The sequence below is a fragment of the Nicotiana tabacum genome, chromosome 22, assembly GCF_000715075.1.
Source record: "Nicotiana tabacum cultivar K326 chromosome 22, ASM71507v2, whole genome shotgun sequence".
In the NCBI taxonomy this organism is placed as follows: domain Eukaryota; kingdom Viridiplantae; phylum Streptophyta; class Magnoliopsida; order Solanales; family Solanaceae; genus Nicotiana; species Nicotiana tabacum.
This window is the reverse complement of record NC_134101.1, coordinates 230,217,833-230,289,921: the sequence shown is the minus strand read 5'-3', so window position 1 is coordinate 230,289,921 and position 72,089 is coordinate 230,217,833. Positions and strand designations below refer to the sequence as shown.

Genomic DNA, 72,089 nt, shown 5'->3' with positions numbered 1-72,089 from the left:
GGAATTCCGAAAGCTGGATTAGCTCCGTAGAGTTGAATGTGACGTGTGTGCAAAATTTTAGGTCATTCAGACGAGGTTTGGTAGACTTTTTGATTGAAAGCGTAATTTGAGAGTTTTTGGAGTTCTTAGGCTTGGATCCATGTTTAATTCGATGTTTCGATGTTGTTGTAGGTGTTTTGATTATTGGTATAAGTTTGGATAGTGGTATATGACTTGTTTGTGCTTTTGGTTGAGACCTCGGGATAGTTTCAGATGGTTAACGAGATGTTTGGAGTTGGGAATTTGCAGCTGAAGCTGCTGAGTTCGCTGTCATAACAGCACCTGCGGCTTGGAGACCGCAGGTGCGAGCCCGCAGATGCGACCAAAAGTGAAGACAACTGAAACTGCAGAAGCGGGAGGTGTGCCGCACGTGCGGGACCGTAGATGCGGATTCTAGGTCGCAGGTGCGGAGAAGGGAACTTAAGTGAAAACTGCATAAGCGGTTCCCTTTACTGCAGAAGCAGTAGCGCAGAAGAGGAAATGGACCGCAGGTGCAAAAAACATCGGTCAGAAATTATAAAAATATTTCCTTCGCGAATTTTGGTTATTTTTCATAAATTTTCAACGGGAAGAAGCTTTGGAGTGCATTTTCAAGGGAGATTTTCAGAGGGATTCATTGAGGTAAGGTCTTTGGTCTTTAAGCTCATTATTGTGGTGATTTTTATCATTGTAAGCATGAAATTTGAATGAAAATCAGTGGTAAATTGAGGGTTAGGGCTTGGTTAATTCGAGAGTGTTTAGTGGTGATTTGAGGGACCATTTGAGGTCCGATTTTAGTACTTTTGGTATGACTGAACTCATGAGAGTATGAGGATTCTAAAAATACCCGATTCCGAGTCATGGGCCCGGGAGCGTTTTGGTTATTTTTCCTAATTTCACGTATTAGCTTAGAATTAATTAGTGGAATCAGTTACTTGAAGTTATATTTACATTATGCAATTGATTTGAATAGATTGGGTCATTTGGAGTCGAGTACTCGTGGCAAGAGCGTGGTTTCGAGTTGATTTTTGAGCCGATTCGAGGTAATTGGCTTGCCTAACCTTGTGGGGGGGAACTCCCCTTAGGATTTGGTATTGTTTATATTTGAAATGCCTTGTAAGTGAGGTGATGAGTGCGTACTTGTGCTAATTGTTGAAAATCCTATTTTCATTAAGTAACTTTAATTGTGTTTCCTTTCTTGTTTATACTACTTTCAATTTAAGCTTACTGTTAGCTTAGGGAAATATGTCTAATTGAATTAATTGCTTTACTTGCTCAAGCTGCCTTATTGGATTATGTGCAGCATGCTAGGTTAGAAATACCTGTTTTACCTTGGTATGAAATTTGAATTGAATTGTGTATTCTTTGTGTTGTTGCTGTGAGTTTACTTTGGGACTACGGGATGGTATCCCGAAAGATCCCCGTGCATGTTTACTTTGGGACTACGGATAGGTATTCCGGTAGATCCCCCTGCACTTTTATATTGGAACTACGGGACTGACCCGGTAGATTCTCCCAGTACTGAGTATTTACATTTGGGACTACGGATCAGTATTCCGGGATATCCCCATGCACTATGAGTTGGACTACGGGACGACACCTGGGAGATCCACTGGATATCTATATTTGGGACTACAGGACGATATCCTAGAAGATCCCCGTTGTTATCTCTGCGTCGAGTTATACTCATTTCCGTGATTATTTTGTCTCAGTTATAGTTGTAGTTGTTCTATCTATCCTGTGTTATTTCTTACTATTGCACTTAATTATACTGTCTTATTCTATATTGTTATACTTGTTTTTCATTTAAACTCAATAGGGCCCTGACCTTCCTCGTCACTACTCAACCGAAGTTAGGCTTGACACTTACTGAGTACCGTTGTGGTGTACTCATGCCCTTTCTACGCATGTTTTTCATGTGTAGATCCAAGTACTTTGACTCAGCCCTACTACCCTTGAGGCAAGGCGATTCTCCAGAGACTTCTAGGTATATATGCCGCGTCTGCAGACCGAGAAGTCCCTTTTTATTCTCCCTTATAATATCAGCCCTTCTGTATTTACTTTTGTTTAGACATTCTAGAGTTAAACACTTGTAATTATTCAATAGCTTGTGATTTCATGAGATTTCTAGTTTTGGGAAATGTAGTTTCAGTTTGAGAGATGTATTTTAATGCCGAGCGGCATCTTAAATGCTTCATTTTGATATTTTTCCACATTTTTGGCTAGTTTTATTCTGTTGTTTTCTCTTTCTGCAATTTGTTAGGCTTACCTAGTCATAGAGACTAGGTGCCGTCACGACAGTTCACGGAGGGAGAACTTGGGTCGTGACAAGTTGGTATCAGAGCCCTAGGTTCATAGGAGTCATGAATCACAATACGGTTTATTAGAGTCTCGTGGATCGGTACGGATATGTCTATACTTATCTACGAGAAGCTATGCAACTATTAGAAAATTCCACTTTATTTGATTTCCTTGTCGTGCGAGATTTTGATATCACAATTCTAAATTTCTGTCTTCTATTCTCTCACAGATGGTGAGAACACGTGCTACCAAAGATGATCAGGCACCTGTGCCCCCTACTGGAGTTGTCAGAGGTCGGGGTCAGGGTAGAGGCCGAGGGCGCACACGTGGTGCAGCCAGAGCACCTTTGCGAGCTGCTATAGAGGTGCCACAAGCGGTTCCAGCCGGAGTCCAGGCTCTTGATACGCCTACTGCTACTACTACTCCAGCTCTCTAGGAGACTCTTGCGCAGTTCATGAGCATGTACACCACTCTAGATCAAGCAGGGTTGCTTCCCTTTATTGTAGCTATGTCTCAGGTCAGGGGATGAGCACAGACTCCTACCGCCTGTACTCCTGAGAAGCGACTGCATGTTGATTAGGTCCCAGAGATTTTTCCTATATAGCCTGTAGTCCCAGATCAACCCGAGAACAGGGCAGCGACTTCCGAGAATCAGCAGTTGAGGCTTGAGAGGTTCAAAAAGTACAAGCCTCATGTATCCAGTGGTCTAGCATAAGATAATGCTCTGGGATTTCTAGATGAGTGCCACCGTATTTTCCGTACCATGGGTATATCAGGATCAAGCGGGGGTTCCTTCACTACCTTCCAGCTCTGAGGAGCCGCCTATGAGTGGTGGCATACCTATGAGTTAGGCAGTCCGAATGAGGCAGCTTCGCTGACTTAGACTCAGTTTTTAGATATTTTCCTAAAATAGTATGTTCCTCAGAGCCTCAGGGACGCATGGCACATGTAGTTTGAGCATTTGCACCAGGGTACTATGACCGTCTCGGAGTATGATGTTCGTTACACTAGCTTGGCTACACGTGCCCCAGCCTTGGTTTCTACTATTAGCGAGAGGGTTCACCAGTTTATTGAGGGGCTTATTTCCAACATCAGGTCTAGCAAGGCCCGTGAGTTGGAGATGGATATTTCTTATCAGCAGCTGCTAAGCATTGCTAGGAGGATAGAGGGTATGCATACTAGGGATAGAGAGGTGAGGGAGACCAAGAGTTCCCGAGAGTCGGGCCATTATTCTGGTGTCTGTGCTCCAGCTGCAGTTCGTCATGGTAGGGGTTATATGAGTTGCCTATTCATTCAGCTCTTTTAGCAGCCAGTGGTATCACAGCTCCTCCTAGGCCTTAGGATCCTTATTATACACTTCCAGTATCTAGTGCGCCTCCTGCATAGGGTGCTTTCAGTGGTCAGTCCAGCAGACCTGGACCAAGCCAGTTATAGCTACCACGTCCTCATAAAACTTATTTTGAGTGTGGTGACACACGACATATGGTGAGGGATTGCTCCAGACTTAGGAGGGGTGCACCCCCAAAGACTTCTCAGCCACAGCGTGCCCTATAGAGTTCTCAGGCTATGGTTACCGCTCCAGTTGCTACCCCACCTGCTCAGCCAGCTAGAGGTGGAGGTCGGGGAGGCTGTCGCCTCCAATTCTATCATCACTGGTATTATCCTGGTTTGTCATAGAGATGCATCGGTTTTATTCGATCCAAGCTCCACCTATTCTTATGTGTCTTCTTATTTTGCCCCGCATTTGGGTGTACCTCGGGATTCTTTGAGTTCCCCTGTTTGTGTTTCTACTCCTGTGGGAGATTTTCTTGTTGTGGACCGCATTTATTAGTCGTGTGTGGTTGCTCTTAGTGGTTTTGAGACCCGAGCCGATTTATTATTGCTCAGCATGGTAGATTTTGATGTTATCTTGGGCATGGACTGGTTGTCGCCCCATTATGCTATTCTTGATTGTCACACCAAAACCGTGACACTGGCTATGCCAGGTATACCGCGAGTAGAGTGGAGGGGGTACCTTAGATCATACTTCCAGCAAAGTTATTTCATTCCTTAAAGCTCAGCGTATGGTTAAGAAGGAGTGTGACGCATATCAAGCTTATGTGAGAGATGTCAATATTTATACCCCTACAGTTGATTCAATCCCAGTAGTACGGGGTTTTCCTGACGTGTTTCCAGCTGATCTTCCGGGAATGCCACTCGATAGAGATATTGATTATGCATTGATCTGTTGCCGGGCACTTAGCCCATTTCTATTTATCTGTATCGTATGGCTCTTTCTGAGTTGAAGGAGTTGAATGATCAGTTACATGAATTGCTTATAAGGCTTATTTGGCCCAATGTATCACCTTGGGGTGCTCCTATTTTGTATGTGAAGAAAAAGGATGGTTCTATGCATATGTGCTTTGATTATCGCCAATTGAACAAAGTTACAGTGAAGAACCGGTATCCTTTGCACGAGTGTTTTCTAAGATTGACTTGCATTCAGGTTACCATCATTTGAAGATTCGGGAGCCAGATATCCCGAAAACTGCTTTGAGGACTCGGTATGGTCATTACAAGTTCCTTGTTATGTCATTTGGGCTGACCAATGGCCCAGCACCCTTCATGCATTTGATGCACAGTGTGTTCCAGCAATATCTTGACTCATTCGTCATTATCTTTATTGATGATATTCTGGTATATTCTCGGAGTCGGGAAGATCATGAGCAACACCTGAGGACAGTGCTTCAGACTCTGAGGGAAAAGAAGTTATATGCAAAGTTCTCGAAATATGAGTTTTGGTTGGATTCCATGGCATTCTTGGGCCACGTGGTTTCGAGTGAGGGTATTCAGGTGGATCCGAAGAAAGTAGAAGCAGTGCAAAGTTGGCCTAGACCATCCTTATCTACAGATATCCACAGTTTTCTTAGCTTGGCGAGTTATTATCATCGATTTGTTGAGGGGTTTTCATCCATTGAAGCCCCTATGACCAGGATAACCCAGAAGGGTGCTCCTGTCTAGTGGATGGAAGAGTGTGAGGCGAGCTTTCAGAAGCTCAAGACAGCTTTAACTACAGCCTTAATTTTGATATTGCCTACAGGTTCGGGGTCTTATACTATCTATTATGATGCCTCGAGGATTGTCCTTGGAGCGGTATTGATGCAGGATGGTAGGGTGATTGCCTACGTGTCCAGACAATTGAAAGTACATGACAAGAATTATCTTGTCCATGATCTCGATTTAGCTACTATTGTTCACGCCTTGAAGATCTGGCGTCATTATTTTTACGGTGTGTCTTGTTAGATTTATACTGACCACTAGAGTTTGTAGCATCTATTCAAGCAGAAGGATCTAAATTTGCGCCAGAGGAGGTGGTTAGAGTTGCTGAAGCACTATGATATCACTATTTTGTATCACCCGGGAAAGGCCAATATGGTGGCCGATGCTTTGAGCCGCGGGGTGAAGAGCTTATGTAGTTTAGCTTATTTACCAGCAGCGAAGAGGCCCATGGTGATGGATGTTATGGCCTTAGCCATCCAGTTTGTGAGATTGGATCTTTCGGAGCCTAGTCGGGTTCTAGCTTGCGTAGTTTCCCGGTCTTCCTTGTTTGATAGTATCCGGGAGCGTCTGTTTGATGACCCTCATTTTCTTGTCCTCAAGACAAGGTTCTGCATGGAAATGCTAGAGATGTGACTACTGGTGATGATGGGGTATTGAGGATGCAAGGTCAGATTTGGGTACCCAATGTTGATAGGCTTCAGGAGTTGATTTTAGAGGAGGCCCATAGTTTGTGGTATTCTATTCATCCGGGTGCCGCAAAGATATACCAGGATTTGAGGCAGCACTATTGGTGGAGGCGGATGAAGAAAGATATAGTTGGGTTTGTAGCTCGGTGCCTCAATTGTCGACAGGTGAAGTATGGGCACCAAAGACCGAGTCGGTTGCTTCAGTAGATAGAGATTCTGGAGTGGAAGTGGGAGCGGATCACCATGGACTTTGTAATTGGACTCCCACGGACTTTGAGTATGTTCGACGCCATTTGGGTGATTATGGATCGGCTGACCAAGTTCGCACACTTTATTCCTTTTTTACTACCTATTCTTCGGAGTGTCTGGCGTTGATTTATATCCAGGAGATTGTTCGTCTGCATGGTATTCCAGTTTCCATCATTTTAGATAGAGGTACTCAATTCACATCACGGTTCTGAAGGGCCGTACAACATGAGTTGGGTAGTCGGGTGGAATTGAGTACAACATTTTGCCCTCAGACAGACGAATAGTCCGAGCACATTATTCAGATTCCTGAGGATATGCTCCGTGCGTGTGTGATTGAGTTTGGAGGGTTTTGGGATCAGTTCTTGCCATTGGTGGAGTTTTCCTACAACAACAACTATTAGTCCAACATTCAGATGGCACTGTACGAGGCTTTATATAGAAAGCGGTGTAGATCCCCGGTGGGTTGATTTGGTGAGGCCAGATTATTGGGCACAGACTTGGTTTAGGATGCTTTGGAAAAGGTTAAGGTGATTCAGGATAGACTCCATACAGCCTAGTCCAGACAGAAGAGATACGCGGACCAGAAGGTTCGTAATGTTTCGTATATGGTTGGAGAGCGGGTTCTGCTTCGGGTTTCGCCTATGAAAGGCGTTATGACATTTGGGAAGAAAGGAAAGTTGAGTCCGAGGTTTATTGGTCCTTTTGAGATATTGAGACGTGTTGGGGAGGTTGCTTATGAGCTTGCCTTACCTCCCAGCTTGGCAAAGGTTCATTCGATATTTCATGTTTCGATGCTCCGGAGGTATCATGGCGATCCGTCACACGTGTTGGATTTCAGTTCAGTCTAGTTGGACAAGGATCTAACTTATGTTGAGGAGCCAATGACGATATTGGACAGGCAGGTTCAAAAGCTAAGGTCAAAGAACATTGCATCAGTAAAGGTTCAGTGGTGGGGATATCCAGTCGAGGAGGCGACCTGGGAGACCGAGCAAGATATGCGCAACTGTTACCCTCATCTTTTCACTACTTCAGGTATGTCGCTATGCTTGTTCGAGGATGAACGAATGTTTAAGTGTCGGAGGATGTAACGAACCGGTCGGTCGTTTTAAGAATTAACGCTCCGATCCCCTATTAACTGCATTACCCGTGTTTGTTTCTGCTATTGTGAGTTGACGGGAGGATTTATTTGGAGTTTTAGAGAGTTTTAGGACACTTAGTCCCTAAATAAGAGTTTAAGTTTTAGAATTTGGACCATAGTCAAAGCAATGTAAAGAAGGCCTCGGAATGAAATTTTGTTGGTTCCGTTAGCTCTGTTGGGTGATTTCGGGCTTAAGGGTGTGTTCGGATTATGTTTTGGAGGTCCGTAGCTTATTTAGGCTTGAAATTCCGAAAGTTGAATTTTTGAAGTTTCCGGTTCGATAGTGAAATTTTGATCTAAGGGTCGGAATGGAATTCTGAAAGCTAGAGTAGCTCCGTAGTGTTTATTATGACGTGTGTGCAAAGAATTTCAGGTCATTCAGACGAGGTTTGATAGACTTTTTGATCGAAAGCATAATTTGAGAGTTTTTGGAGTTCTTAGGCTTTAATCCATAGTTAATTCGATGTTTCGGTGTTGTTGTAGGTGTTTTGAGGATTGGTATAAGTTTGGATAGTGGTATATGACTTGTTCGTGCTTTTGGTTGAGGCCTCAGGATAATTTTGGATGGTTAACGGGATGTTTGGAGTTGGGAATTTGCAGCTGAAGCTACTGAGTTCGCTGTCATAACTGCACCTGTGGCTTGGGGACCGCAGGTGCCAGCCCGCAGAAGCGAGATCACTACCGCAGATGCGACCAAAAGTGAAGACAACTGAAACTGCAGAAGCGGGAGTGTGCCGCACATGTGGTATAGCAGATGCGGATTCCGGGTCGCAGGTGCGGAGAAGAGGACTTAAGTGAAATCCGCAGAAGCGGTAGCGTAGAAGCGGAAATGGACCACATGTGCGAAAAACCTAGGTCAGAAAGCATAAAAAGATTTCCTTCGTGAATTTGGGTTATTTTTCATAAATTTTCAAAGGGAAGAAGCTTTGGAGAGCTTTTTCAAGGGAGATATTTAGAGGGATTCATTGAGGTAAGGTCTTTGCTCCTTAAGCTCATTATTGTGGTGATTTTTATCATTGTAAGCATGAAACTTGAAGGAAAATCAGTGGTAGATTTAGGCTTACGGCTTGGTTAATTGGAGAGCTTTGAGTGGTGATTTGAGGGACCATTTGAGGTTCAATTCTGGTACTTTTGGTATGACTGAACTCGTGAGAGTATGAGGATTCTGAAAATATAAATTTTACCCGATTCCGAGATATGGGGCGGGGGGCATTTTGGTAACTTTCCTTAATTCGTGTATTAGCTTAGAATTAATTAGTGGAATCAGTTACTTGAAGTTATATTTACATTATGCAATCGATTTTAATAGATTGGGTCATTTGGAGACGAGTACTCGTGGTAAGAGTGTGGTTTCGAGTTGATTTTTGAGCAGGTTCGAGGTAAATGGCTTGCCTAACCTTGTGTAGGGGAACTCACCTTAGGATTTGGTATTGTTGATATTTGAAATGCCTTGTACGTGAGGTGACGAGTTAGTACATGTGCTGATTGTTGAAAATCCTGTTTTTATTAAGTAACTTTAATTGTGTTTCCTTTTTGTTTATACTATTTGCAATTTAAGCATGTTGTTAGCTTATGGATCTATGTCTAATTGACTTAATTGCTTTACTTGCTCAAACTGCCTTATTTGGATTATGTGCAGCATGCAAGGTTAGAAATACCGGTTTGACCTTGGTATGAAATTTGAATTGAATTGTGTATTTTTCGTGTTGTTGCTGTGTGTTTACTTTGGGATTACAGGACAGTATCCCGGTAGATCCCCCTGCATGTTTACTTTGGGACTACAGATTGGTATTCTAGGAGATCCCCCTGCACTGGAACTACGAGACTGCACCCGCTAGATTCCCCCGGTACTGAGTATTTACATTTGGGACTACGGATAGGTATTCTAGGAGATCCTCAGTTGTTATCTTTGTGTTGAGGTGTATTCCTTTCTACGATTATTTTGTCTCAGTTGTAGTTGTTGTTGTTCTATCTATCCTGTGTTGCTTCTTACTGTTTCACTTAATTATACTGTCTAATTCTATACTGTTATACCTTGTTTTTCGTTTAAACTCAGTAGGTCCCTAACCTTCCTCGTCACTATTCGACCGAGGTTAGGCTTGGCACTTACTGAGCACCGCTATGGTGTATTCATGCCCTTTCTGTGCCTGTTTTTCATGTGTAGGTCCAGGTACTTCGACTCAACCCTACTACCCTTGAGGCGAGGCGATTCTCCAGAGACTTCGAGGTATATCTGCCGCGTCCGCACACCGAGGAGTCCTTTTCCATTCTACCTTATAATATTAGTTCTTCTGTATTTACTTTGTTTAGACATTCTAGAGTTGGACACTTATAATTATTTAATAGCTTGTGATTTCATGAGATTCCGGGTTTTGGGAAATGTAATTTCAGTTTGAGAGTTGTATTGTATATGCCGAGCGGCATCTTAAATGCTTCATTTTAATATTTGTCCACAGTTTTGGCTAGTTTTATTCTGTTGTTTTCTCTTTCAAAATTTGTTAGGCTTACCATGTTGTATAGACTAGGTGCCGTCACGACAGTTCACGGAGGGCGAGGGAGGAATGTGTGGTGGGTGGGGACGGGGGTTAGCGGTGGTGTCGGATCTAGAGCATTGTATATGGGTTCCCGAAAATCAACTAACTTTTGCATAGATTTTGTATTTCTATTAAACAATCCACTAAATATCTAACCATGAACTCAGTTATTATTGTATATTAATTTAAGTTATGATAGGAACCCATAAACATCAAATCCCGAATCCATCTCTGGTTGGCAGTTGTCGTGGTGGGATGGGTCGGAGTAAGGTAGGGGTGCACAATGGCGTAGCCACCCTATGTCAAGGGCGGTCAAGTGTTACGACCCAAAAATCCACTAGTCGTGATGTCACCTAACTCGACCTGTTAGGTCAGCCAACTAATAGTTAACAAAATTCTAATAAAATAAATGTGGTCAACAATCGATATAACTGAATTTTCATACAAAATCCCAAGGACTGGTAGTACAGGACATGGCTACTAAGACTAAATTGTTGCAAAAACGAATATGAAATAAATACAATTTCTGTTTGAAATGTACTTAAACAAAATTCATCTCTAGGACTACCTAGGGACAAGTGGTAGCCATATCTATAAAGCACAAACATCTTCAAAGTCAGCTCCCGATATCACCCGCAGCTCCGCTCTAAAATCTGCATGCAAGGTTTAGAAGTGTAGTACGAGTACAACCGATCCATGTACTCAGTAAGTATCTTGACTAACCTCGGTGAAGTAGTGACGAGGATTTTTAGTTAAAAGATACTTACTGATATAACTTGTACTGAAGACTGGCAATAGAATAATACTAGAACATAACAGGATAGAGTACAAGGAAACAATTATGCAAAGCAGTAAATGATTTCTAGAAGGATCACGATTAATATTCCTCAATATCACGACCAATCCTTTCCTTAGAGTGATAACAAGCAAATCATAGTAATAAATCCATAACTTTCATAGTGTGAAAAATATACTCAAGACAACAATTTCAATGGCATGACAACATCCTTCATGCATTTATCTCATCCTCACTAAAATATACGTGTAACAATACCAACCAGGTGAAAGGAATGTCGAGAACAGTAATTACAAGGTAGGAAACATAGAAATGATGACATCAATTAGGAAGAAAGACATAATTTCACCTAACTAGCAGGATAGAAGGCTTGGATGTAGGTATAATAATTAAGAGGGGAAAGCATGATCTTTATAAGATAACAAATAGAGGTATGAATGGCTAATATGGTGGAAAGCTTATACTAAAGTGCAACAAACTAGATACGACATGGATGTAGATATAACAATAGGAAGTAGGTATGATATTTGCACGTTAAACAAATAGAAGGCATGGGAAACACAACAACAATTGGAGTAGAGAACAAAGACAGAACAATAACGACAAGTCACACAGGAAATATAGGTACGACAATAACAGCTAAAGGTAAAGCCATGAACATATACACAAGGAAAAAATATCACAACATAATGCATGTCCCTCGTGCTCGCCTAAACAGAAACACCCATCGTGCCATGAACTTATGATGATATAAAAGCATGATAATATAAATGACATGGCACGGCATCACCCTTCGTGCTTTTACTCTCATCCTCAGATGATAATGTAAATGAGATTAGGATAATATAAATGAAATGATACGGCATCACCCTTCGTGTTTTTACTTTCAAATAAAACAACACGGCATAGCCCTTCGTGCTTTTACTCTCAAATGAAATGACATGGCATCACCTTTCGTGCTTTACACTTCTCTTCACAATATAAAATATATGAAATGGTACGGCATCACCCTTTGTGCTTTACACTCTCCCTCACATGATAATATATATATATAATGGCACGACATCACCCTTCGTGATTTACACTCTTCCATACCAGGCATATGTACATCAATGACAAACAAGATAAGAAGCATAAACAACATCAAGGAGATTGTTTAAGCAAATATTCCAAATAAACCCCAATCACAACTTTCAAGCCAACAATAGTTCAATAAACCCTCAAGAATCTTATTATTCAAGTATTTCAAAATCTTAAGAATGATCTACAATACGAGTATATAATCTAATATCTCAATAATATCGACTGTAGCAATGTATTTGTCACGACTCGGAATTTTCACCTTCGGGACCGTGATGGTGCCTAACATTTCACTTGCTAGGCAAGCCAACATTAGAGTATCTTTAAGCTAATTTTAACCAATTTCAATATACAAAATCAATTAAATGGAAATAAGACTAAAACTGAGTGCGGAATAGCATAAAATCCAATAATAACTAATATAACCCGAATTTGGAGTCACAATTCATGAGCTTCTAGAATCTCTACAAATAGGGGTCTGAAATAAATACAACTATCTTGAACAAAAAGAACAGAAAACTAGGGAAAATAGAAGGGGACTTCAAGGTCTGTGGACGCCAACAGATCTACCTCGAGTCTCGAAAAGCAGTTCCGAGCTAAAACACCTCACGAACAGCTGGAACCCGTACCAAAATCTGCACAAAAAGTGTAGAGTGTAGTGTAAGAACAATCGACCCCGTATACTCCATAAGTGTCGAGCCTATGACAAGACACCCATGTAATAAACCTGCGCAAATAATAATATATGTACAAGATAACAACAAATAAAGGCTAAACACGTACTATTCGGGGGGGCATGTAAAATGGGTACAAGATATGATAAAATACAACATTTAATAATAACTAGAATAGTCAATGTGCCTTTAACCAGTAAAATGAATAAACACAATGAATAAAATTGCACGACATCACCCTTCGTGCTTTTACTCTCAACCTCACAATGGAACAATAATACTGCATGGCATCACCTTTCGCGTTTTTACTGTCACTTTCATTATAAATCAATAGATACAGAACGTTATCACCCTTCGTACATTAACTCTTAAAATATGGCACGACATCACCCTTCGTGCATTAACACCCAAATACGAACATGATGATTATACAAGCTAAAGGAACTCAGTTACGGCATAAAAGGAAACTACATAGCTAAAACCAATTTTTCAACATTTAGCCCTATCTACACACTCGTCACCTTGCGTACACGGCCTTCACATATAACTAGTTATCACCACAATACCAAATCCTAAGGGGAATTTCCCCCACACAAGGTTAGACAAGTCACTTACCTCAAACCACACTCAATCAATCAATAAGAAGGCCTTTCCCTCAATTTTCCAACTCTGAACAGCTCAAATCTAGCCAAAAACAATTACATGCAACAAATATAACTATAGGAAACTAATCTAAATAATGAAATCATGATTTTAGCAAAGAATTGGGAAATCAACCCGAGCCCACATCTCAGAACCCGACCAAAATTAGAAAAATTGAACCCATTCGATATCGAGTCCAACCATACAAGAATTATCCAAAACTGACCTTATCTCCTCTTTCAAAACTCAAGAATTCAGTCTAAGAACTTTACACCCTTTTCCTCTAATTTTTCAAATGAAATCCTTAATTAAATGAAGAATCGAAGATAGATTAGTGAAGCTTAATCAAAAAGAAGTCAAGAATCCTTACCCAATTCTTTTCTTTGAAAATCCCCCAAAATCTCGCCTCAATCCGAGCTCACAAAGTCCTAAAGTGAAAATGAAATCAAACCATCGACATTTCCCTTTTTCTGCCTAGTCAAGCCATATATGAGGCCCAAGAATCACTTCTACGATGCTGCACCTACAGAAAAACCATCGCAGGTGCGGAAAACACTTATCACTAGGGCTTCTGCTTCTGCGGATAAGGGCCCACATCTGCATGACTGCTTCTGCGGGAAAAGGATCGCACCTATGAGTACTGGTGCTTCTGTGCACCTGCTATCGCAAAAGCAAAACGCCTCTACTGAAAGTTTCCTGCTCTCTGCGACCATAGCTGGGCAAGGCCAGCTCTGCATCTGTGACTCAAAGCTTGCTTATGCGGGTCTGCACCTACAGCCAATCCCACTGCATGTGCGATGACACCAGACCAGCCCAACTTCAGAAAATCCTCTAAGTCCAAAAATGATACGATCACAATCCGAATCACACCCATGGCCCCTGGGACCTCAACAAATATACCAACAAGTCCTAAATAATCATACAAACTTAGTCAAGCCTTCAAATCATATTAAGCAACACTAAAACTACCAATTGCACATCGATTCTAGCCTAATGAACTTTTGAACTTCTAACTTCTACATCTGATGCTGAAACCTATCAAATGACGTCCGATTGACCTCAAATTTTGCACATGTCATAATTGACATTACGGACCTATTCCAACTTCAAGAATTGGAATCCGACCCCAATATCAAAAGGTCCACTCCCAATCAAACGCCCCAAAATTCCACAAATTTCCAACTTTTGCCAATTAACACCGAAATGACCTACAGACTTCTAAATCAATGTAAGGACATGCTCATAAGACGAAAATCACTATATGGAGTTTTTGGAACTGCAAAACTCCATTTCAGAGTCATCTTCACACAATTCAAACTACGGTCGACTACTACGACTTTAAATTTCAATTTAGGGACTACGTGCCCTATTCCACTACGGAACTATCCTGAACCCGACACCAGGAATCCCGGCAAGTCACATAATCACAAAATGAAATAGAAGGAGCAATAAAGAGGGGATCTGGGCTAATACTCTCAAAATGACAGGCTAGGTCGTTGCGTCCTCCCCCTCTTAAAAGAAACGTTCATCCTTGAACGAGTATATAGACATACCTGAAGTGGTGAGAAGATGAGGATAACGGCTATGTATATCATGCTCGGTCTCCCAAGTCGCCTCCTCGAATGGCTGACCCCTCCATTGAACCTTCACTGAAGCAATGTTCTTCGACCTCAACTTTTGAACCTGCGTACCAAAAATATCCACTTGCTCCTCAACATTAGACAAATCCTTGTCCAATTGGATTGAGCTGAAATATAACACATGAGACGGGTCGTTGTGATACTTCCGAAGCATAAAAACATGAAATAATAGAAGAATTGCAGCTAGACTAGGTGGTAGTGCAAGTTTGTAAGCCACCTCTCTAACCCTCTCAAGAACCTCAAAAGGCCAGATATACCTAGGCCTCAACTTGCCCTTCTTATCGAACCTCATAACACCCTTCATGGGCAAAAGCCGGAGCAAGGTCCACTCCCCAACCACTAATGCAATGTCTTAAACCTTTCGATCCGCATAACTCCTCTATCTGGATTGGGCTGTATAAAGTCAATCCTGAATCAATTTAACCTTTTCTTAAGTATCCTGAATCAAGCCTATACCCAATAGCCTAGACAACCTCCCGGAGACCGACACCGTCTACCATGCAAATCCTCATACGGGGCCATCTGAATGCTCAACTGGTAGTTATTATTGTAAGCAAACTTCACAAGTGGCAAACGCTGATCTCAAGAACCCCCAAACTCTATCACACATGCATATAGTATATCTTCCAATATCTGAATAGTGCGCTCGGACTGCTCGTCCGTCTGAGGGTGAAATGTTGTGCTCAACTCAACCCGAGTGCCTAACTCATGCATATACCTCTCTAGAACCGCGATGTAAACTGTGTACCCTGGTGAGAGATGATGGAAACAGGTACGCCATAAAGCCTGATAATCTTGCGGATATAAACTCGAGCCAGCTCCTCAAAAGAATAAGTAGTTGCCACTGGAATGAAATGAGCCGACTTGGTCAACCTATGCACAATCACCCAAATTGCATCAATCATTTTCTAAGTCCGTGGGAGCCCAACAAAAAATCCATAGTGATCCGCTGCCACTTCCACTCTAGAATCTCTAGTTTCTGAAGCAATCCACCTGGCCGCTGATGCTCATACTTCACCGACTGATAATTTAGGCACCGAGCTATATACTCCACTATGTCTTTCTTTATTCTCTTCCACCAATAATCTTGCCTCAGGTCCTAATACATCTTCGCAACACCTGGATGAATGGAGTATCCTAAACTGTGAGCCTTTTTGAGAAACAACTCACGCAAACCATCTGCATTGGGCACACATAGCCTACCCTGCATCTTCAATGTACCATCATCTCCAATGGTGACCTTCTTGGCATCACCCTACTGAACAGTGTCCTTTAAGACAAGTAGATGAGGGTCATCAAACTGATGCTCTCTGATATGATCATAAAGAGAAGAATGAGAAACCGCACAAGCCAAAAATCAACTCAGCTCAGAAACATCCAATCTCACAAACTGGTTGGCCAACGCCTGAACATCCAATGCTAATGGCCTCTCCACCATTGGTAGATATGCCAAACTGCCAAAACTCTTTGCCCTACAACTTAAGGCATCGACCACCACATTGGCCTTCCGGGGATAATGTAGAATGGTGATATCATAGTCATTAAGCAACTTAACCACCTATGCTAATGCAAGTTAAGATCCTTGTGTTTGAACAGATGTTGCAGACTCTGGTGATCAGTGTAGATCTCACAAGAGACACCGTACAAATAGTGCTGCCAAATCTTCATGGCATGAGAAATAGCTGCTAACTCAAGGTCATGGACAGGATATTTCTTCTCATGCACCTGTCACGACCCAACTTTCCCTTCTTGAGAAGTCACAACGACACTTAGTCTCTATGACTAGGTAAGCCTAACATTTGCGGAACAATGAAGATGAAAGCATAAATTGTTACAACTAATAGCAACATGCAATTAAATAACTGATAGAAATGCCGCTCGGCATGTACAATAACCAACTCTCGAATATACATAGAATTTCCCCAATACCCGGAACATTATAAGTCACAAGCTTCTAAGAATTTGTCTAACTGTTTCTATACATCAGTAACTAGAAATAGAAAAGGAGGGATAACATAAAAGGGATACAGGGGGACTCCGAGGTCTGTTGACATGGGCAGATGAACCTTGAAGACTCCAGAGCAGTAGCAATACACAACTAATAGCGGGGCTGGTAGGAGGTACCTGGATCTACACATGAAAACATGTGCAGAAGAGTAGCATGAGTACACCATAATGGTACTAGTAAGTGCCAAGCCAAACCTCGGTCGAGTAGTGGCGAGGTTAGGTCGAGGCTCACTGGTGTATATAAAATAATTAAGGCAAAGAAAATATTGTAATGTAATAAAAGACTGTAATTTAACAAAAAGAAAATCCACAGAGAAGTAGTCCCAGAAATAAATGTACAGGGAGAACTCCCCATGTACCACCTCGTAGTCTCAAAAGTAAATGTGTAGGAGGATCTCACAGAATACCGTCTCGTAGTCCCTAAGTAAATATGTAGGGGGATCTCCCAGGATATCGTCCAGTAGTACCAAAGTAAACACACATCTCAAATCAATGGAAATAACAGTTACAGTACAAAATCCTACAGTTTAGACTAAGTAAAAGTCAAGGAAAAGGCTTGGAAAACCACTAAGCATGTATCATAGAGTTCAGATAAGTATTTAAGACATGTAGACATGCTATTCTAGGCTAAATAGGATAACTACACATGCTAGTATAACTCAATTAAGGAGAAGTAGGTTATTATTCAGTAAAAGCCATATTTACAACAAATAGCCCGTGTACACACTCATCACCTCACATACACGATGATCACATATCCCAACAGTACCAAATCTTAAGGGCAGTTCCCCAATACAAGGTTAGGCAAGCCACTTACCTCGAACCAAGCTCAATTAATTAGTAACAATGCCTTTTCCATGAGTATCCGAGTCCGAAAGGCCCAAATATAGCGAAAAGTAATTATATACCATAAATATAACTATAAGAAACTAATCTAATTAATGAAATCAAGCCTTAAGAAAGAACTTAGAAAACTACCCCAAAAAGTCAACCCGGGCCCACATCTCGGAATTGGGTAAATATCACAAAATATGAACATTCATTCACTCACGAGATCACTCATACCAAAATTATTCAAATCCGATGTCAATATCCCAATCAAAACCCAAAATTTTAGTTGAAGATCTTCTCCCATATTTCCCAAAATTTTCACCCCAAATCTAAAATTAAAGGATTGAATTAATGGTAGATTAATGGAATATAACCAAAATCATATGTAGAATATTACCCAATCGATGTCTCTGAAAATTTCTCAAAATCTCATCCAAATCTGAGCTCTCTATCTCAGGTTTTGATAAAAATGGCCTAACCCTCGATTTTGAAATATTATATTTTGCCCAGGCATTCTTTCTTCACGAATGCGAAATTTCCTCGCGTTCGCGAAGTACAAAAAGATTCTGACCAAAAATCCACTTACTCTATCACGAGGACCCTCTCACAAACGTGAAGCTTTATTTTCTAGACCTTTCGCGAATGCGTGCAAAACTTTACGATCACGTAGGCTAAAAAGCCTGTAGCCCCTTCCGACCATTCTCCTTCGCGAATGCATAACAACTACCATGAATGCGTAGACCCAACACCCACAGCTTCGCAAATGCGAAGATAAAAATCTCAGCAACCCTCAACTCCTCTATGCGGTGTGGGAGACTCTTCGCGAACACGTAGAAGGAAACCAGAAACCAGAATCACTAAAGCATCAGTCGTCTACCCAAGTCCAATATTGGCCCGATAACCATCCGAAACGCATCCGAGGCCCCCAGGACCTCAACCAAACATACCAACAAGTCCTAAAACATCATATGAACTTATTCAAGCCCTCAAAAAAGTCAAAAACAACAAAAACATGAATCACCCTCCAATCCAAGCTTAATGAACTTGAAACTTCAAATTTCTACAACTGATGCCGAAACCTATTAAACCACGTATGATTGACCTAAAATTTTGCACACAAGTCATATTTAACATTACGGACCTACTCCAACTTCCGGAATCAGAATCTGATCCCGATATCAAATAGTCCACCTTCGGTCAAAATCTCTAAAAATTCGACTTTCGTCGTTTCAAGCCTAATTCAGCAACAAACCTCCAATTCACAATCCAGACATGCTCCTAAATTCAAAATCACCCAACGGAGCTAACAGAACTGACGAAACTCCATCCATAGTCGTCTTCACACAGTTCCAACTATAGTCAAAATCCCAAGACTTAAGCTTCTATTTTATGGACTAAGTGTCCTAGATCACTCCAAAACCACAACAACAAAATCCCGACAAGTCACATAAGCCTAAAAAGATACGGGGGAAGCAGTATATAGGGGATCGGGGCTAATTCACTCAAAACGACCAACCAGGTAATTACAACACCTTCAGCTGTCTGGACGTATAGGCAATCACCCTACCATCCTGCATCAACACCGCACTGAGACCAATACGTGACATATCACAATACACAGTATAAGACCCCGAACCTGCAGGCAATATTAATACTGGGGCTGTAATCAAAGTAGTATTGAGCTTTTGAAAGCTCTCCTTACATTCCTCTGTCCACCTGAATGGAGCACCCTTCTTGGTCAGCCTGGTGATAGGTGCTGCAATAGATGAGAAACCCTCTACAAATCGACGGTAATACCCCGCCAAACTAAGAAACTTCGGATCTTTGTAGCTGAGGATGGTCTAGGCCAACTCTACACTACGTTAATCTTCTTCGGATCTACCTTGATCCCCTCACTCGATACTACGTGACCCAAAAATGCCACTGAATCTAGACAGAATTCACACTTCAAAATTTTTGCATATAACTTCTTTTCTGTCAAGGTCCGAAGCACAGTCCTTTGGTGCTGCTCATGATCTTCCCGACTTTGGGAGTACACTAGAATGTCATCAATAAACAAAATGAAGAATGAGTCAAGATAGGATCGGAATACATTGTTCATCAAGTGCATGAATGTTGCTGGGGCATTGGACAACCCATATCACATCAGTAGGAACTCGTAACGACCATACCGAGTCTTGAAGGCAGTCTTTGGGATATTCGACTCCCGAATATTCAACTGGTGATAGCCTGAATGTAACTCAATCTTGGAAAGCTTTATAGCACCCTATAACTGATCAAATAGGTCATCAATACGTGGCAATGGATACCTGTTCTTCACTGTAACCTACTTTAATTGTCGATAATCAATACACATGTGCATAGAACCATCCATATTCTTCATAAACAAGATTGGAGCACCCCAAGGCAATATACTAGGCTGAATGAAGCCTTTATCAAGAAACTCCTACAACTGCTCCTTTAAATCCTTCAACTCTAATGGAGCCATACGATATGGAGGAATAAAGATGGGCTGTTGCTCGGTAATAAATCAATACAAAAGTTGATATCCCTGTCGAGCAACCTGCCTAGGAGATCTGCCGGGAATACATATGGATAATCCCTCACTACCAAAGCTGACTCAACGGTAGGAGTATCAACACTGACATCTCTCACATTTGCTAGATATGCCTCACACCCCTTCTCAACCATCCGCTGAGCATTTAGAAATGAAATAACCTTGCTAAGAGTATAATCTAAAGTACCTCTCCAATCTAACCGTGGTATTCCTGGCATAGCCAACATCATGGTGTTGTAGCGTGACAATCAAGAATAACATAATAGGGCGACAACCAGTCCATGCCCAAAATAATATCAAAGTCTACCATACTGAGCAATAATAAATCGGCTCTGGTCCTAAACCACTAAGAATGACCAAACACGACCGATACACATGGTCAACAACAACAGAATCTCCCCACAGGTGTAGACATATAAATAGGAGAACTCAAAGAATCACGAGATACGCCCAAATACGGGGCAAAATAAGAGGACACATAGGAATAAGTGGAGCCTGGATCAAATAAAACTGATGCATCTCTATGATAGACTGGACAATACCTGTGATGACATAGTCGGATGCAACTACCTTCGCCCTAGCAGGAAGAGCATAATATTTGTCTTGGCCTCCCCCTAGGGCGACCTCTACCTCTAGCTAGCTGTGTAGGTAGAGTGGTAGCGGGTGCTGTAAACATATCCCGAGGACCCGGTGGAGCACGCTGAGCCTAAGTAGTCTATAGAGGTGCACCTTTCTTGAGTCTGTGAAACATGTGACGACCTACACCACACTCAAAACAAGCCCTCGAAGAATGTGCCTATTATGGCTGGCTCGGGCTTGATCGGTTGGACTGACCACCAAAAGCACCCCGTGCAGCAGGTGCATTGGACAACGGTGGTGCATAATAGAGAGCTTGAGGCAAAGGAGTGGCCGGGATACCGCTCGCGGATAGAAGTACTGGATAAATAAGGTGACTCACATAGTCCCTACCATGACGAGTTGCAGCTGGGGCACGAGTACCACTATATGTGCCAGACTCTCGAGACCTCCTGAGCTCTCTTTCCTCTCTCTCCCAAGTCAGCATACCCTCCAGCCACCTAGCAATCCCCATTGCCTGCTGGTATGCGATGTCCATCTCCAACTCTAGGGCCATGCTAAATCTGATGTTGGGGCTGAGTCCCTTGATAAATTGATGGACCTACTCTCTAACAGTTACAACCAAGGCTGGTGCATGCCTAGACAAATCACTTAACCGAACCGCATACTTTGACACGGTCATAAAACCCTGGCGCAAATACTCAAACTCTGCGTGCCATGCATCTATGAGACTCTAAGGAACATACTCCCTCAAGAACATATTTGAGAACTGAGTCCAAGTGAGTGAAGCTACCTCGGCTGGACTACCCAAGTCATACGCTCGCAACCACGGATAAGCTGCTCCTTTAAGTTGGGACGTAGTGAAACCAACCCCACTAGACTCCACAATACCTATAGTACGGAGGATACGGTGGCACTCCTCAAGAAAACCCTAGGCATCCTCTGATTCCAAGACACAAAAAGTAGGAGGGTGATACTTCTTTTACCTCTTGAGCCTAAGCTGCTCCCTTTCTAAAACTGCTGCCCTAACCTCGGACTGAATTTGGGTTACCGACTACAGTGGTATAACCTTTGGAACCTAGTCGACTTGAACCCCTAGGGTACGGGCAACAGGAGTCAATGCTCCTCCCCCGGCCTGAGATGTGGTTGGAGCAAGTGGGATCAACCATGCCTGAGCTAAAGTGCCGAACATGCTCAGAAACTGGGCAAGGATCTCCTGGAGTGTTGGTGCAATAACAAGCATCTCATGTGCTTGCGCTCCAACTGGAGCTACTGTGGCTCTTATGTAGCAGCTCATGCTGGTGCTTTAGCTGCACCACATGGACGTCATTCGCCTTTACCCTGGCCTCGGCCTCTCGCAGCTCTACTAGGGGTGCGGGTGTCTTGTCATCTTATCTAGCTATACATGTCCTCACCATCTGTGAGAGAATAAAAAGACAGAAGTTTAGAATCCTGAAGTCAACAATTTTGTACGATAAGGAATTAAAGAAGTGAAGCTTTTCCTAACAGTTCCATAGCCTCCCAAAGATAAGTACAAACGTCTCTGTACCGATCCGCGAGACTCTATTAAACCTGCTTATAACTCATAACACCTATGATCTTAGAGCTCTGATACCAACTTGTCACGTCCCCAATTTCCCGCCATAGGATGTCCTGATGACACCTAGTATCTAAGACTAGGTAAGCCTAACATCATGCGGAATAATTGAAATAATAATATAAAAGCTCAAAAACGTCAACAATTGTATAAAGTAAAGACTACAACTCAAAGTATATACAACTCCCAAAACCCGGTAGATATAAGTCACAAGCTCTAGATGCAATGTTGCACAACCCTATGGATCATCTCTATCAAGAAACATAAAGGAACAAGGAAAAAGATGGGATAAAAGGGGTTTCTGAGTCCTGCGGACGCGGGCAGGTGTACCTTGAAGTCTACAAGCAGCAACGTAACACTCTAATATCGAGGCTTATATAATGTAACTAGATCTGCACCAAAACACATGCAGAAACATAGTATGAGTACACCACAACAGTACCTAGTAAGTGACAAGCCTAACCTTGGTAGAGTAGTGACGAGGTCAGGTCAAGACCCTACTAGAGATAATAAGAACAAGGCAGAAGATATAATAAAATAAATAGAATGATAGGGAAGTGAAACGATAAAGAATTTACGGAAGTAACAACATGGAATTAAGAATGGAGGGTGATTCGTGATTTTAGCATTGTTTGATGTGGTTTGAGGCCTCGACTAAGTTTTGATGGCGTTTTAGGACTTGTTGGCATATGTTGTTGAAGTACCGGGAACCGCGGGTGGATTTAGAATGGTTAACAGATTAAAGTTGGTTTTGGAAGAATGGCTGAAGTTGCTGCACCTGGTGCAATCTCACCTGCGCAAGATTGATTATAGGTGCGAGCCCGCAGAAGCGAGCCATTGTGCGCATGTACGATTGGAGAAGTTTGGTCTATGGGTGTAGGTGCGAGGGAAGGACCGCAGAAGTAGAGTCACTTTGGCGGAAGATGGAACGCAAAAGCAAAGGGGTCCTGGAGCTGAGAATCATAGAATCTGACAGATTCCGCAGGAGTGGGTGTGCAAGTGAGATCCATTTGTAGCAGAAGCGGAATTTTGGACCTTAAGTGGAATCCGCACATGCAATGGGATTTTCGTAGGTGCAGCGTCGAAGGTGCGACTTCAGGTTGCATGTGCGGGATCGCAGGGCAGAAAAAGGGCCAAGTCGAGGATTTTATCACATTTTCAATTTTGGGACTTTGAGAGCTCGGATTAAGGCGATAATTCAAGGATTTTAAGAGAGAACTTTGGGGTAATGATTCCTAACTCGTTTTTGGTTGTATTCCATTCATCTATAGTTGATTTCATCATTAAATTAAGGAATTTGGGAGAGCAATTTGGGGAAGAAGGGTGGAAGTTCTTCAACTAAGTTTTTGAGATTTGATTGGGATTTTGATATCGGATTTAGATAATTTTGGTATGAGTGAACTTGTGAGTGAATGGGTGTTCATATTTTATGACTTTTAGCCGATTCCGAGACGTGGGCCTGGGGAGACGTTTTAGGGAGATTTTCGAATTTCTTGCTTAAGTCTTGATTTCATTAATTAGATTAGTCTATTTATAGTTGTATTTATGATATGTAATTGCTTTTGGTTATATTTGGGCCATTTAAAGTGAGATATTCGTGGAAAAGGCATTGTTACGGATTGATTGAGCTTGGTTTGAGGTAAGTGGCTTGCCTAACCTTGTGTGGGGGAACTCCCCTTAGGATTTGGTACTGTTTTGATATGTGAGCACCGTGTACGTGTAGTGACCAGTGCGTACACGGGCTATTTGTTGTAAAATCCAATTTTCACTGAGTAATAACCTATTTTCTTCTTATTTGAGTTCTATCAGCATGCGTGCTTATCTTGTTTAGCTTAGAATAATATGTCTACGTATCTTAAATGCTTATCTAAACTCTGTGCATCATGCCTATTGAATTTTCCTAGTTTTCTCTTAACTTTACTTAGCCTAAACTGTAGGATCTCTTCTGTAATTTTCATTGTTTGAGCTGCATATTTATTTTTGGACTACAGAACGGTATTTTGGGAGATCCCCCTGCACATATACTTTGGGACTACGAGACGGTATCCCTGCAGATCCCCCTGCATATTTACTTTTGGACTCACACCTGAGGCCCCCGGGACCTCAACCGAATATACCAACAAGTACTAAATCATCATACAAACTTAGTAGAGCCTTCAAATCACATCAAACAATGTAAAACCGCGAATTGCGCATCAATTCAAGCCTAATGAACTTTTGAACTTTTAACTTTTATATCCGATGTTGAAACCTATCAAATCACGTCCGATTGACCTCAAATTTTGCACAAAAGTCATAATTGACATTATGGACCTATTTCAACTTTTGGAATCAGAATCTGACCCTGATATTTAAAGGTCCACTCCTGATTAAACTTCCCAAAATTCTACTAATTTTCATCTTTCGCCAATTAATGCTGAAATGACCTACGACCTCTAAATCAACGTCCAGACGCGCTCATAAGATTAAAATCACTATATGGAGCTATTAGAACCGACAAAACTCCATTCTGGAGTCGTCTTCACACAAGTCAAACAATGTCGGCTCCTACGACTTTAACTTTCAATTTAGGTACTATGTGTCTCATTCCACTCTGAAACTCTTCCGAACCGGACACCAAACATTTTGGCAAGTCACGTAACCACAAAATGAAATAGAGGGAGCAATAAATAGGGGATCAAGGTGAATACTCTCAAAACGACCGGGGTGGGTCGTTACAATTCATTTTTGTAAAAAGAAGAAACATATCAACTTATAAGCTCAAAATAAAAAATCCAAAGTATCCTAATCGATTAATCTAAAACCGAACTTAAAAAATCTAATCCAATCCCAGCTTATTTGGATTGGATTTGGATTGTCAATTCTTCAATCCAAAAATCAAAAATCCAAATCGAAATCGAAATTTTCACGTGCAATCTGAACTGCCCAAATGCCGACCCCTACTAATTATTATCCACTTGCTTTTGTTTTTAAGGAATCTTTACACAAATAGTCGATCGAATTCACAATTTACCTTTCTTAGCCAGTATACATATATTATATATACATCTATCGACTATTTTTAGTTTACATGTTGTTATTTAGGTTAATTTTTTAAAAATATATGCTCTGGTATAAACAATCAAGAAAAGTAGAGCCACGACTTTAGTTCTAAGATTCTTATTTTAAAGACCCATATACAGGGGCCAAACTAGAATGTTATATGTCAAACTCAGTAGATAAAGTTTATATTTTTGTTAAGAAATCAACCAAATATGTAAAAATTAAATTTAAAACTCAATTACTAACCCTGATGTGACTATCCTAAAAGTCAGAATTCATAAAGTTTAAATTCAGGCGCAGCATGTCTCTACTTTTATGTATGGATTTTACCCTTTATTAGGTTTGGACTCTCTATTTAGTTTTCACGAGATAGGATTTCCTTACAATTCCTCGCTGGTCTCTTGTCAATCAATCTCAAACTTTGCCAAGTTTGGTAGTGTAATTAAAAAAAGGTTTGGCAGTCTACGTAAAATGAGATGGGAGCATATAACTCTTACACATGTAGCAGTTTGCTTATGAGAGAGATTTTATTTCTATTTAGTATTTTCCCAACGTACTTTGCAGTCTCAGACATTTATAGGGAATTATATATATATTTTTTGCTAATTAGAGAAGTGTATTATTAAGTAGGAGGAGAAGAAGACGAATAGAGAGCATTATAAGTTGGCTAAGAAAGAGGCAAAGCTAGCAGTTATGGCGGCCAAGACTACAGTTTTTAGTCGTTTGTATGAGGAACTTGAGGGCCGAGGTTGGGATAAGAGGTTGTTCAAGTTAGCCAAGGCACGAGAAAGAAAGGTGCGCGACTTGGACTAAGTAAAATGCATCAAGGACGAATAAGGTAGAGTTTTGTTGGATGAGGGGCTTGTCCGTCGGATATAGCAAACTTACTTCTATAGTCTCTTGAACGAGGAGGGGGACATGAGCATTGTACTGGGTGATTTGGAACTCTCTAGGAGTCGTTGTGACTTTGGGTATTGTAGGCAGATTAGAATTGACGAAGTTGAGGGGGCTATACGTTATATGAGCAGGGCCAAAACGACCGGGCCGGATGAAATTCCAGTGGGTATTAGAAGAGTGCGGGCAAGCCAGGCTTGGAGTGGCTCACTAGGTTATTTAATGTTACTTTTAGAATGAAGAAGATTCCCGAAGAGTGGAGGTGGAGCACGATAGTTTCACAAAATTACAATAACTATCAGGGTATCAAGCTGCTTAGCCATACTATGAAAGTCTGGGAGAGAGTGGTAGAGCTAAGAGTCAGGAGGAGCGTGTCTAGTTCCGATAAATAGTTTGGGTTTATGCCAGGGTGTTCGACAACATAAGCCATCCACCTTGTTAGGAGATTCATAGAGCAGTATAGGGAGAGAAAGAAGGACTTGCATATGGTGTTCATCGACTTAGAAAAGGCGTACGATAAAGTCCCGAGGGAGGTTTTGTGGAGATGTTTGGAGGCTAGAGGTGTACTTGTTGCCTACATTAGGGTGATTAAGGACATGTATGATGGAGTAAAGACCCAAGTGAGGACGGTGGGTGGGGACTCAGACCATTTTTCGATTATGATAGGGTTGCATTAGGGGTCGGCACTCAGCCCTTTTCTGTTCGCTCTGGTGATGGACGTACTGACGTGCCACATCCAAGGGGAGGTGTTGTGGTGCATGCTATTTGTAGATAATATTATATAGATAGACGAGATGCAAGACGGTATCAACACATATTTAGAGGTATGGAGGCAGACCCTAGAATCTAAAGGTTTCAAGTTGAGCAGGACCAAGCCAAAATACTTGGAGTGTAAGTTCAGTGGTGAGACTCAAGGAGAGAAAGGGGAGGTGAGGCTGAACTCGCAGGTTATCCCTAGGAGAGGAAGTGCTAAGTAACTTGGGTCTATTATTCAGGGGGGTAGGGAGATTGATGAAGATGTCACACATCATATTGGGGCGGGATGGATGAAACGGAGAATTGCTTCTAGTGTTTTTTGTGACAAGAAGGTGCCACCGATACTAAGGGTAAGTTCTACAGAGTGGTGGTCAGACCAACAATGTTATATGGGGCTTAGTGTTGGTCAGTCAAGATCGCTCATGTCTAGAAGATGAAGGTAGTAGAGATGAAGATGTTGAAACAGATGTGCAGGCACACCAGGTTAGATAGGATCAAATATGAGGTTATTCATGACAAGGTAGGTGTGGCCCCTATTGAGGATAAGATGCGGGAAGCGCAGCATAGGTGGTTTGGTCATGTGAAGAGGAGGAGCACAGATACCCCGGTGAGGAGGTGTGAGAGATTGACATTTGAGGGCCTACGGAGAGGTAGATCTAGGCCAAAGAAGAGGTGGAGCGAGGTGATTAGGCAAGACATGGCGTAGCTTTAGCTGACTGAGGATATGACCCTTGATAGAAAGGTATGGAGGTCGAGGATTAAGGTAGTAGAGTAGGTAGTCTAAAGTGTTCATAGCAGTAGTATTGGCACGCAGTCTCACTTTCTGTTGATAGTAGGTTTTTTTGACAAACCGTTGTTCTCTTTCATTGTTGATCACCTTACTATCTTGCTGCTTTTTATTCTGCTTTTATATGGATTTTTGGTACTATCCCTTCTCGTCTATATTTTCATTAATGTGGTGCTTATGCTTTCCTGAGCCGAGGGTCTATTGAAAACAACCTCTCTATCCTCATAAGGTAGGGGTAAGGTCTGCGTACAGACTACCCTCCCTAGACCCCACAGTATGGGAAAATACTGCGCATGTTGTTATTGTTGTATTATTAAGTAGGAAATTAAGAAGTGTTATTACAGCATAGGACTGATCTTAATGATGCAGTCCCTAAAAAGTCTTTGTGGAAAATAGAGAAAAAAAAATAAAGGTGATTTACTCTAGAAATAGTCTTCACACTCATCATAAGTATATGAGTTCTAGGTGCTCCCATGTTTAGCTAGTGTATGCCAATTGGTTCCCTTCACGGTAGACTAACGGCCAGTTGATCAATTGCATCGAGCAGGAACCTGCAGTGATGTAGAAAATTAACATAAGCTTTGTTATCACATGTGTTGTTTAATATGGAAATTAATACGCAGCGGTCCGTCTCCACTATTAGTGGTATACGATTTTTCGTGAAAGCTAGTTCCAGACCTTTGAGTAATGCAATTATTTCTCCTTTTATCGGTTATGATGCCACTATGTGACTAGAGAATCCATCAATCCAGTTTGTGTTTGAATCTCTTATGCTTGGGCGTTTTATATTTATTCCGATATGATATACATAAAACCGCTCTTTCATTCAGCATTTATTATATTTCTGTAATTTTTGAATAAGTCACCCAAAAAACTAATTGCTTAAAATCCGTTGATTAGGTTAGCAAAATGACAACATAATTGTTATATTTCTGTAATTTCGAAAAAGTTATATTATTTTTGTAAAACTGTCCAAAGAATCCTCAATTAGGTTAGCACAAGACATAGAACATAACATGATTTTTCACGTGATATGTTTTATTTTAAAGATAGATATCAATGTTGATGGCAACTTCTGATCATGACAGAGCAGCTAAGCATCGCTTAGGAAAACATACCCAAAAACATTGTTTATAAAGAGATATTTGGTAAAACACAATAACATATAATATTTTTATCTCATATAATAAATATCTACCATACAAATACTTAATCAAATTCACCATTTTTGCATGTTTGGAAGATATTGAACTCACCTAATGTGTCAATGTAATAACATCATATTTTCACCATTTAAACAAATGTTGCATTTATTTAAGATCAATTGCTATTTTACAATAGTTTATTTTTCTTCTGTACATTTTTTAGTGATAGAAAACACATGCAACACTCTTATCATCTTATCTTGTTGTTGTTAGCGCTTATTGTGACTGGTTCTTTTTCATTTTTTTCTGGAGCCAAGGTCTATCGAAATAACCTCTCTATCTTCACAATGTATGGCTAAGTTCTGCGTACATCTTATCCTACCCAATTCTCACTTTATGAGATTACATTGAATTTTTGTTGTCTCTTGTAATAGAAAATACATGCAACACATGTAACTAAAACTTGTCCACTTGTCTGATAAAAATATTGCTTTTTTAAATACATGATATAAATATGTGGTGGATAAAGGTTTGTATTACTAGCTAGCTTTTCAAAGTTAACTGAAATCTATATAAAGACTACAAGTCCTGAACATTTTCTCACCACTTAATTTTCACAACTTATTACTAATCCGAGGAGAAGAAAATATGGGCATCAAAGGCAAGTTGATTGCTTCAATGGAGGTAAAGTGTGAAGGACACTCCGTTCATGATATTTTTCACGTTAATACTCATCATATACCCAATATAAGCCCTAATAAGATCAATGTTTTTGAGATTCATGAAGGTGAAATCGGAAAGGTTGGTTCGGTTGTTAGCACAAAATATAACGAAGGTAATACACATCCCCCTCCCCCCTCTCTCTACAGAAATATTTTGAGAAATTCTTTCACTTGTAGGTGGAAGTTATTTTCTTAGTTAAAACTATATTAATTGTTAATTTTATTTTGCTTGCTCCAGTAAACACTTAGACGTTATTATTAATCTTTATCACTCAAAAGTTTCATCAAATTAAACTAGTTTATGAATTGTTAATATTATTAGCAGTCTTTAATATCACCAACCAAATATATCTTAGAAAAACCAAATATCTATGTAATCAAATTTATATATAGTCTTCCCTACTAATTCCCAGATTCTCCAAAATGTCAATTTTTCTTGTGAGATTCTTAAAGATAAGTCCGTTAATAATTTTTTGAAGAAAATGAAAATTAAAAACAAAGGAAGAAATATGAACATATTATTTTGTGAATATTTATATCTTTTTATGAAAAATTGGACAGTTGAACATTAATTTCAGATGTTAATGATTATAGATGGAAGAGAAAAGTTTATCAAGCATACAATTGAAGCCACCGATCCTCAAAAGAAATCAGTCACTTGGAAAGTAATTGAAGGAGATTTATTAGAATTGTATAATTCCTTCACTATAGTCACATCCATTGAAGACCAGTGGATAACATGGACATTTGTGTACGAGAAGAAAACTGAAGATACCCCTGAGCCCCTCGCTTTCATGGGCGTAGTCCTTGATATGACCAAAGATGTAGAGGGTCATCTTCTCAAGAAATAGAAGATATATATATATATATATATATTTATTTATTTATTTATTGTGTTGTGTTATGGTCTATTTGGCAATACTGGCTAGTACTAGCTAGCTAGCATGTGAAATAAATAAGGTTGCGTATTTGCCATTCTATGGATGTATTTTCAATGATTAGTATATGTAAGATATTATGAAATTTTCGAGTCCGGCCATGTTGAAGGAATTTTATATATGAAGAGTTGAATTTATTAGAAAAATAATATGTACAATAGAATATAGCTCGAGGTGTGAATACATTATCATTAAGAATATTTTGCCTACATAGTGAATAAGATAACTAGGAGTTATATGAGTTATAGTTCATTCGGTGCTGATAGAGTGCTTGGATGGGTTCATGTGATTTTGGGAAGCAACACTCACAATTTCTTTTGGGAAGAAAGTCAAATTTATCCCTTTAATTTAGCAAGTTGTCCACGTTTATTCCCAGTTTTACTATCGATGCAAATACGTCCCTATCGTTAAGAAAGTAGACAAATATACCCCCGAACTCTAACGGCTTTCCACTATGGCGAAGGACTCCCTCAATAAAAATGCCATGTAATTAAATAATCTGCTCTCATGACCCAAGTTCTCCCTCCATGAACTGTCGTGACGGCACCTAGTCTGTACGACTAGCTAAGCCTAATAACTTGCGGAATAAAATAAAGATACGGAAACTAATAATTTAACAGGTAAATATAATAAAGAAGTTTAAAATGCCGCTCGGTTAGCGGCATATACAATAAAACACTCTCGAACTGAATATAAGCACTCCCAAAACCCAGAATCTCATGAATCACAAGCTACAGAACATAGTATTTCTAACTCCAGAAAATCTAACAACGAGGAAAATATAGGAAGTCTATAACTGAAGGAGGAATAGAGAGGGACTTCTAGGTCTGCGACGCAACAGATATACCTCGAAGTCTCTAAGATTGCCTTACCTCACTAAAAGTATGGCTGAGAAGAAGTACCTGAATTTGCACACGACAAACATGTGCAGGAAAGGGAATGAGTACACCACAGCGGTACCCAGTAAGTTCCAAACCAAACCTCGGTCGAGTAGTAACGAGATCAGGTCAGGCCCCTGCTAGTTTATACATATAATAAGGTAAAACAGTAGGAAATATCGCAGTAGTGTTAAAAATGCTAACAATAAATGAAAATAAAATCACAGGAACAATATAACTCAATACACAGAGATAACAACAGGGGATCTTCCGGGATACCGTCCCGTAGTCTCAATGTAAATGTACAGAGGATCTCCCAGAATACCGGCCCGTAGTCCAAATCGTAAATGTACAGGGGAATCTCCCGAAATACCGTTCCGTAGTCCCAAAGTAAATATTCAGTATAGGGGGATCTCCCAAGATACCGTCCCATAGTCCCAAATATAAACATACCGAGGGATCTCCCATAATACCGATCCATAGTCCCAAAATAAATACACAACTCAGTCAATATACACAACAATACTAGCTAGGAAAAATCTACAGTTCTAATCAAGTTCGTAGAAAGAAAGACAAGTAATTCTTACTCGAAGTATGCTACACAGAATCCATGTAAGCAGTTAAAGCAGATAAGATAGTTAAAGAACGTAAACATGCCTTCCTAAGCTAAACAGGAGGCTACATATACTGGTATTGCTCAATTAAAGGATAACATAGATATTTACTGAATGAAAATGAGGTTTTTTAACAATTAGCACGTGTACGCACTCGTCACCTCACGTACACGATCCTAATGAGGGTTCCCCCATATAAGGTTAGGCAAGCCACTTACCTCGAACCAAGCTCCAAATCAATCTAAAATCACGCTCTTTCCACGAGTATCCAACTCTGAGTGGCCCAAATCTAATCAAATCAATTACATAACGTAATTAAAGCTACAAGCAACTAATTTAGCTAATGAATTCAAGACTAAGGAAAGAAAATCGGAAAACGCCAAAACATCCTTCCCCGGCCCACGCCTCGAAATCGGATAAAAATCACAAATTATGAACACCCATTCACTCACGATATCACTCATCCAAAAATTATTCAATTTCGACGCTTAAAACCTGATAAAAAACCAAAAATTCGATTAGGAAACTTTTCCCCCAAATTCCTATTTTTTATATAAACGAAATAGGGTTAGGAATCGTTACCCACTGACTTCCTCTTCAAAATCCTCACAAAATCTCCTTCTCCCGAGCTAAAAATCGAATTTAGTGTTATGAAATTTCAAACCCTCGAAATCATCTTTTCTGACCAAAAATTTTCGTATTTGCGCCCATGGGGCTGCATCTGCAGTCCCGCACCTGCAGAAAAAGCATCACAGGCACAAAAGTCACTTACCCAGGCTGGGGCCGCATCTACGGTCACTAGGCCGCATCTACGGTCCCGCATCTACAATCTCCCAGCCGCACCTATGATTCTTGCTTCCTTGATCCATTTCCGCTTCTGTGGCTACCCACCCACTTCTGCGGCACCTGTGGTCCCACATCCGCAGGTGCAATTATATCAGGTTCAACAAACTTCAAAAAATGCCTAAGTCCAAATTAAATCTGTTAAGCATCCAAAACTTATCTGAGGCCCCCGAGACCTCAACCAAACATACCAACCAAACATAAAACAACATACGGAGTTAGTCGATCCCTCAAATCACGTCAAACAAAGCCAAAACCACAAATCACCCTCCAATCCAAACTAAATGATCTTGAAATTATAAAATTCTACAACCGATGCCGAAACCAACCAAACCACGTCTGATTGATCTCAAATTTTGCACACAAGTCATATTCACCACTACGAACCTATTCTAACTTCCGAAATCGGATTTTGAACCCGACATAAAAAGTTCCACTATCGGCCCGAAACTTGAAAAATTCAACTTTCGCCATTTCAAGCCCAAATAAGCTACGGACCTCCAAAGCACAATCCGGACACGCCTCTAAGCCCAAAATCACCCAACGGAGCTAACAGAATTGACGAAATTCATTACAGAGCCGTCTTCATACTGCTCCGACTATTGTCTAAATTTTAAGAGATAAACTCTCATTTAGGGACTAAGTGTCACAAAACACTATGAAACTCCAGATGAACTATCCCGAAATTACAGTATCATAAAAAGACACGGGGAAAGCAATTAATAGGGAATCGAGGCGTTAATTCTCAAAACGACCGGCTAGGCGTTACATCCTCCCCCTCTTAAAATATTCGTTTGTCCTCGAACGAGCATAAAGACATACCTGAAGTGGTTAAAAGATGAGGATAACAGTTGCGCATATCCTGCTCGGTCTCCCAAGTCACCTCCTCGACTAGCTGACCCCGTCACTGAACCTTTACTAATGCAACAATCTTTGACCTCAGCTTTTGAACCTGCCTGTCCAATATAGCCACTGACTCCTCAACATAAGATAGATCCTTGTCCAATTAGACTGAACTTAAATCCAACATGTGAGACGGATCGACGTGATATCTTCGAAGCATCGAAACATGAAAAATCGAATGAACTCCTGCCAAACTAGGAGGTAAGGCAAGCTCATAAAAAACCTCCCCAACACGCTGCAACACCTCAAAGGGGCCAATAAACCTTGAAGCAACCTCTCTAACACGCTCCAACACCTCAAAGGGGCCAATAAACCTTGGGCTCAACTTGCCCTTCTTTTCAAATCTCATAACGCCCTTCATAGGCAAAACCCGAAGCAATACCCACTCTCTAACCATAAAGGAAACATCGCAAACCTTCCAGTCCACATAACTCTTTTGTCTGGACTGGGCTGTACGAAGTCTATCCTGAATCACCTTAACCTTCTCCAAAGTATCCTGAACCAAGTCTGTGCCCAGTAAACTAGCCTATCCCGGCTCGAACCAACCTACCGGGGATCTATGCCGCCTACCATACAGAGCATCATACGGGGCCATCTAAATACTGGACTGATAACTGTTGCTGTAGGAAAACTCCTCAAGTGGCAAGAACTGATCCTAAGAACCTTCAAACTCCATCACATACGCACAAAGCATATCCTCAAGAATTTGAATAGTGCGCTCGAACTGTCCGTCCATCTGGGGATGAAATATTGTGCTCAACTCCACCCGAGTGCCCAACTCATGCTGTACGACTCTCCAGAACTGTGATGTAAACTGAGTACCTCTATCAGACATAATGAAAACTGGAATACCATGCAGGCGAACAATCTCCCGAATATAAATCTCAGCCAACCGCTCTGAAGAATAGGTAGTACATACAGGAATGAAGTGCGCGGACTTGGTAACCTGATCCACAATGACATCGAACTTCCTCCAAGTCCGTGGGATTCCAACTATAAAATCCATGGTTATCCGCTCCTACTTCCACTCCGAAATTTCTATCTACTGAAGAAAATCACCCGGTCTCTGATGCTCATATTTCACATGCTGACAATTGAGGCATCGAGTTACAAACCCAACTATATCTTTCTTCATCCTCCTCCACTAATAGTGCTGCCTCAAATCCTGATACATCTTTGTGGCACCTGAATGGATGGAATACCGCAAACTGTGGGCCTCCTCTAGAATCAACTCCGGAAGCCAATCAATATTGGGCACACATATCTGACCCTGCATCTTCAATACCCCGTCATCACCAATAGTCACATCTCTAGCATCATCATGAAGAACTTGTCCTTGAGGACAAGCAAATAAGGGTCATCAAACTGACGCTCTTTGATACAATCAAACAAGGAAAAACGAGAAACCACACAAGCTAGGACCCTACTAGGCTCTGAAATATCCAATCTCACAAATTGGCTTGCTAAGGCCTGAACATCCCTCGCCATGGGTCTCTCTGCTGCGGGTAGATAAGCCAAACTCCCCAAACTCTCTGCCTGATGACTTAAAGCATCGGTCACTACATTAGCATTCCCTGGTGGTACAAAATAGTGATATCATAATCCTTAAGTAGCTCTAACCACCTCCTCTGACGCAAATTAAGGTCCTGCTTGAACAAATGCTGCAAACTCCGGTGATTAGTATAGATATCACAAGGAACACCGTACAAATAATGACGGCAGATCTTCAAGTCATGAACAATAGCAGCTAACTCGAGATTATGGACATGATAATTCTTCTCATGCACCTTCAGATGCCTGAACGCGTAGGCAATCACCCTTCCGTCCTACATTAATACCACTCCAAGGCCAATCATCGAGGCATCCCAATAGATAGTACAAGACCCCGAACCTGTAGGCAATATCAATACTAGGGCTCTAGTCAAAGCTACCTTGATCTTTTGAAAGCTCTCCTCACACTCTTCCGTCCACTTGAACAGAGCACCCTTCTGGGTCAGCCTGGTCATAGGTGCTGAAATAGATGAGAATCCCTCAACAAACCGACGATAATAACCCGCCAAACCGAGAAAACTACAAATATCTGTAGTTGAGGATGGTCTGGGCCAACTCTGCACTGCTTCCACTTTCTTCATATCCACCTTGATCCCTTCACTAGATACTAGGTGACCCAAGAAGGTCACTAAATCCAACCCGAACTCAGATTTTGAGAACTTCGCATATAATTTCTTTTCTCTCAAGGTCTAAAGCATTGTCCTCAGGTACTGCTCACGATCTTCCCGACTCCGGGAGTACACTAGAATGTCATCAATAAAGACAACGACAAACGAGCCAAGATATGAATACACTATGCATCAAATGCATAAATGCTGTTGGGGCATTGGTCAGCCCAAATGACATAACAAGGAACTCGTAATGACCATACTGAGTCCTAAAAGCAGTCGTCGGATATCTGGCTCTCGAATCTTCAACTAATGATAACTTGAACACAAGTCAATCTTAGAAAACACTCGAGCACCCTATAACTAATCAAACAAGTCATCAATACGAGGCAAAGGATACCAGTTCTTCACTGTAACTTTGTTCAACTGGTAATAATCAATGCACATACGCATAGAACCATACCTTTTCTTCACAAACAAGACAAGAGCACCCCAAGGTAACACACTAGGCTGAATAAAGCCCTTATCAAGCAATTCTTGTAACAGTTCCTTCAACTCCTTCAACTCAGGAGGAGCCATACGATAAGGAGAAATAGAGATGGGCTAAGTGCCCGACAACAAATCAATACCAAAATCAATATCTCTGTCGGGCGGCATGCCTGGAAGATTAGCTGGAAACACATCTAAAAAATCCCTCACTACTGGGACTGACTCAATTGTAGGGGTATCAATACTGACATCTCTCACATAAGTTAGATATGCGTCACACCCCTTCTCAACCATTCACTAAGCTTTAAGAAATGAAATAACTCTGCTGGGAGTGTAATCTAAAGTACTCCTCCACTCTAATCAAGGTACACCTAGCATAGCGAGCGTTATGGTTTTGGCATGACAATCAAGAATAGCATAATGGGGCGACAATCAGTCCATGCCCGAGATAACATCAAAATCTACCATACTGAGCAATAATAAATCGACTTTGGTCTCAAAACCACTAAGATCAATTAAACACGACTGATAAACGCGGTCCAAAACAAGAGAATCTCCTACATGAGTAGAAACATAAACAGGGGAACTCAAAGAATCCTGAGATATACCCAAATGGGGGGGCGAAATAAGAGGACACATAAGAATAAATGGAGCCTGGATCGAATAGAACCAATCCATCTCTATGACTAACCGGAACAATACCTGTGATGACAGAATCGAAGGCAACAACCTCTGTACGGGAAGTAAGGGCATAGTATCTAGCCTTGCCTCCCTCTAGGGTGACCTCTACCTCCCCGACATCTAGTTGGCTGAGTAGGTGGGGTAACAACTGGTGCTGTAATCATAGCCTGGGAACTCTGTAGAGCACGCTGTGGCTGAGAATTTTGTGGAGGTGCACCCCTCCTAAGTCTGGGGCAATCCCTCACCATATGGCGAGTGTCGCCACACTCAAAACAAGCTCTGGGATGGCGTGGTGGCAGTGACTGGCTCGGCCAGGTCTGCTGGACTGACCACTAAAAGCACCCCGTGCAAGAGGCACTCTAGATACTGGAGGTGCATAATAAGGCTCCTGAGGTCTAGGAAGAGCAGGAATACCAATGGCTGCTGGAAGAGTTGAATGAATGGGGCGACTCACATAACCCCTACCATGACGAACTGCAATTGGGGCACGGGCACCAAAATAGTGGCCCAACTCTCGAGATCTCTTGGCCTCTCTCTCCTCCGTATCCCAAGCAAGCATGCACTCTACTCTCCCAACAATACTCACCACCTACCGATAATATATCCATATCTAACTCCCAGTCCATGCTAGACCTAATGCTGGGAATTAGCACTTTAATAAACCGGCAAACTCTCTCACGAACTGTAGAAACCAAGGTCGATGCATGTCTAGACAAGTTACTGAAACGAACAACATATATAGAAATAGTCATAGTACCCTGGCGCAAATGCTCAAACTCCACGCGCCATGTATCCTTGAGGCTCTAAGGGAGATACTCCCTCAAAAACATATCCGAAAACTGGGTCCATGTAAGGGAAGTTGCCTTAGCCGGACTGTCCAACTCAAAAGTATGCCACCACTGATAGGCTGCCCTTTGAAGCTGGAAGACAGTGAAGGAAACTCTACTAGACTCTGCTATACCCATAGTGCGGAGGATACAGTGGCACTCCTTCAGAAATGCCTGAGCATCCTCTGATGCTAGACCATTAAATGTAGGAGGGTCGTACTTCTTGTATATCTCAAGCCTTCGCTGCTTTTCCTCTAAAAATGTTGCCCTACCCTCGGGCTGAGCTGGGGCTACAGGCGGTACCGGTATAACCTCTAGAATCTGATCAACCTAAACCAGCTGCTCTGGGTGTGGGAGGAGTCTATGCTCCTCCCCTATCCTGAGATGTGGTTGCAGCAAGGGGAATCAATCGTACCTGAGCTAGAGTGATGTACATACTCATGAACGTGCTAGGGTCTCCTAGAGAGCTGGAGTAATAGTAGTAGTAGTAGTATTAGTAGTAGTAGTAGTAGTAGTAGTAGTAGTAGTAGTAGTAGTAGTAGTAGTAGTAGTAGTAGTAGTAGTAGTAGTAGTAGTAGTAGTAGTAGTAGTAGTAGTAGTAGTAGGCGTATCAGGCGCCTGGGATCCAGCTGGAGATGCCGGTGGCTCCTCTGTAGCAGCTCGTGTGGGTGCTCTGGCTGCACCACGTGTGCGTCCTCGGCCTCTACCCCGGCCCCGGCTTCTGGCGTCTCTAGTAGGGGATGCAGGTGCCTAGTCATCTTCGGTAGCATGTGTCCTCACCATATGTAAGAGAATAGAAGATAGAAGTTTAGAATTTTGAAGTCAATAATCTCGAACAACAAGGAATCAAATGAAGTGGAATTTTCCTAATGGTTCCATAGCCTCTCAAAGATAAGTACTGACGTCTCTGTACCGATTCGCGAGACTCTAATAAAATGGCTTGTGATTCATGACTCCTATGAATGTAGTGCTCTAATACCAACTTGTCATGACCCAAGTTCTCCCTCCGTGAGCTATCATGACAGTGCCTAGTCTCTATAACTAGGTAAGCCTAACAACTAATGGAATGAAACAAAGATACAAAAACTAACAATTTAACAAGTATATATAATAAAGAAGTTTAAAATGCCGCTCGACATACAATAAAACACTCTCGAACTGAACATAAGCACTCCCAAAACCCGAAATCTCATGAATCACAAGCTACAGAAATACATATTGTTTCTAACTCCGGAAAATCTAAATACGAGGAAAATATAGGAAATCTATAACTAAAGGAGGAATAGAGAGGGACTTCTAGGTCTGCGGACGCGGCAAATTTACCTCGAAGTCTCTAAGATCTCGCCTCATTGGAAGTATGGCTGAGAAGAAGTACTTGGATTTGCACATGAAAACTATGTGCAGGAAAGGGCATGAGTACACCACAACGGTACCCAGTAAGTGCCAAACCTAACCTCGGTCGAGTAGTTACGAGATCAGGTCAGGGGCCTACTAGTTTATACATATAATAAGGTAAAACAGTATGAAATATCGCAGTAGAGGTAAAAATGCCAACAATCAATGAAAATAAAATCATAGGAAGTATATAACTCAGTACATAGATATAACAATAGGGGATCTCCCGGGATACCACCCCGTAGTCCCAAACATAAATGTACAGAGGATCTCCCAAGATACCATCCCGTAGTCCAAATCGTAAATATGCAGAGGAATCTCCCAGAACACCATTTCGTAGTCCTAAAGTAAATATCCAGTACAGGGGGGTCTCTCGGGATACCGTCCCGTAGTCCCAAACACAAACATACAAGGGGAACTCCTGGAATACCATTCTGTAGTCGCAAAATAAATACACAACTTAGTCAATATACACAACAATAATAGCTAGGAAAAATCTAGCGTTCTAATCAAGTTCATAGAAAGGAAGACAGGTAATTCTTACACTAAACATGTTGCACAGAATCCAGGTAAGTAGTTAAAGCAGATAAGATAGTTAAAGCACATAAACATGTTTTCCTAAGCTAAACAAGAGGCTACATGTACTGGTATTGCTCAATTAAAGGATAGCATAGATATTTACTTAATGAAAATGGGGTTTTTCAATAATTAGCACGTGTACGCACTCGTCACCTCACGTACATGACATTCATATAACAATAGTACCAAATCCTAAGCGGATTTCCCCTACACAAGGTTAGGAAAGCCATTTACCGCGAACCAAGCTTAAAATCAATCCAAAATCATGCTTTTGCCGCGAGTATCCAACGCCAAGTGGCTCAAATCTAATCAAATCAATTACATAACGTAAATAAAGCTATAAGCAATTAATTTAGCTAATGAATTCAAGGCTAAGTCAAGAAAATAGGAAAACGCCCAAAAATTCTCCCCGAGCCCATGTCTTGGAATCGGGTAAAAATCACAAATTATGAACACCCAGCTCATAAGATCACTCGTCCAAAAATTATTCAATTTCGATGCTTAAACTCCGATAAAAACCTAAAAATTCGATTGGGGAACGTTTTCCCCAAATTCCATTTTTTCCCACTCAAATTCCTTAATTAGATGGAGAAAATTACTATAGATTGTTGAAATATAAATGAAATAGGGTTAGGAATCGTTACCCATTGACTTTCTCTTCAAAAACCTCACAAAATACCTTCTCCCGAGTTAAAAATTGAATTTGGTGTTATGAAATTTCAAACCCACGAAATTATCTATTCTGCCCAGTGATTTCCGCATTTGCGCCCATGGGGCCGCATCTACGGTCCCGCACCTGCGAAAAAAGCATCGCAGGTGCGAAAGTCACTTACCCGGGCTGGTACCACATCTGTAGTCACTAGGTCGTATCTGCGGTCCCGCCGTAGCCAGGTGTACCTGAGGTTCCTTCTACCTTGATCCATTTTCTCTTCTGCGGCACCGCACATGCGGTCCCATATCCGCAGGTACGATTATATCAGATTCAACAAACTTTAGAAAATGCCTAAGTCCAAATCTAATCCATTTAGCATCCGAAACTCACCCAAGGACCCCCGGACCTCAACCATACATACCAACCAATCCTAAAATACCATACGAACTTAGTCGAGCCCTCAAATCACGTCAAGTAACGCTAAAGCCACAAATCACCCTCCAATTCAAACTAAATGAATTTGAAATTCCAAAATTCTAACACTGATGCCGAAACCAACCAAACCATGTCTGATTGACCACAATTTTTGCACACAAGTCACATTCACCACTACGGACCTATTCCAACTTTCGGAATTTTATTCCAACCCTGATATCAAAACTTTCACTATCGGCCTGAAACTCTAAAAATTTAACTTTCGCCATTTCAAGCCTAAATAAGCTACGGACCTCCAAAACACAATCCGTACACGCCCCTAAGCCCGAAATCACCCAATGGAGCTAACGGAATCGACAAATTTCCATTTTGGAGCGATCTTCATACTGCTCCGACTACAGTCCAAATTCTAAGACTTAAACACTCATTTAGGGACTAAATATCTCAAAACACTCTAAAACTCCAGATGAACCATCCCGGCAAATTACAATAGCAGAAAAAGACACGGATGAAGAAGTTAATAGGGTATCGGAGTGTTAATTCACAAAACAACCGGCCAAATCGTTACACCTGCCCTTACTTTTCTTTATTAATATTTCTTTTCATTCTCAATTTTTGTTTTTTGTCCCTTACTATTTTTCTCTCTCATTTTTCCTACCATCACCATCAGAATCCCTTCCATTTCTCTCCCTTGCCCTCCCACCATTATAGTGGATAATAAAATTTATATCTAAATGGTTGAATTTGTTAGAAAAATAACATGGACAAAAGAAATTTATTAGCTCGTTGCGTGTAAATATGTTGTCCTTAAGAATATTTCGCCTACATAGTGAATACGATAACTAGGAGTTATGTGACTTAGTTCATTCGGTGCCGATACAGTGCTTGGGTAGGGTCATGTGATTTTGCGAAGAAACATTCACATTTTCTTTTTGGTTGCTCTTTGTAATTCTAGTTTATCAACTTATTGATAGAAAACTGAAGGTGTTGGTTTATGTTTAGTCAACAATGGCATGCCAATTGGAAGAGTTGGTGGAAAGAGTTGGTGTGGATGCTAGGAGGAAGCTTCCTCCTTTGATGTCACCCATGACATCAAGAGGAGGTAGTTTGATGTCACCAATGACATCAAGAGGAGGTCTTTACCTCTATAAATAGATGCACTCCTTCATTTGTAGAAATCATCCCAAAAATAATACAACACATTGTAGTGAGTAGAGAGTTAAGAGAGAAATTCTCTCAAGTGTAATTGGGAACTCTCCCCTTCCTTTGTTAATATTAAAAAGGCAACTGTTCTCTGGTGGACGTAGGATTATTTTGATCCGAACCACGTTAAATCTTGTGTTCTTTATTTTACGTTTCTGCTAACAAAAACAATATCTTAATTTAGGGTGTGTTTAGCATGAAGGAAAATATTTTTCATAAAAAAATATTTTCTTAAAAAATAAGTGATTTTCTTACCCTTTTTTTTAGTATTTGATTAGCTAGCAGAAAATATTTTTTGAAAAATATATAATCTAGGCAAGAACTATGGAAAACCAAATGAATGAGGGCAAGGGGAGGAGAGGGGGTAGGACTGGGGCAGAGGAAGGGGGACAAGGGAGGAGTGGGCGGTGTGCCAAGGCGGGGGTTGGTTTGGGAGGGGGAGATTTACCGGGCTGAGAACTTGAGGCAGTGGCAGGTCTAGAGCATTGTACAAGGATTCCTGGGAATTCAGTAACTTTTGCATAAAGATTGTATTTTTATTAAAAAGTCCACCAAATATCTATAAATATCTTAATATGAACCCAATTATTATTGTTTATTAATTTGAAATTACGATAGAAACTCATAATCTTCAAATCCTAGATACGCCTTTGGTTGGAGGGTTGATGTCACGACCCAAAATCTAACTGTGGTTGTGATGACACCTGTCGTATTACAAGGCAAGCCTACTTCCCAAAATATTACTACTAAACCGATTATAAGAAATTAATAAAATATTTCAACATTTAATTTTTTTCATAAACTAAATCAACTCTAAATATAATATAGAAAAATACGGAAACGAGTCCCAAACATCAGCGTGTCACTAAGTCATGAGCGTCTAAAACTATAAACTAAGATATATAAACTATCTAACTGTCCAAAAGAAGAAATAACAAGAGGAGTAACAAGGTCCTGCAGATGCTGGTAGCTACCTTGTAATCTCCACAGATAGTCGGCCTGAAATCAACGATCGCCACGCTCTAACTCACCTAGATCTGCACATAAAATGCAGGGTGTAGTATGAGTACAACCACCTCAGTCGTAACAGAAATAACTAAGGAACTGAGCAGTAGCGACGAGCTAAGTAAAACAGTCCAATTTTTCGCAATTTAAAAAAAAATAAACAGGTAAATTCCATAACTCAGTAAATGCCACAAAGAAATTTAACAGATAAATGTAGCAACATCACAAATAAATATAACCTCATAGCAGTGTCACTTCATCACTCATTACTCGCACTCAGCACTCAACACACTCAACACTCTACGCTTACTGGGAGTGTGTACAGACTCCAGAGGGGCTCCCAAAGCCCAAGAGCTAAGAACGGACAACTCACGTGCCATCATATCAAAACCTGGATCCGCACGGTCAACTCATGCTCTACACGGACAACTCACGCGCTATGGTATCAATACCTGGACCCGCACGGTCAACTCACGTGGTATGTGGACAACTCACACGCCATGGTATTAATATCATCACAACTAGGCCCTCGGCCTCACTCAGTCATGTACCTCTCCAGCCTCACAATACACCACCAATAAGGGGACACAACCCACATCAAGTATCACAACATATCAGCAAAATAATATAGACTGAGGTAAACATGTACAATAATTTATATGACTGAGTACAAATAATTTGAGCATGAATAAAGTCTAAGCATGATCTCTAAATCAAGGCAGACAAGTTCAACAACAAGTAACTACGTAAACACAGATGATGGCCCTGAGGCCTCACGGGATGGACCAAGTCTCCATCCCTCGAGGTATATACTTACACGCCCGTCACCTAGCGTGGGTATACTACAACAAATTAGGCTTTTAACCACACCCGAAAAGGGTGGTCTAAACTAACAAAAAGTGTGGCTTTTGATCAAAGACCACACTTTTCGACCTACGACAACACTTTTCAAAGGGTGGCCAAACAAGCGTAACCTTTGCTTTAAGGCTACGTTTTTCATAAGGTAAAGGTTAAACTTGCCTATGGCCACACTTTTCATGTCCTAAGGCTACACTTCTAAAGCGGGGTCCTTTTTACCTCATAGGTCACGCTTTTCAAGTGTGGCTCCTAAATTAGTTGCACTTCTAAAGCGTGGTCTTTGTTACTAAGCTTTTAAAAAAATTATATTTTTTGTATATATCCTATAATTGTATTTATTAATAAATACATATTTTATCATATATTTGAGGTCATTACTTAAGTATAAAGATCTCAAGTACTTCATTAATCAATAAAAAAAGAGATTGTTTAAACACATACATGCAATTTACTTCGAAAAAGGAATACATTTCATATACTACAATCAACCAATAAAGCAAATTGCTTCAAGTAGTGTGCTAAATATGAACTTTACAAAATCAAATGTATTGTCCAAAAGTCTTCATCATTAACTTCAAATGGATCAAATTGACTTTGGCCACCACGTTTAATAGCATCACAAGAATTTTCCTACACATTGAAAAAAAATCAAATATTAAATAGAAACCAATAGAGTGCAAACTATAGGGAGAAGATTTCACATGTAATTTTCATACATTATGAATAATAATGGAGATTATCATTAGAACTCATATTCAATACAACAAAGGAACAATATGTTACTTAAATTCAATTCACACACCAGGTGCACTTGCCAAAATGTTGCATTCGTGGTAACATAACATCACAAAAATGCAATACGTGAAAATATTCAATCAGATCAGAAGCTAGACTACGTTTCTATTTTGATGGTGACTCAAAAACAGAACCCTCTAGCTCTATGTACTAGCGGTAGCACCAATGGAAATCCCTATGAAAATGGTGATACTAATGCATAAAAGAGAATTCACCATCCCAACAATAGTACTAATATCTTACTTTAGCATGTATAAATAATAAATGAATAAAAAAGTACCTTTCCAAGAATTGGACTATGAGTTAGATCCAAAGGAATTTGAAAACATTTGGTCTCTAACAGCCTCTGCGTTACTTGAATCATCGTAGAAGGATAGGGTAGCTAACACATCTAAATGAGATATGATGAAGTTATATATTATAAGGACCTTGACTAATTCTATTGTTCCTTCAGTTTGAGTAATACTTGCGAAAAGTAAACCCCTTTGATGTCAAGGTCACAATTCTTCATTGGCATAACAAACCTATAAAAAAAAGAGTATTGTGAAATCTTTAGTTAGAAATATTATTAAATACATTTCTTTATTTGTGGCGAAACAGAGAAAAGAAAATATTTTAGTACGTGTAATTTTTTTATTTTCTCTCACAATATGAGAATATTTTTAGCTACAACACTAATAAACAGTTATATTAGAGCAAGCCTGGCTTTGGATTTCAATCAATATATATTTTCAGAAAGGAGACCTGTAAGTTGAATCGCATCTTCTTGTCGGTAAACCACTGCAAAGTTTGACAAAAGACAAGAAATTCTTGGATTATCCATTCTTGTAGAAGTTTCAAAAGGAGTGGAGCTATACACAAGATAACAACGTCTAGTACTGGCTCCCCTAAGCTCAATACTACAAAAGGCAAGAATAATAGTTAGACATAAAAGAGTGTTTAAGTCTATAATTGTATCGAACTAGTGAGTTAGTTGACTATTACGTAGATCTCTTATCATATACAAAAAGTAGTAGTACCAAAAAAACAGGGACAATTTTTATGTGCAAGAAAATATTATCTTTGACAAGCATAGCTATATTCCAGTATCATAGAGCATGTCTTCGACAAACACAAGTATCGTTTTGGTGGACGCCAAATGATTTTGAAAAATAAATGTTGGCTGAAATAGACTATTATAGTAGGCAAATAATTTCACCATATTAAGAACAAATTTACTTAAGACACATATAGAATAATTTTTACATAAAGAGGAAAATCACAAGTTCCAATTTTTTTTTTTTTGATTTTTAGGGGAGCGGTGAAGCCGATAATTTCTTCACTTTGTTACTAAGCTTTAATGAGACATGATATCAGCAGTCACTATGCTACAATAGAAAATGATAATTGTATTCTTTGCTTACTGAATTTTGTAAAAGAAATAAACATAATATTTAAAAAGGATAATGTCAATCTACAGACAAATACATAATTTTAGACAAGAAATTGTAGAATAACATGAAAACATGAAAATGACAAACTCAACAATATTTAAAACTTCCATGCAATTCAGACAGAAGGAAATTAAATTTCATAAAAGAGCTTCAAGGGTAGTATAAATCAAACATATACATAATTCAGGAAGAAGTAATTATCTGCTACTACTTTGTTCAAATTGTTCTTCCTCTAACTAAAATTGTATAATTTCTTATTACACTTCTATTGATTCACTATATTAAATCCAAGCATGTAATTATTTAGTCAAATGTCACCGATCCAATTAAACAATTTGTGTAGTCTCAAAATATTTGAATCCTCCAATAAAAACAAAAGCTTTTAGTTTTATTCAAGTCAATCAAGTTGAGTTTCATCAAAAAACTTTGATATATCTAAATCCGTGAGTTTCGTAGCTCTTTATCATTTAAGTTGAAAGTTCAAATACCCTTGGAAATCTTCTACTTTTCCTTCATTTCCCGGAACAAGCAAAACAAACTTGACTTTTTTTTTTAAAGAAATTCTTTATTGACAGGAATAAAGGTATTTAAAAGTAGGTAAAATAATTTAGATGATAAAGGCAGTATAAAAAATTCTAATATAATAATTTCAAGCCTCTCATGCTAAACCCATAAATGATCTATCCAAAAACTGAGACATTAAAAGATCTACAAATTGTTTAACTCAAGTTTTTCCCAAATTCATAAGAAAGGGACAATATCATAAATTCCCTGAGAAATTCATTTATTCTGTATTCATAAGCAAATCTAAATACTACAATTTTCGATTAAACCCAGAAACTGAATGAAAGTAGAATATCCTGTATATGGTCTCAAAAGAAATAGAAAAAACCTGAATGTCGAACCTTTCTTGTTGTCTTGAGAAACTGACTTATGTAACTCATATCTTAGGAGGAATCAAATAAAGTAAATTAGATCTCCTGCTTTTGAAGAGCATCACCAGTTGGGTGAAATCATTTTCTTCTTTCCCTTTTTGACGAAGATTGGGTGCAATGGACAGTTTTTTTTTTAAATCAAGTGAAGAAGGTTGTGGGTTTCAAACCTTAGAGTAAAGGGGCAACTGGAATCGCTTAGACTTTTAATAAAAAAATTTAGAGGGGAAGTGAGAAATTTTAGAGGGAATCGTTTAAGTGGGAATTTTTGTGCTAATTATTTTTAATTCAAACCACGTCTGCACCGCATTACTTTTAATGTACCAAGGACAAGGATAATGCTTGTAAAGTGTTGCTTAATATCAGAATAAGCGTTCTCAAAAATTTTAATACTAAGCAACACTTGCAATGTGTAGTCTTTGGACATAAAGAGCACACTTTACCGGTGTAGCCCAAACTCCGTTGCCAAAAGCTCTTATCAAAGGTCACCCTTACAAAATTGTTCCTATTGCTACTTTTGGCAACATTTTTGAAGCGTTGCGTTTCCTTAGGCCAATTTTGTTGTAGTGGTATCACCTCCAAACGGTCATACGATATCAAATTCTCCGGGTTTACACCTTCAAAGCCAGAGTTAAAACTGTTACATACCTAAATCGCATAAAATCCTACTCCGGGATACCCTTATCTCTCGACTCGGTCTACAAAAGCTCCAAATCTAACCATAATCATATTAATACCATCACCATATGCTAAAGAATCGAATTCCACAATAAAAACTACAAAATATTCCAAAAATCCAAAATCGGCCAAAATTCGCCCCCCGAGCCCACATCTCAGAATCAGTCAAAATGGCAGAATCATAAACCTCGTTCTCTCCCGAGTCTAATCATATAAAATTTATTAAAATCGGACTCCGTTTGGTCCCTCAAATCCTCACTTAAAACTCTCCAAAACTCAAACCCTAACTCCCTCAATTTCACTTTGAAATCATTAATCAAATCCCAAAAATGATGATGGATTCATGAAATATAACCAAAACCGAGTAGAGAACACTTACCCAATCCATATGGTGAAAATCGCCCAAATCCGAGCTCACCAATTCAACATATGACCGAATGAACAAATCTTAGTTTTATACATTTTTTTGCTAGTTATTGCCTCGTTTCTCATGCCAAATGATTCTAAAACTCGTATTTTAGGCCTCCAACGGATATCTTGTGAAATCCTAGTCAAGTTAGGCTTTTGAATCACTCAATTTGACCTTATAATGAATGAGATATGAAGGTTTTAATATTTGCAAATAATGCAGATTTTTAAATACGCCATCAGTGGCAATTTCGTAATTAATCTGAAAAATCTAGCAACCTAATTCTTAGTAAAATGACCATGAAATCCTCATACGATGTCTAAATTCGACGACTCTTTTTGCTACGGGTCTGTAATTACAATACTGATCTAATGCTTCAATCAAAAAAGAAATCGGAGCTCATTTGTTCAATATGATATCATTTATACTTGAAGAAACGGCGTCGAAACATAATAAAAACGAGCGCAACACAACCCAAACCTATCCGAAATTCACTCGACGCCCTCGGGACCTCAACCAATAATTCCAACCAGTCATATATCACTACTCAAACTTAGTCGAACATCCGAAACACTCAAAACAACATCAAAACAAATCAACCTCGAATTCAAGCGTAAGAACTTCTAAACTTCCAACTTTCACCAATTCAAGCCTAATTCTACCACGGGCCTCCAAATTATATTCCGGACACACTCCTAAGTCTAAAATCACCCAACGAAGCTAACTGAATCATAATAATCCAAATCCGAATTTGATTACTCATAAGTCAACTTCCGGTTGACTTTTCGAACTTAGCTTTCTAACTAAGAGACTAAGTAATCATTTCACTCCAAAACTACTCCGAACCCAAACCTACCAAAACTACTTCGAACAACACATAAATAAGCATAGATGGGGGAAATGGGGCTATACCTCTCAGAACGACTGACCGGGTGGTTACATCCTCCCTTTCTTAAACAAACGTTCGTCCTTAAACAAGTCTAAAAACATATCCGGAGTTTCAAATAGTTGAAACCTTCAGCAATACCGTATCGTCACATTCAAATCATATGAACTCATCTCGCGGTCATATTGTACTCACCACGTATCTATCCAACCACTATTTTCACTAATAGGGACACTATCGAACATATAAGTCCACAAGCACATGCTCACACAATCGATACCTCAGTGTTCAAGCTACAGTCAGAACCCGGCCTCAAGTCCTCCAGACTGGCCCAACATCAACACATAGAAATCACCTCTCACACCTCATCCAAGGAACAAGCCATCATTGCACAACTGATACCGAGCGCTCATGTGCGCATACGAATGCGTGTAAGGAATTCAAAGAGTTACACTTCAAGCTGAATCAATACCACACGATAAGAATTCAAGAAGGTGAAGCTTTTATAAAGGTTTTGTAGCCTCTCGAAGATAAGTACAGACGTCTCTGTACCAATCCGCAAGACTCTACTAAACCCGCTCATGACTCATGAGACTATGTAACCTAGGCTCTGATACCAACTTGTCACGACCCAAAATCTAACCATGGTCGTGATGGCGCCTATTAGGTTACAAGGCAAGCCTACGTCCCAAAATATTACTACTAAACCGATTATAAGAAATTAATAAAATATTTCAACATCTAAATTTTTCATAAACTAAATCAACTCTAAATATAATATAGAAAAATACGGAAATGAGTCCCAAACATCAGGGTGTCAATAAGCCATGAGCGTGTAAAACTATGAACTAAGATATATAAACTGTCTAACTATCCAAAAGAAGAAATGACGAAAGGAGTAACAAAGGTCCTGCGGACACTAGCAGCTACCTTGCAATCTCCACAAATAGCCGGCCTGAACTCAACGATCGTCGCGCTTTAACTCACCTGGATCTGCACATAAAGTGCAGGGTGTAGTATGAGTACAACCACCTCAGTAGTAATAGAAATAACTAAGGAAATGAGCAGTAGTGACGAGCTAAGTAAAACAGTCCAATTATTTATTTTCACAATTATAAAAAACAAAACAAAAATAAACAGGTAAATTCCATAACTCAGTAAATTCCACAAAGAAATTTAACAGATAAATGCAGCAACATCACAAATAAATATAACCTCACAGCAGTGTCACTCCATCACTCATCACTCGCACTTAACACTCAACACTCTACGCTCATTGGGGGTGTGTACAGACTCCGGAGGGGCTCCCAAATCCCAAGCACTAAGCACGAACAACTCACGTGCCATCATATCAATACCTGGATCCGCACAGTCAACTCACGTGCTACGCGGATAACTCACGCACTATGGTATCAATTCCTGGACCCGCACGGTCAACTCACATGCTACGCAGACAACTTAGGCATTATGGTATTAATATCCTCACAACCAGGCCATCGGTCTCACTCAGTCATGTACCTCTCCAGCCTCACAATGCACCACCAATAAGGGGACACAACCCACATCAAGTATCACAATATATCAGCAAAATAATAGAGACTGAGGTAAACATGTACAATAATTTCTATGACTGAGTACACATAATTTGAGCATGAATAAAGCCTAAGCATGATGTATAACATGAAGGCAGATAAGTTCAACAACAAGTAACTACGTAAACACAGATGATGGCCATGATGCCTCACGAGACGGACCAAGTCTCCATCCCTCGAGGTATACACCCACACGTCCGTCACCTAGCATAGGTATCACCTCCAAACAGGCACACGATATCAAATTCTCCGAGTTTATACCCTCAAAGCCAGAGTTAAAACTGTTACATACCTCAACCGTATAAAATCCTACTCCGAGATTCCCTCGTTTCTGGACTCGGTCTCCAAAAGCTCTGAATCTAACCATAATCAAATTAATACTATCACCATGTGCTAAAGAATTGAATTCCATAATAAAAACTACAAAATATGCCAAAAATCTTACATCGGCCAAAATCCGGCCCCTGGGCGCACGTTTCAGAATCAGTCTAAATGGCATAATCATAAATCTCATTCTCTCCCGAGTCTAACCATATAAAATTTATCAAAATCGGACTCCACTTGGTCCCTCAAATCCGCACTTAAAACTCTCCAAAACTCAAACCCTAACTCCCTCAATTTCACATTGAAATCATCAATCAAATCTAAAAAACGATGATGGATTCATGAAATATAACCAAAACCAAGTGGAGAACACTTACCCCAATTCATATGGTGAAAATCGCCTCCAAAATTGCCCAAATCCAAGCTCACCAGCTCAAAATATGACTGAATGAACAAATCCTAGTTTTATATATTTTTCTGCCAGCTATTCTGCTCGTTTCTCATGCCAAATGATTCCGAAACTCATATTTTATGCTTCCAATGGATTCTTTGTGAAATTTTAATCAAGTTAGGCTTTTGAATCACTCCATTTGACCTTATAATAAATGAAATATGTAGGTTTTAATATTTACAAATAGTGCAGCTTTTTAAATACGCTATCAGTGGCAATTTTGTAATTAATCTGAAAAATTTAACATCCTAATTCTTAGTAAAATAACCATAAAATCCTCATACGATGTCCAAATTTGACGATTCTTTTACGGATCCGGAATTACAATACAAATCTAATGCTTCAATCAAAAAAAAAATCAGAGCTCATTTGTTCAATATGATATCATTTATAATTGATGAAACGATATCAAAACATAAGAAAAACGAGCGCAACACAACTCAAACCTATCCGAAACTCACCCGAGGCCCTCGGGACCTCAACCAATAATTCCAACCAGTCATATATCACTATAGTCGAACCTCCGAAACAAACAAAACAACATCAAAACAAATCAACCTCGAATTCAAGCCTAAGAACTTCTAAACTTCCAACTTTCACCAATTCAAGCCTAATTCTACCACGGACCTCCAAATTATATTCCGGGCACACTTCTAAGTCTAAAATCACCTAACGAAGCTAACCGAATCATAAAAATCAAAATTCGAATTCGATTACCCATAAGTCAACTTTCGGTTGACTTTTCGAACTTAGCTTTCTAACTAAGAGACTAAGTAATCATTTCACTCCAAAACTACTCCCAACCCAAACCTACCAACTCGATACAACTCAACACAGCTGAACAACACATAAATAAGCATAGATGGAGGAAATGGGGCTATAACTCTTAGAACGACTGACCGGGTCGTTACATCCTCCCCCTCTTAAACAAACGTTCATCCTCGAACGAGTCTAAAAACATATCCGGAGTCTAAAATAGGTGAAACCTTCAGAAATACCTTCTCGTCATATTTAAATCATATGAACTCATCTTACGGTCACATCATGCTCACCACGTATCCATCCAGCTATTATTTTCACTAATAGGGACATTATCGAACATATAAGTCCACAAGCACGTGCTCACACAATTGATAGCTCAGTGCTCAAGCTACATTCAGAACCCGGCCTCAAGTCCTCCAGGCTGGCTCAACATCAACACATAGAAATTACCTCTCACACCTCATCCAAAGAATCACAAGCCGTCATTGCATAACTGATACCGAGCGCTCATGTGCGCATACGAATGCGTGGAAGGAATTTAAAGAGTTACACTTCAAGCTGAATCAATATCGCACGATAAGAATTCAAGAAGGTAAAGCTTTCCTAAACGTTCTGCAGCCTCTCGAAGATAAGTATAGACGTCTCCGTACCGATCTGCAAGACTCTAATAAACTCGTTCATCACTCGTGAGACTATGTAACCTACGCTCTGATACCAACTAGTCACGACCCAAAATCTAACCATGGTCGTGATGGCACCTATCGTTTTACAAGGCAAGCCTACTTCCCAAAATATTACTACTAAATCGATTATAAGAAATTAATAAAATATTTCAACATTTAAATTTTTCATAAACTAAATCAACTCTAAATATAATATAGAAAAATACGGAAATCAGTCCCAAACATCGGGGTGTCACTAAGTCATGAGCGTCTAAAACTATGAACTAAGATATATAAACTGTCTAACTGTCCACAAGAAGAAATGAAAAAAGGAGTAACAAGGTCCTACGAACACTAGTAGCTACCTTGCAATCTCCACAGATAGTCGGCCTGAACTCAACGATCGTCGCGTTTTAACTCACCTGGATCTGCACATAAAGTGCAGGGTGTAGTATGAGTACAACCACCTCAGTAGTAACAGAAATAACTAAGGAACTAAGTAGTAGTGACAAGCTAAGTAAAACAGTCCAATTATTTATTTTTATAATTTACAAATATAAACAAAAATATACAGGTAAATTCCATAACTTAGTAAATGCCACAAAGAAATTTAACAGATAAATGCAGCAACATCACAAATAAATATAACCTTACAGCAATGTCACTCCATCACTCATCACTCGCACTCAGCACTCAGCACTCTACACACTCAAAACACTCAACACTCTGCGCTCACTAGGGGGGTGTACAGACTCCGGAGAGGCTCCTAAAGCCCAAGCACTAAGCACGGACAACTCACGTGCCATCATATCAATACCTGGATCTGCACGGTCAACTCACGTGCTACGCGGACAACTCACGTGCTATGGTATCAATACCTGGTCCCGCATGGTCAACTCAGGTGTTACGCGGATAACTCACATGCTATGATATTAATATCCTCACAACCAGGCCCTCGGCCTCACTCAATCATGTACCTCTCCAGCCTCACAATGCACCACCAATAAGGGGACACAGCCCACAGCAGGTATCACAACATATAAGCAAATAATAGAGACTGAGGTAAACATGTACAATAATTTCTATGACTTAGTACAATTAATTTGAGCATGAATAAAGCCTAAGCATGATCTCTAACATGAAGGCAGACAAGTTCAACAACAAGTAACTATGTAAACACAGATGATGTCCATAAGGCCTCACGGGACGAACCAAGTCTCCATCCCTCGAGGTATACACTCATACGTCCATCACCTAGCATGGGTATCACCTCCAAACAGTTACACGATATCAAATTCTCCAGGTTTATACCCTCAAAACCAGAGTTAAAACTGTTACTTACCTCAACCAAATAAAATCTTACTCCAGGATGCCCTCGTCTCTGGACTCGGTCTACAAAAGCTCTGAATCTAACCCTAATTAGTTTAATACCATCACCATGTGCTAAAGAATCGAATTCCACAATAAAAACTACAAAATATGCCAAAAATTCGAAATTGGCCAAAATTTGGCCCCCAGGCCCACGTCTCGGAATCAGTCAAAAATGGTAGAATCATAAACCTAGTTCTCTCCCGTGTCTAACCATATAAAACCTATCAAAATCGGACACCGTTTGGTCCCTCAAATCCTCACTTAAAACACTCCAAAACTCAAACCCTAACTCCCTCAATTTCACTTTGAAATCATCAATCAAATCCCAAAAATGATGATGGATCCATGAAATATAACCAAAACCGAGTAGAGAACACTTACCCCAATCCGTATAGTGAATATTGCCTCCAAAATCGCCCAAATCCGAGCTCCCCAACTCAAAATATGACCGAATGAACAAATCCTAGAGACTGGGACGATCATATAGCCTTCCATCAACCAAGGCAAATGAACTACATGCCCAACATGTTCGCTCAACCAGAAGATGCCAAGGGGTGGGTGGAGCTTTTCGAAAATCTAACTGAGGATCAAATACAATGGATGTTCGAGTGGTTCCCTATTGAAGAGTTCATCGCCCGATCCAGGGATGCACTATTTCTGATACTGATCGGTTTGAGGGGAACCTACCTTTATGTCCCTCTCCGGGTTATGAGACAGGCTGGTAGGAAGCAGGTTATACCAAGGGTCGACCAGATGAGTCACTTCCGGGCTGACTTCCAAGCTGATAACAGTCCTTATAAGTGTCAATCTCAACATATGTGGCATTGCAAGATCGCCATGGGAAGAGATACTATCGAGCCAGACAGATACCATGTTGGCTGCACCCCGTACTATTCAGGATGGCTGGAGGATAATCACAATGGTCTGGGCCAACCTGGGTTTGTTCGAGGTCACAGAATCATCGATGAAAGGGCTGAAGCATAGATCAAATACAACTAACTGCGCAAGAGGATTCGGGAATGTGAAAGCGAACACCGTGAGATTCAAGAAGCCCACCAAAAGCTGATTAAAGAGTGGAAGGACATGGTTGTCAGTGCCGACAAGCGACTAGGTTACCTGGAACGAGGTTTAGTGGAGCTGGAAAGGAAGTTTTGCAAGAGGATCGAGGACTGCCAGAATGCTGAGGGAAACGAAAGTGGACACCTGGCTAGAGCCTACTCGCTGCTGGGACTTCGCGAGCTGGTGAAGCTGTTCGATGGAGCCAAAGATACCGAGTCTGGGGAAGGTCCTTCTGGGACCAAATAGATAGGAGTCTTTTCTTTTGCTTTAAGAAATGTAATAAGGCCAGTGGTCACTAGTAATATTTTATTTCCTGTCGTTTTGGGGTTCGTCTATTTTTATCAATAAAATGAGGCATTTAGCATTATAAGATCTCCAAATCAACTTGTCGTTAGGCCTACCTCGGGCACAAAGAGGTCCCCCAAATTAGGACACGATTTATGTTCTCACACTATGTGTTTAAATATTGCAACATTTATTTTCATAATCCTCACTAACTTGTTACCTTTTTTGTTTTTTTTTTGTTTTTTTTATTCCCCTCCCCAAAGGTTAGTTTGTGCACTCTGGCATCGTCATTATATTTCACAAGATCTCGGGGCCCTCCACCCACTCCTCTTCCTAGTCCGGTCAAAAACAAGAACAAAGAAAAGATGGAGGATTTGAACAACTCAACTAAGCGGGTAGAGGTCACTCATGGTACTCAGGTCTCCAAAGAAAGTGCGTCCCAACTCGAGCAAAAACTGTTAAAATTTTAGGAGGAACTTGACCAAGTCCGGAACTTGGCGAGCTTATCATTTTCCCTCACTACCCCAGATGTCAATTTTCTTAACGCTTAGAACCCCACACCTCCACAAAGTATCCCGAAACCACAAAACCATCCCGCTCCTCACCATCACTGCAACACCTGACATACTTCCAACAATACTCCACTGTTCATCCCAGAACCTTTGAACTCCACAAATGACCATTTCCACACTCATAACACCCTCATCTATGGGGAGACTATACCACAATCCACTCAACCCATTTCAAGCACACCTAAGTTTAATGACAAAGACTCACTCATCAGGAACCTGGCAGAAGAACTCAAAAAACTGACTAGCCGGATTCAGGGCGTCAAAGGAAGTAAGGGGGTTGAAGGGCTGAATTATGAAGACCTTTGCATTCAACCCGATATCGAACTGTCCGAGGAGTACAAACCTCCTATGTTCGAGATGTTTGATGGTACAGGGGATCCGAGAGTTCATCTGAGAACATACTGTGACAAGTTGGTCGGAGTAGGGAAGGACGAAAAGATTCGCATGAAACTTTTCATGAGGAGTCTGAAGGGAGATGCTCTGTCTTGGTACATTAGCCAAGATATGAAGAAATTGTCAAACTGGGTAATCATGGCGTCCGATTTCATGGACAAGTTCAGGTTCAACACAGAAAATGCACCAGACGTGTTCTACATCCAGAACCTAAAGAAGAAACCCACGGAAACATTCCGCGAGTATGCCACTCGCTGGAGGTCAGAAGCTGCTAAAGTCAGGCCTACTCTAGAGGTAGAACAAATGAACAGGTTTTTCATCCGAGCTCAAGACCCCCAGTACTATGAAAGGTTGATGCTGATTGAAAGCTAGAAATTTTTCGACATCATAAAGCTAGGTGAGAGGATTCAGGAAGGCATCAAAAGTGGTATGGTCACAAACGTTGAAGCCTTGTAGGGTACCAACAAGGCTCTACAGTCTGGTGGCACGTACAAGAAAAGGGACGTGAGCGTCATGATGGTTGCACAGAGGACCATGTCCCCTATCAAATACCAAACCTACCCGATGCCTCCACTCACATATCAACCTACTCCAAATTACCAAGCACTCTCGCCCTCTTACCAAATCCACCACCTACTTACCAATCACCTCCACCTCCTACATATCAACCTACTTCGCCCAGATATTCCCAACCGTACATGTTTACCAAGCCTACAATGCTCAACCCTCTCACTATCAATCACCTCCCACTCGCCAAAACTTTCCCAGACCCCGACCAAATTTCGATCGCAGACCTCCCAAACAATATACAGCCATTGCTGAACCAATTGACCAGTTGTATGAAAGGCTCAAAGCTGCCGGTTATGTCACCCCCATCCCTTCTATAAACCTTGAAAACCCTTCTCAGTGGGTTAACCCAAACAAATCATGTGCATACAATTCCGGCATGAAAGGGCATACCATTGATGAATGCCATTCTCTGAAAGATAAGATCTAGACTTTGATCGATAACAAGATCATTGCAACAAAGGAGCCTACTCCGGATGTCCGCAAAAACCCTCTTCCAGACTACAAGGGTGGAGGCATTCACATGATTGAGATAGAGGATGATTGGGATCCCAAAGGATCGATCGGTTTAATCACAGAAGGTGACAAACCAAAGAAGCCAATAGTCACCCTCAATCCGATTGTAGTCCAGACTCAGCCTTTTGGGGACACCGAGGTAAATATGTGCATACCACTTGAGTTTGAAGAGCCCTCCCCCACAAAGACGCCAACACCAATTGAGGTCGAATTTGGGTCTCCAGCAAACACACCCGCACTGTTCGAAGTTGCAGTTTTACCGTCTAAAATACATGCTCCATTTGGGGTAAAGGCGCCCATTCCAATAGCAATGTTGGCTATAACGCCATTCCAAATGCCATACCTTGGGACTACACAGCTGAGGAAAGAAGAAAAGGGAAAGCCAAGTCTAGGGAAGCAGTTGCAGCACAAGGTATGGCAAGAACCGGTAGGGTTTATACCCCGGAACATTTAGCCGAGTCGAGTAAGTAGGCCTCTGGTTAGCCGACCGTCACTGAAACCGGGCCTGATGATCTCTGGAGAAAGATACAAGTAAAGGAATACTCAGTCATTAATCAACTGAACAAAACGCCAGCACAGATCTCTATCCTAGCTTTGATGCAAAGCTCTGATGCACATAAGAATGCTCTATTAAAGGTGCTAAGTGAGGCATATGTACCAAGCAACATCACCGGAGGGGAAAAGGAAAACATGGTAGGGCAGGTATTGGAGAGTCACAAGATTACTTTTCACGAAGATGAGTTGCCACCAGAAGGGTTGAGTCATAATAAGGCGTTGCACATCACTCTGCAATGCGAGGATTATTTCATCACCAGAATCCTGATTGACGGAGGGTCCAGCCTCAAAATTTGTCCATTGGTAACATTTAGAACATTGGGAAAAAGTCTACATGAGATCAAGGATAGGGCCATCAATGTCAAAGCTTTCGACGGTTCCCAAAGATCCACTATCGAGGAAATTAGCTTATGTCTGCAAATGGGGTCTACTTGGTTTGATGTTGAATTTCAAGTAATAGACATGTCGGCATCTTACAATTTGTTGTTGGGATGGTCGTGGATTCATGTCGCTGGGGATGTAGCATCCACACTACATCAGGCAGTGAAGTTTAAGTGGAATCACCAAGAGGTGATCATCCACGGCGACGGTAGCAATCCCATATACAGTCGCTAGACCATCCCAGCAATCGGAGGAAGAAGAAAGATAGGCGGGGAAACTTATCACCACATCGAGCGAGTCAACGCCGTTGACAAAGACAAATGGTGGGACAACAAAATTGAGAGTATATTGAACTGAAGCGGATATGAACCTGGCAAAGGACTTGGCAAGAATCTCCAAGGGATCGCCAAGCCTATCAAACTAAAGAAATATAGTACCACTTTTGGGCTGGGATATGAGTATACTTGGGAGGAATTCAACATCTGGTCGCCACCATGGCGCGGTCCTTACTACCCACTGGAGCAGCCGATACCACACTTGGAGCAAACTTTCCAGCCAACCGATGTTATCTATGGGTCGGAAGAAGAGGAAGCACTGGCAGCAATAAGGAATTTGTTCCTAAAAGATGATGACATGGATTGTTGTGTCATTTTCGAGGAGGGGGGAGAAAGGCCCTTCCATATAGTCGTAAGCAGGGGAGCATGCCTCAATAACTGGACCATCAGAACCACCAGAGCCCAGAAAGCTTCGAGGTAGCAAGGCTGAACAAAGCACCATGCATTGTCTTTCATTTTTGCTAGTTGATTTTCTCTTTGCATTTTTAATTCCAAAATAAGAGCTCCAATGTTCAAAACAGTTATGAAATTTGTCAAAGCACTCCAATTTTTTATAAATCATACTCTCATTATTTTCTCTCATTTACTTTATTTATACAGTGTTACTATTACTTATTTTGATGAACCAACGATCGTGACATGCAACGAGACAATGCAACAAACGGGCATAGATTCAGAGGAAGATGATATACCGGAAGAGATTGTTAAAGAGGTTAAAATTTTTGAGAACAGACCTAAGTCCAACCTGGACGAGACTGAGATTGTTAACTTGAAAGATGTAAAAAATGTTAAAGATACACGAATCAGCGTTCACTTGTCACTTTCAGAAAAGGAAGAATACACATAATTTCTAAAGGAATATAAGGACATATTCGCCTGGTCGTATGACGATATGATTAGTTTGAGTACATCTATTATGGCACACAAACTGCCAACGGATCTGACATGTCTGCCAGTAAAGCAGAAGCTCAACCCTGACATGAGCTTGAAAATCAAGGAAGAAGTCACTAAGTAAGTCAAAGTTAAGGTTCTCAGGGTGGTAGAATATCCGAGATGGTTGGCCAACATTGTGCCAGTGCCAAAGAAGGATGGGAAGGTCAGGGTCTGTGTTGACTACCGGGATCTTAACCAGACCAGTCCAAAAGATGACTTCCCTTTGCCAAACATACACGTCCTGATTGACAATTACGCCAAGCATGAGTTGCAGTCATTCGTGGATTGTTTTGTTGGGTATCATCAGATCTGGATGGATGAAGGAGACGCTGAGAAAACAGCTTTCATCACGCTGTGGGAAATGTACTGTTACAAGATGATGCCATTCGGACTAAAGAATGCAGGGGCTACCTACATGAGGGCCATGACTACCATTTTTTATGATACATAAGGATATCGAGGTGTATGTATATGATGTCATCATCAAATCCAAGAAAGCCACTGATCACATGGAAGATTTAAGGAAGTTCTTCAACAGATTGAGAAGGTATAACCTGAAACTGAATCCTGTGAAATGTGCATTTGGGGTTTCTGCCAAAAAACTACTCGGGTTCATTGTAAGTCGCCGAGGAATATAACTGGATCCATTAAAGGTTAAAGTCATTCAAGAATTGCCACCGCCAAAGAACAAGAAAGACGTGATGAGTTTCCTAGGGAGACTCAACTACATCAGCCGGTTCATAGCTCAATCCACTATTATTTGCGAGCCAATCTTTAAGATGTTGAAGAAGGACGCCGCTACCAAATAGACTGATGACTGTCAGAGAGCCTTCAACAGAATTAAGGAGTACCTGTCAACACCGCTAGTTTTGGTCCTACCCAAACCAGGTAGACCCCGATTACTCCACCTTGTAGTGCTAGATGGAGCGTTCAGTTGTGTTCTTGGGAAACATGATGAAATGGGGAGGAAGGAGCAGGCCATCTACTATCTTATCAAGAAGTTCACCCCGTACGAGGCCCGGTATTCTCTATTAGAATGCACCTGTTGTGCTCTGACTTGGGTAGCTCAGAAGTTGAGGCACTATTTATGTGCCTATACCACGTATCTCATATCAAGGATGGATCCATTGAAGTACATCTTTCAGAAGCCCATGCCCACTGGCAAGCTATCCAAGTGCAAATCCTGCTAAGTGAATTCGACACAGTCTATGTAGCTCAGAAAACAATCAAAGGACAGGCTTTTGCAGATCATCTTGCCGAGAATCTCGTGGACGGATAATATGAACCCTTAAAGACGTATTTTCCTGATGAAGAGGTGTCATTCATAGGAGAAGACATTGCAGAATCCTATGATGGTTGGAGAATGTTTTTCGATGGAGCAGCAAATTTCAAAGGAGTTGGCATAGGGGCAGTCCTAGTGTCAGAAATCGGTCAGCATTATCCCGTGTTTCCAAACTCAAATTCCCTTGCACCAACAACATGGCTGAGTACGAGTCCTGCATCTTGGGACTCAAGATGGCCATTGACATGAACATCTAAGAGTTGCTAGTGATCGGGGATTCAAACTTTCTTATATGTTAGGTCCGAGAAGAATGGGCAACCAAGAACTCCAAGATACTCCCCTATCTGTATCATGTATTGGAGTTGTGAAAGAGGTTCACAAAGACAGAGTTCCAGCATGTTCCCAGGGTCCAGAATGAATTTGCCGATGCATTGGCTACCCTATCATCCATGATACAACATCCAGATAAGAATTTCATTGACTCTATTCCAATAAAATGAACAGCCAGCTTACTATGCTCACATCGAAGAAGAAGCGGATGGAAAACTTTGGTTTCATGATATCAAGGAATACTTGGCGAAAAGAGAATATCCAGAGCTTGCAAACCCTATTCAAAAGCATACACTTCGAAGATTATCCAACAATTTCTTTCACAGCGGAGGAATCCTGTATAGGAGGACTCCGGATCTGGGATTGCTAAGGTGTATCGACGCAAAGGAAGCATCTAAATTGCTAGAATAAATCCATGCTGGGACTTGCGGGCCACATATGAATGGCTTTGTCTTAGCTAAGAAGATACTCCGAGCTGGTTATTTTTTGGATGACTATGGAAACGGACTGCATCCAGTATGTCCGGAAGTGCCACTGTTGTCAGACACATGCGGATATGATAAAGGTGCCTCCAAATGAGCTTAACGCAACAAGCTCACCATGGTCATTCGCCACTTGGGGAATGGATGTTATCGGACCAACTGAACATGTCGCATCAAACGGGCACAGGTTTATCCTAGTGGCAATTGATTATTTCACCAAATGGGTTGAAGCAGTATCTTACAGAGTAGTGACCAAGAAAGTCATGGCTGACTTTGTCCGCGACCGTATCGTTTGTCGGTTCGGAATTCCAGAATCAATCATTACTGATAATGGTTCCAATCTCAACAGTGATTTGATAAAAGCCATGTGTGAAACCTTCAAAATCAAATACAAGAATTCCACAGCTTACAGACTCAAATAAACGGAGCCGTGGAGGCAGCCAACAAGAATATTAGGAAGATACTAAGGAAAATGATAGACAGGCATAAGCAATGGCATAAGAAGCTATCGTTTGCTCTATTGGGGTATCGCACCACAGTCCGCACATCAACTAGGGCAACCCCTTATATGCTGGTTTACGGTACAGAGGCAGTCATTCCCGCCGAAGTGGAAATTCCCTCCCTAAGGATCATACAGGAAGTTGAACTCGATGATGCAGAATGGGTGAAAAGTCATTGCGAATAACTAGCTCTTATAGACGAAAAGAGAATGAATGCAGTTTTCCACGGTCAGCTTTATCATAACAGAATGTCCAGAGCCTTCAACAAAAGAGTCAAGCCAAGACAGTTCACACCGGGGCAGCTAGTGTTAAAGAAAATTTTCCCGCATCAAGATGAAGCCAAGAGAAATTCTCTCCCAACTGGCAGAGTCCATACATGGTTCATCGGGTTCTGACAGGAAGAGCCCTCATACTCGCAGAAATGGACGAAGAAGTTTGGCCAAAGCCGATAAATTCAGACGCAGTCAAGCGTTACTATGTGTAATCTTTATGCTTTGCTCATATGATGTAATTTGAACTATGCCTGACCTAATTCCTATTTAAGAGGGGATACATAGGCAGCCCTATGGGTTTGGTCACAATTCAACAAAACTCTTATTTTGCCCCGCAATTGGAAACTAAGGCAGAATTTTAAGGAGGGCTCTCAAAATTCCGAAGATGATTACAGCCAATTGTCACTAGCAATAGTCAAAAGCAGCAACCCAGTAAACTGGGGCAGAATTTTGAGGAGGACCCTCAAAATTCCGTAACAAGGAAGGTTGCAATGTCTTGAACCACGTCGCAGTCATCGGTTCATCTGAAGAAAACTAATCTTAATTATGTATTTATTGTCACATTTTCTTTACTAAATCACGCATGTTTATTTCTCAAATTGCTCTGTTCAGCAATGCTACCCCCAACAATACGTATAGCGTCACCAGATCAAAGCCGAGCAGGTCAAGAAGAGCCAGTGGAGATACAAACTAACCTCCCCTCTTTATAAAACTCACGATTTTTCTTTGAATGCAGATACTTCAGTTGCATAATCATCAAATATACTATACACTCACGAGACTCACATTGCTTAGAAATACAACTCTCAGAACCGTTGCACTTACTCACAGTTGCTGCACGCTGTGTCCCCAGCAGACACAGTATCCCCAGCAGTAGCAATATCGCAATCCGCTATCAGCTAAGAAAATTCTATTATCTCCATCTGCATTTCCTGCATTGCATAAGGCTACCATTCTGCCTTCCGAGACGAAGCTCTGTCTCCATCTGCATTTCTTGCATTGCATAAGGCTACCATTCTGCCTTCCGAGACTAAGCTCTATCTCCATCTGCATTTCCTGCATTGCATAAGGCTACCATTCTGCCTTCCGAGACTAAGCTCTGTCTCCATCTGCATTTCCTGCATTGCATAAGGCTGCCATTCTGCCTTCCGAGACTAAGCTCTGTCTCCATCTGCATTTCCTGCATTACATAAGGCTCTCATTCTGCCTTCCGAGACTAAGCTCTGTCTCTCTCTGCATTCTCTGCATTGCATAAGGCTACCATTCTGCCTTCCAAGACTAAGCTCTGTCTCCATCTGCATTTCCTGCATTGCATAAGGCTACCATTCTGCCTTCCGAGGTTAAGATCTACCTCCATCTCGCATGGCTGAAAGATCGTCGCCTTCATTTACTTCTTGCATAGTTGAAAGATCGCCACCTTCATTTACTTCTTGCATGGCTGAAAAATCGCCACCCTACTGCATCTCATGTGCTGAAAGATTGCCAAATTATCCTAGGGCATCATCGTTCAGAGGCACCATTTGCATAGCCCGAGAACACCATGCCATGGCCCAAGGATCCTTTTAATCTTTTGCATATCATTATTCAAAAGCATCACGGTTCGGAGTCACCATCCTCATAGCCCAAGAGCATCATTTCATGGCCGCAAATCCTTCATTATACGCTTCATGGCCCAGGACATCATGGTCCTATGACGTCATCCTAACTGTCCTGACAGCATGCATGGTCCAACGGGAACTTGCATCATGTTTAAATTTACGCACACTATACACTTGTATTGCTTATTTGCAGGTAAACTGGCGAGAAACGGCCGTCTCAATAGGATCAACCCCGCTCCAGTTCCCACAGCTCTACTAGACTTTAACCATCTATCCCAACCCGAATATTTCGTCCATTTTTGAAAAATCTCTATCAGCATATTCCGCCGACGGATCCTAAACTACATATAGCCTAATTCCTGTAAGACCAGGGATATGCAGGCAGCTCAGGAACCAGAGCAATGTCAGATTCTTCAAACCATTTCATTCGGTCAAATTGGCCATCACATCTTTACCTGACAACTCTTTCATCCTTCCCGGGTAAAGAGGAGCAGCTGTTGATACCCAATTTTTCTCCAGGCATTTTATATATTCAAAATACTTTCAAAATAGTATGTATGTGCATATATAAGTATGCCCAAGTATTTTAGTATTTTTTCCTAATTTTCAAAAGATCTTTTAGATCAATTTATTGCCCATTTTAGTTGTACAAAAACTAATAATTATTCCCAAAGTCATCATTTTGGTGAATAACTCATTTTATTCTCACATTTATACCAAAATATAGCTAATGTAATTTTTACGCATTTTTACAAATTTATTTAGTATTTTTAAAGCTAAATTGCATATAATTGCAATTTTAGCATATCTTAAGATTTAATCACGTTTATAATTACAAAATTGACTCTAGTATTTTTAGTTAATATTTATACATTATTAATTAATTTAGTACTTTTAATTTGTTTTCAGAAATCATTTTACTATTTTTATAAAATAAAAAGGGGAAAAGCAGCTATTTAAACACTAGCCCTATTTTATTTTAATTATAGCCCAAATCAACCCCCCAATTAACCCAATTTCAAATTCCCAATTGACTGGCCCAATTTCAATTTAATGCGCCCCTGACCCAACTAATTTAACCTGCCCGGCCTTCCCCTTTTGATCCGGGCCATTGATCAAAATGATCAACGGCCACAATCATTTCTTTCCTTTTTTAATCCACCCACACCCCTAACCCTAGTTCATTTCATCTAAACCGCTACCTCTGAAACCCCTCTCCTCTCTCAAACTCTCTCGAACATTCCCTAACCCTAGCCCCCTCTCGCCGTCTTCAACCTTGGAACCACCGGAATCCATGGCCTCTCAGGCCATGGGAGTCTTGAACTCACCTCACTTTGCTCTTATACACTTGATACTTGAATATCCAAGGCCAGACCTTGAAGGTTCCCACCCAGACCTTCGCCGGCTCGAGGTTTCACGGCCATCTCTGGCCTTGCTCCGGTGTATCCGGGTCTTCTGAGCCTGCGTCTGACTTCTCCGACTCAGATCGGTGATCTTTTCAAAGCCTTTCTCATTCTAGGGTTCTTCTGAAACCCTGACGCTTCGAGGTTTTCTCCAATTTTCTTAGATCTATTGTGTTTCCATGCTCTACTTGAGTTTTTAAACGATTTTCCCAATTTTTCTTTCAAAAAAAAATTACTTTCAAAATCACTTCTTTCCAATTTAGGGTTTTTTGAAAATGCTTAAAGTGTTTCTCTGACTTTTCTTTTCCTTTTCCTTTGTGCATGTTTGTCTCTACTGTGTTCTTATGTTCTTTTTTTACCATGCATGTTCTTCTGCTGTATTTTCTACACTATGTGCTTGTATTCTTTTCATTATGCTTTGCTATTTTCTTCCATTATGATCTGATAAGCTTTGCCTATTGTTTCCTTCTACCATGTTCATTAAGTGTTCTTACTATTTTACTTTGTTTTAAGTTTCTTCTAAAAGACCTGCTTAAGTATGTTTTCCTCTACTGTCTCTTCTACTCTCATTATGCTTCGAATTAGTTCATTCACTCTGTTTGCCTTGAACTTTCTACTGTATTTGCTTGTTTTCTCATGAGTTTTTGAAAGAACCCCTAAACCTATTTCGACTAATTGCCTCCTTATCTCTGTATTTGATTCAAGGCGGAAACCCTAGAATTTGGGGATTCTGCCGAGGTTTATTTATGTGAACTAGGGTTTTATTTTTTCAGAACCCTTAACTCTTTCATGACTGATTTTGAGTCTCTACTGAGTTTGGACATCTTTTCTTTTCTTTCTACTGATTTTACAATGGCGTGACTAGTTTCTTTCATGTTTAACGTGTCTGTATGTTTTTATATGTGATGAATCTTTCTTCAAAAGGGTTTTCAAACTTGTGATTGATTCAGAATTCCTTTTAAATAGGTCTAATTGATTGTTTACCGATTTTCCTTAAGTTAAAAATCTTTCCCATCTTTCTGACTTGGTTCATTCATACCAAATCTCAGACCTCGTGATTTACTAGCTGTTAATTGATTTCCTTGTCCTTAAATAACCTTTATGTATTTTCCCCTAATTTGCTACTTTGCACAAAGTGTTTATTCAATTCCATTCCTTAAAGGGCTTCACCCGTTTGAATCTGAATCCCTTAATTAAGGGAAACCTTGTGTAATTGATTAACAATCAATTTTAAAACTATCTTCTTACCTTATTTCTGCCTGATCTTTACACTATAAAAGGCACGACCTTTTTACACCTTACATACTTGACACTACAGACTTCACAATACACAATTCTTTCTGAATTCTTACTCACACTTATAGTATTCTATCTTCGTGGCTGCACTTTGGCTCTTACAAGACTACTGCTTTCTCTTTGTTTGTTTTCTCTGAAACTGGTATGTCCTAATTTTAGTTTCAGCATCACCCCAATGTGTTTACTTAAAGTTTTATATCCATGACTACCTTACTGTTTATGTAGAGTTCAATATGTAACTTAATATGCCTATGTTCTACTGTCTGTTTCTACTGTGAATCTTTACTCCCTACCCCATTACCCCTATGTGTTTGTAAGTGGTGACTCAGGGTATGGCAACATGAGTTGTTGCCCATGACTTGAGTTCTGAACCAGTGAGGTCCTAACCTCTAATAGGCTGGAGGACGTGCTATCATATCCCATTGCTGAGTATGCCCATCAGCCTGCTTCTCTTGTGTTCTTGCAAATTCCCTGCTCCTCTATACCCCTATATGCATTGATTTTTATGTTGTTCCTTTTTTCCCCTTTCCCATTCAGAATTTCACTTCTGCACTTGCACTCTCTCCTAGCTTCTAGGTTCTGCCCCCCCTCTTGTGAGCCTTGCCTTGGGACCTTGAGTTACCTCTGAACTTGGACACTTGAGGGCTTGGCCCTTCCACACTACACTATGTTCTTTATCTGGTAACATTTGGGTGTGAGCACTGCCCGGAGTCCATATGAGGCTCTTAGGGAACTATAACATATCCAAAGATGAGAGAAAGGCTTTGGATCATGATCTTTGGAGTTGGTTCATCTCATATTTCAGACATGGAGTCTGAATTGGGCTCCCCTTGGTTGTACTTTTAATTTTTGATGTTTTTCTTGTTTCATTCTGGGCTATAATAACTTGTAATAACTATTGGGGATGGCTAGTGAAAAGGGATGGGAATAACTGTATGCAAAGGGTAGATAACTTGCCTATAGGAATCCCTGGTTTCTGCATATCATATAGACATCCTGCCTATGAGATTTTCTTTCTGAATTTATGCATTCGCTTATAGAACCATGTCTATTAGAACTTCTGCATTCTCATCTTTAGATAACATGCCTATAAGAATTTTTGCATAGATACCATGTCTATAGGATGCTCATGCATGTAGATAATATGCCTATAGGACTTTTCTGATTCTTGTACACTCATCTCTTATTAGGAAAACATAATTATAGGTCTTAATTATCAGTTTGATTAGATATCGCGTTCAAAAAGATGCAACACATAGAAAGCATGCTTATAGGGTTCCTAATCAAAATCTGAATCGCCTCACTCGTTTGTAAGCTTTCAGTAGTAATGCTTTATCAACTGTCGAACTTGTACTCTTCTGTTAAAAACTAGCAACCTTTCCTAAATCAATATGTAATCAGTTTACCTCTTTGTTTCTGAAATCAGTAGATATCATGCCTATAGGTTTCGTCCAACACTTAGGCAAGTCTTGGGGTAAAAGTTATAGTTGCACCAGTCTTTGTTAATTATAACCAGCAGGCAGGTCTAATTCGGACTTCTTATCTGAAAATATGTGATAAATCAGCCTGCTTGCCCCTTTTAAGTTTTAATCAGACCCTAATCAGTACGCGCAAGACATGCTAATCTATATGCTTTTCTTTGATTTAAGGAGGTTTGTTTGAGTCGTATCTGCTTATGTGCTTTCCCAATACTTACTATATATGTTTTGATTGTCGCCTTAGAATTTTGTCCTTTTTAAAACTATAAAACCTCAAACCCCTTCCCTTTTAAGGATTAGTAGTCCCAAATACCTCCAGGACTGATAAGATTGGGGTGGGTAATAGCATGCAATAAGTAAACGAGACCATTCCGCGTTTTAATACCTTAACGGGGTGGGAAAGGGTAGATATGGATATGATGACCACGAGATAATATCTGGTGTAGCCCTTCTTTGAGGAGTGATTACCGGATGTTATATAGGGTGATCCATATTATTTATAAACCTAGGACCCCCTCCCTTTACTTGTTTATTTTATCTTCAGAATTTCAAACTATTGTTCCTCAAATTCCAGCTTTTCTCTCATTTCTTTTAACTTCATCTCTTTGTAACCATTATGTGAAAACTCCCCTCATATCTGAAAGTCTTTCTTGCCTACTTGTTATTCATACTTAAAGTCACAATTGTAGTATGGCCGGGAACCACACTAGTGGATCCTAAGGGGTGCCTAACACCTTCCCCTTGGGATAATTTCAAGCTCTTACCCAATCTCTTGTTTGCCTAACTTAAATTATTCTTAGGGTACTAATGCACTTTAATCATTAGGTGACGACTCTTTAATTCAAACCCAATTCCTGAAAAGGGAACGAGTTGTCCTTCCAAATTTCATAAACCCGATTTTGCGAGAAAAAGGGGGCACGACAGTTCTTTGTGACTACTTGACTTGTTGACTACCATGCTTCGAGTAGGTTCTTTTACTACTGAGTCCCTAAGCCTACTCATATTACTGTTGTATGTTTGTATTCGTCCAGTTGCTTCTTTTGTCAATATGGTTGGCCTTGCATATCTGATACTCTTGTTCATTCTTCGCCATTTATATAGCAAAGTGCATAATCATGATTTTTTTCTTGATTGATCTTGATTTCCTCAAGTTACGACTAATTGCAAAGGTTTTCTTATAAACCCCTAATTCTACCTGTTTGTTTGAGTTGATTGATTCTTTTCCTTTATTTGTTGTGATGTTGTACCCCTGCTGAATCCTTTCCCCAATTAAATATAATATGTACCTAGACTCAATTGCATACTCTATATTCTTATTATCTCTTATATGGTAGAAATCAATCTTCCTTAAATTAATTTTCTTTCGTTTATTATCCTTGTTAGTATCCGTTAAGCAGTAATTCCTTGATTAAAGGAAAGTGCTTGTATTAATGGGATTCTGATTGTGATTATTTCCATATTTGTGTTAAACCTTTACTTGTTTTCTACTCATTTTCAAAGCTATAAATACTCCACCCACTCTTCTCTAAACACACGAACAACTGAGTTCAGAACACACACTTACACACTCAAAACTCTCTCTTTCTCTACTACTACTTGTGCTAATGCTTTGTCTAGCTGGCTGAAAGCCAAGGCTAGACTATGGAATAATACTTGCTTTACCTTTCTGCACTTTGCTTTCTCAACTGGTATGTCCTAGTTTAATTTTAAAGCTTCAACAACAACATGCTTCTTTAATTGTTTCAGTTTCTCTCATTCTTGGTCTACTTTTACTTGTGGTTCTGTTGTGAAACCTTCAGTCAAGTTATATTACCAGCATGCTATAATGTCTCCCCTTCCCCTTTAGATTAATGCACTCTCCTATGTGTGTTTCAAGGCATACTCTATCAGTCACTTATTGTGTACTTGTCATCCCAAGTCCCTATCCCTTCAATGTGCTTATGTTCTTTTTGACTAGCCTGTGATCATGCTAGTATTAGCTATTGATGTGCATATCCAACTAGTCCTAAGACCCTTGATGGGGTTATGTGTTTACAGTCAAATGTCTGTGTGTCCCAAATCCCTTGAGTTTTGTTTACTACTACAACTGTTTTCAATCACCTCTGTTACTGATTACTTTCAAAATGGACTTGCCAGTCCAGTTTTTTTTAAACAAAATCTTTTTTTTAAACTATGTCAAGTACTCTCACCTATACTCTTAGAATCTAGGTTCTGCCTCTTTTGTGTGAGCCTTGCCTTGGGACCCTTGAGCTCCCTTTGAACTTGGACACATAAGAGTTGGCCCTTCCACACTACACTCAATCTGTTTGGTTATGGAAATATAGGTGTGACCACTGCCCAGGATTCCTTGAGGTCCTTAAGGAACTCTGACACACCCAGATATGAGAAAGGCTTTGGAACAATATTGGCTTTTGATATGGTTCATTATATAACTCAGAGAGGAAGTCAAGATCAGGCTTCCTATGGTTGTAACTTCTTATTATTGCATTTTTCCTTATGTAATTCATCATTTGGTCTGTAGTAATTTGTAAATTAGTATGTGGTTGGCTAGTGAAAAGGGATGGGAAATATGCATGCTTTAGCTATCAAAAGAGTAGAAAACATGTTATTAGGTCTATATTTCTACTTGTGCAATAGGATCCATGCTTAGGACTCATTTCATACATTAGAGATCATGTTCCCTAGGACTTACACTTATTATTTTCAGCATGTCCATTTCACTATCATAGCACTTAGAAAATCCTGCGTTAAATGTGCTAATAACCGGTGTTTTCTGCGACCATGTTCCTACTGTCATGCACACTTAGAGATCCTATTTTAGGCTAAACAACACTAACAAACATATCCTCTCTCTGCATATTCTGGAAATCATATTTTAAACGTTGTAATATTTGTGCATATAGAAATCCTACTTAGGATTCTGCATATACATCATTCTGCATCTCCGTACATTAGATACCATGTCTTTAGGATTTCATTTATATTTTCTTAAACACGCTTAGGCTAACTATGAATGCATAAAAAGAATAAAATAATTTTACTCAGTTTTTACAAGCAACTAGCCATAATCTTATGTGTTGAACACCTAGAACAGCATGTTTTAGGTAATGATAACCTCCAAACTATCTTAGCAATTCTGAATAACCACTGAATACTGCTTACGCCTATGCAAGCCTTAGGTAATTACTTAAATAAAATTGGAGTCGCCTCTGTTTAAATATCAACTGCTACAACCAGCAAGCAGGCCTGATTCGGACTTCTTTTCTAAGTTACATAATGGATCTGGTTCTGACTCAAACACCCTGCTTTAGGATTCTAAATTCTGACCTTAATTATGTTTAAGTCATGCTATTTATATGCATTACTTGCGGAGGTATACGTGAGCCT

The 72,089-nt window shown here is 40.4% G+C and overlaps 1 protein-coding gene and 1 long non-coding RNA gene across 4 annotated transcripts; one reads left to right on the top strand and one right to left on the bottom strand.

The window, feature by feature from the left end:
- The first annotated feature begins 29,532 nt into the window (after positions 1-29,532).
- On the top strand, positions 29,533-30,795 carry LOC107830234 (kirola). Of its 2 annotated transcripts, XM_016657736.2 has the most exons (3): positions 29,533-29,673; positions 29,777-29,824; positions 30,290-30,795. In XM_016657736.2, the coding sequence occupies exons 1-3, from the start codon at positions 29,638-29,640 to the stop codon at positions 30,560-30,562; spliced, it is 357 nt and encodes a 118-aa protein (XP_016513222.1). In that variant the 5' UTR covers positions 29,533-29,637; the 3' UTR covers positions 30,563-30,795. The 2 variants fall into 2 exon arrangements, with proteins under 2 accessions (XP_016513222.1, XP_016513221.1); XM_016657735.2 differs by having other exon boundaries at positions 29,580-29,824; positions 30,306-30,795.
- A 13,814-nt stretch (positions 30,796-44,609) lies between these two features.
- Positions 44,610-47,745, bottom strand: LOC107830236 (uncharacterized). Of its 2 annotated transcripts, none has more exons than XR_012705208.1 (4): positions 47,291-47,745; positions 45,710-45,864; positions 45,246-45,489; positions 44,610-44,800 (listed from the first exon to the last, which is right to left on the bottom strand). It is a non-coding gene; the product is annotated as an uncharacterized LOC107830236 (long non-coding RNA). The 2 variants fall into 2 exon arrangements; XR_001658098.2 differs by having other exon boundaries at positions 44,612-44,800; positions 47,304-47,744.
- Positions 47,746-72,089: the final 24,344 nt, after the last annotated feature.

What these genes read in the sequence shown, in the direction of transcription:
- LOC107830234 (XM_016657735.2), top strand. Translation starts at nt 29,638, where the DNA reads ATGGGCATCAAAGGCAAGTTGATTGCTTCAATGGAGGTAAAGTGTGAA. An exon ending in TAGCACAAAATATAACGAAG is followed by an intron (nt 29,825 to 30,305) that starts GTAATACACATC and finishes TAATGATTATAG; the next exon opens with ATGGAAGAGAAAAGTTTATC.